Below are 72089 nucleotides of genomic sequence, written 5' to 3'. Positions count from 1 at the left end.
CCTTCGAAGTATCACACGAATACATCGTCTTTCAAATATTTCAACATCCTTTTACGGTTCTTTTCAAACTATGCATCAAATTCAGTGTCTTTCAAATACTTCAACAGTTTATTTGAATTATTAAACGAATACAGTGCGGCTTAAATATTTCAACATTCACTTGCATTTACAATTCCTTCAAACTAAAACACGAATACAGTGCCTTTCGAATATGTGGACATTCTTACCACTTACCAATTAACTCATCGATTTTGAATATTTCGAATCTTCTCTGATTTACAAAAAAAAATTTTTAATTGTATACTACAATTACCGAGTGAATGAATAGTTTAAACCTAATTTTTGTATAAACAGAGCCTATCAGCGTTAACCTTAAAATGTTTCGATTTTTTTTTTACAAAACAACTTGTATACCTCCAAAATATTTTCAATAAATATAATAAAGTTTTCAGATGTCAGTTGTCAAATGTCAGAGTTTGATTCCTATTTCAAACACTTACATTCTAATTTGACTAAAGTTACAAAACGAGTTTTAAATAACCGATCTATTTCAGCGAAAAAGTCAATAGAATATGAAGATGCTTTAATTAAAAGCTATAACGAAATTATAAAACAAGTAAATTCATATTTTGAGAATCGAGATAAGCCTAGTTCAATAATCGAAAGTTTGTCAAAGTGCAGAGAACAACTCACTAAATGTTTTTCTAGAATTAACTGCCATATAAAAATACCCAAAGATCTTTTTGAATTAATACAAGAAAGCGAATCAAGTTCTGATTTAGACACTGAGGAAGAATTCTCTGACGCACCGACAACTTCAGCATACAAAGCTAGTATTATTAAAAAAAGTACCGTATCTTTTCTTGAGGATTTCGCTGGATTTTCCAATTCACTTCACAATAATAATTTAGATACAATTAGCGAAGAACAACCAACAATGGCGACTCCAGAGCAAAAGAAAACTTTTATTACTATGTGTGTATCCATAATTAGAGAAAACTACAGCGGCGATCCGCTTTCACTTGCATCCTTTATAGATAAAATAGTTTTGATAGAAGATTTGATGGAAGAAAATTTGACAAATACTTTCATTTCGTTTATAAAATCCAAGCTAGAAGGGAAAGCGCGTGAGGCAATTCCAAATGAAGTAACAACAATTCAACAAATAAAAGATGCGTTAAAAGGTAGAATAAAACCTGACAACTCGAAAGTTGTTGCAGGAAAAATTGCATCTTTAAAAGTTTTTAAAAATAATCATACTGAATTCGCCAAACGTGTTGAGGAACTTTCCGATGCTTTAGAACGATCATTAGTTATAGAAGGAATGACGCAGAAAAAAGCGCACGAGATGGCAGTCGAACAAACCGTCAACGTTTGTCGGCTGAAAACTCGCTCAGACCTAGTAAAGTCTATTTTAGCGTCAACTACGTTTACTGATTCTAAGGATGTAGTTGCGAAAATGATCGTAGAACAAAATAACCAAGCAAGTGAAAGGCAGGTATTAGCGTTTAGATCGCGTTATAACAGGCAAAATAGTAGTTTTCGAGGTAACTTCAGGTCAAATCTATATAATAGGAACAACTTTTCGAGGTACAACAACAATTTTAGCGGAAACAACAATAATCGTTATAGGAACAATAACAACAATAATCATGGCTCGCGAGGTAATGGTAATTATCGTAATAACAATAGTATCAGATCCGCAAACAGAAACAATAATACCAACAATAACAACAAAAATCGACGTTCAAATACAACAAATACCGCTAGTGTTCGGACTTTAAACGCGAACGGCCCTCAGGACGAAGACTGGGGGACCAGAATCTGAATTAAATAACGTTTTACAAATTAAATCAATTTATTGTCTAAATCTGAACTACTCAGATTTTATCGAATTGAATTGCAATGACTCTTTTAAAACATGCACTTTCTTAGTAGATACACAGGCTGATATTTCACTTATAAAACTTTCAAGTTTAAAACAAAATACTCCCATAAATAATAACAATATCATAAATATAACGGGCGTTACGACAGATACAGTTTCAACATTGGGTACTATTAAAACAAAACTTTTTTATTCAAATTTTTCAATTCCACATACTCTAAATGTAGTAGATGACAAATTCAACATACCGTCAGATGGTATTTTAGGCAAAGACTTTTTGAAAAAATACAATTGCATAATAGACTATGCAAATGAGAGCTTAACAATTGGCATTGGCAAAAATATTCATAAAATTTCAATTTTACATAATACAACCGATAATACCTTGGTAGTTCCTCCCAGATGCGAAGTTTATCGCTTATTTAAGCTGAAAAAATCTAAACATCCAGTTTTTATAGACGCACAGGAAATTTGTAGTGGTGTGTTCACCGCAAAGTGTATCGTTGACACTAAAAATCAGATAATAACAGTTTTAAACGTCACTGATGAGGTAAAATACATTAGAAATTGTAACATAGTTACGGATGAAATCACCAACTATAACGTGTCTAAAATTAATGATATTTCAAAAGATCCTACCGCATGTGTGTCGACTTTAGAGCCGTAAACAAAAAATTGAAGGCAGACAAATTCCCACTTGCACGAATAGACGATATTCTTCATAATCTAGGCAGAGCCAAATATTTTTCTACATCGGATTTGTATTCAGGTTTTCATCAAATCCCATTAAATAAAGATTCTAGAGACATCACCTCATTCAGCACTGGTCGTGGTGCTTTTCGATGGAAAGTTTTACCATTTGGTTTAAACATAGCTCCGAATTCATTCTCAAGAACGATGTCAATTGCCTTTTCATGCATTTCTCCCAACCAAGCCTTTCTATATGTCGATGATCGTATAGTCATTGGGTGTAGCGAAGCTCACCATCTTAAAAATTTAGAACAAATCTTTCAAACATGCAAACAATTTAATTTGCGTCTAAATCCCGAAAAATGCAACTTCATGCGCTCAGAAGTCACTTTCCTAGGACACAAATGCTCATCAAAAGGTCTACTTCCAGACAATTCCAAAATAATTGCAATAAAGAAATATCCGAAACCTTGTGATAAAGATGCAGTAAGACGATTCGTGGCATTCGCCAATTAGGTTCATACCAAATTTTGCTTCAATAGCAAATAGCTTTAAATAAACTTAGCAGGAAAAGAGTAGAATTTAAATGGGATAAGTCGTGTGATATAGCATTTGAAAAACTTCGAAAATCTCTAATTTCTCCTCAAATTCTCCAATACCCAGACTTCAAAAAGTAATTTATAATTACAGTTTGTTGTGGTGCCATCTTAAGTCAAAATAAAGATGGCATTGACTTACCAATTTGTTTCGCATCCAAATCATTTAATAATTCAGAACAAAAGAAATCAATAATTGAGTTAGAGCTTTTAGCTATATTTTGTGCAATAAAACAATTCAGACCATACGTTTATGGCACACACTTTACCGTCAAATCCGATCACCGTCCATTAGTTTACTTGTTTAATATGAAAGACCCCTCTTCAAAACTTTCACGCATTAGACTTGAACTCTCAGAATACAACTTTACTATTGAATACATAAAGGGTAAAACGAGCGTAGGTGCAGATGCACTCTCTCGCATCACAATAAAAGAAATTAAAAATTCAGAAAAATCAATTTTAGCGGTACAGATCACAGGCAAAACAAGAACAACTAACGTAACAACAAATAGGCAAAGAAGAAAAAGTAAAGGAAAAGATAAAATTACAAGTTTATGACAATTTTTCAAACAAATTTTCAAAGAAAATACCCAGAGTAAAATCCCAAATAGATTATGACAAAAGTGGTAAAATTACAAATTTTGAGATAAATGCGCATTTAAAACACAAAAAAATTGAGTTAATTAAGGTTGCGTGTGCTAACAAAATAATACATTTAGATGAATTAATTTTGATGCTCCAAAAAGAAGCTGGCAAGCGCAATATTAATATAATTGAATTGCAAAAAAATTATAATCTTTTTAAATATTTTTCGATATCAGATCTGAAAACCACTGGGAATAAAATTTAAAACATTTAGAAATCATCCTAACCGAACCCGTAGAAACTGTGACAGATGAAGACAAAAAACAACAACTGATAACAATTTACCATAACGACCCAATTTTAGGAGGACATTGCGGTAGCAAAAAAGTTTATGCAAAACTCAGAACCAAATATTATTGGAAAGGTATGACGCGCGATATAGCGAAATTTGTTAAAAACTGCGAAAAATGTCTTTTGAATAAAGTTAAGCCAAAAACAAAAGAAAATTTAGTCCTAACCGAAACACCCTGTAAGCCATTCGACATTGTTGTTATTGACACTATAGGGCCTCTACCTCAATCCGATAATGGTAACAAGTTCGCTTTCACCATTATATGCGATCTCAGCAAATACTTATTAACGGTTGCAATACTTGATAAAAGTGCAAAAATGGTTGCATCAGCTATTTTTGAAAATTTCATACTAATATATGCCATTATGAAAACAATTAAAACTGATTTATGTACCGAATACAAAAATGAAATTTTTTCAGGGTTAACAAAATTATTAAAAATACAACATAAATTTTCCACAGCGTACCATCGTGAAACTCTTGGCACAGTAGAACGAAACCACAAAGTGTTCAATGAATATTTAACATCTTTTCTAAATTCAAATTTTTCCGACTGGGATGTTTACTTGAAATATTTCACTTTTCTTCATAACACAACAACAAACACAGTATTCGATAATAAATTCTCACCATATGAATTAGTCTTTGGCAAAGCAGCTAATTTACCAAATGAACTGCAAACCGATAAAGTAGACCCGATTTACAACATAGAAAACTATTCGAAATAAGTTAAATTTCGTTTTCAAAAAACTTACGAATTAGCAAAAAAAACCGTTACAGAACACAAATTAAAAGATCAAATCGGATATAACAAAAGTTCACAACCAATATCTGTCAAAGTGTTTGACAAGGTATTGCTTGAAAAAGAACCCCGCGACAAGCATAGTAATATTTATATTGGTCTTTATACCGTAATAGGTATTGACGGTGTTAACGTCACATTAATTGATGACGAAACGAAAAAGAAAAAAATAGTACATAAAAATAGAATAAGAAAAATTAAGTAAATTAAATTTTTAAATTCAAAGATAATTTGGCCGTTTCTTCTTTTCCAAAGGGGGATGATGTAAGGTAAACCTTATGATAAGTATAACATCAATCATTAAATATTAACCACATCAATTTTTTTGACCACATCAATCACTCACAATGAGAGTTACCTTAGCAAACGTCACTTTGAATGACGCCAGAATTTTTGCGCGTTCAAAGTGTCCGGTCGTAATTTTTTATTGCTCCGCCGATATAAAATATATTGTGACGAAATACCTTAATAAATGCTTCAGTATTTTAATAAAAGTGTCGAGTTTCTTTTTATTTGTTTCGGTACCCGATCATCGCTTTCTTGCCTTTCTTAGAAAGAAATAACAATAGCGTGAGTGCAGACCTGTGGGAGCAAATACCAAATTGGGACAGCATAATACTTGTGGCGAAGCTGCATGTCGGCAGCGCGTGCAATGGTAAGGATAAAAAAAGAGATGACCACGAGGGTCATCTTACACCTTATTAAACAATAAAATGCCTCAATCAACAATAAAGACAGCTTCATCAGTGCCGTTCAATGACGACCCAAGAATCTTAATAATTTTAAAGAAAATAAGTGTTCATGTACTCAATCTTCAGCTAAATAGCTACATATGTACAAAATATTTCCCTCCTGATAAGTACAGGAAAAGATACAATTCAATAGTAATATCATGACTAATACTTCAAAGGTACATAGCAGGAAAATAAAGTGGAAGCATACATTAACCAGCCAATAACAATACTACCAAGAAGAATGGAGAAAATAAAGAGTCACAAGAGAACCTTATAATAGATAAAGCGCTTAATAAATAAATGTGCAATTAGACATGTCCCGCTCGTTTTCATCCAACAGGATAGAAAATTAGTAGCATAATAAATAAAAACAACCAGATTGTTTAGGAAGTTATTAACTTAAGACAATATTCTTGTAAAAGAAAGACAGTTGTCCCTTAGGGGACAAATTGGTCCATAATAATGAATACTCGAGTAAGCAAGTTTAAATAATATAAAAAGGTACCCAATTTCTCAAAGAGTTAACAACCGAATTAACCCTGGAGGTTATGCATGTGACAAATATCGACAAAAATAAAGAAATTCTTCATAAATTTTATGACGATCCCATCTGGGAAGGCCACCCAGGGAATCACCTGACTCATAATATATAATAAAAATATTGCTGGAAAATATAAAAATGGTATGACAAATTTTTTCCATCCACTGTACCCAATGGTTTAACCACTTATCACTATATAACTACTTCTTGCTCTAGCAGCAACTGAATTTACCCAATCCACTGTATATCATACACTCAGAGATCCCGTTTTTTTCTTTAAAACAATGTCAATTTTCAGCCAATGATGACTGTAACAATTATCTTATTCCATACGATTTAATTTTAATAACAATGCAAAAGCTTTGTTTAATAGAAATAGTCAAGGTAAGGAAAACTTAAATATAAGTTTGACCTGCTTCATCTAGGAAAACCTCGCCTTTTAGAGAGGTCATAAGGTAGATAGTAGACATACATATAGGGCCCTGCAGAATATAAAATACCAATAGGAAAAATAATTTTATAACCTGTAGCATAGGAAAAATAATTTTTTCTACCCTATAAGGTAGAAAAGATCGATAAAAATAATAATGTTACTATAACTCCATTTAGAGTAGTAAGGCTCGATAAAAACAATGTAGAAAATAGAAACATAGAAAATATAAATCAAAATAATAATAATAAGAAAATTGTAATACATAAAAATAGACTTAAACTCATAGAATTAGAGCACTTTTAGTTTATAAACACAAAGAACATTTTTATAGTATGCAAAAGAAAAATACAATAATAAAACAAAACAAAAGTAAACTATTCTTTGGAAATCAAGCTAAATGTCATAAAATACTGACACACACAAAAAAAAAACAAGTAAGGAAGGTTAAGTTCGGGTGTAACCGCACATTACATACTCAGCTGAGAGCTTTGGAGACAAAATAAGGGAAAATCACCATTTAGCAAAATAAACCTAGGGTAACCCTGGAATGTGTTTGTATGACGTGTGTATCAAATGAAAGGTGTTAATGATTATTTAAAACGTAGTGGGCATTAGTTCTATAGGTGGACGCCTTTTCGAGGTATCGCAATAAGGATGGACCAGGGGTGACTCTAGAATGTGTTTGTACGATATGGGTATCAAATTAAAAGTATTAATGAGGGTTTTAAAAGGGAGTAGCCCTTAGTTGTATATGTGAAGGCGTTTTCGAGATATCGACCAAAATGTGGACCAGGGTGACCCAGAACATCTTCTGTCGGGTACCGCTACATTATTTATATATGTCATATCAAGAAAAGTATTCCTGCCAAGATTCTAAGGATTTTTGATTTCGCCCTGCAGAGCTTTTTTATTTTCTTCTACTTAATATGGTAGGTGTCACATCCATTTTACAAACTTGTTTCTAAGGTTATATTTTGCGTCAATAAACCAATCCAATTACCATGTTTCATCCTTTTTTTCATATTTGGCACAGAATTATGGCATTTTTTTCATTTTTCGTAATTTTCGATATCGGAAAAGTGGGCGTGGTCATAGTCGGATTTCGGCCATATTTGATACCAAGATAAAGTGACTTCAGATAAGTACGTGAACTAAGTTTAGTTACGATATAACGTTTTTTGCGCAAATTATCGCGTTAGCGGCCGAACGGAAGGACAGACGGTCGACTGTGTATAAAAACTAATTTATAAAAACCGATTTCAAACTGATTTCAAAATTTTAGAAATAAGGTTTTTAAATTAGAAGAAAATTTTTCTAAGCGGGTCGCCCCTCGGCAGCGTTTGGCAAGCGTACATACATACATATATATATGGGGTATTCCATCCCATTTCGACCAATTTTGAACCTGACCCCTTTAGAATTGGCTGAAAGTTTTTCTTCTTTTTCTAGCTTACGAAAGACGTTTTTAAGAATTTTTTCAAATTTTTTCATCCAACTCAAAAAAAGTTATGAATTTAAAAAAACACCGTTTTTGTTTTCAAAATGCTATAACTTTTTCAAAAATTGACCGTTTGGGATCTTTTTTTTTTTTAATTTGTTTTTAAATGTACTTTTCCGAAAAAATACAAAAAAATTTTTAAAGGTTTTTTTTTGTAATTTTTCAGTTTTTCGAGATTTTTCGAACTTCGCCCGGAGTGGGCCGATTATTTTTCTTTTTATTTAATTGAAAAAAAAACTTTTAAATTTTTTTTGTATGTTTTCCGAAAAGTACATTTAAAAACAAATTAAAAAAAAAAGATCCCAAACGGTCAATTTTTGAAAAAGTTATAGCATTTTGAAAAAAACACCGTTTTTTTTTTAAATTCATAACTTATTTTGAGTTGGACACCGTTTTTGTTTTCAAAATGCTATAACTTTTTCAAAAATTTACCGCTTGGTTTTTTTTTCTTTTTTAAAAATGTTGTTTTTAAATGTACTTTTCGGAAAAAATACAAAAAAATGTTTAAAGTTTTTTTTTCAATTAAATAAAAAAAAAATTATAATCGGCCACCTCCGGGATTAGTAGGGATGATTGCAGAATTGATTGAAGTTTTAAAAAAAAAAAAGATCCCAATGGTTCAATTTTTGACAAAGTTAAAGCATTTTCAAAAAAACACCTTTTTTTTTAAATTCATAACTTTTTTTGAGTTGGCTGAAAAAATTTGAAAAAATTCTGAAAAAGTCTTTCGTAAGCTAGAAAAAGAAGAAAAACTTTCAGCCAATTCTAAAGGGGTCGGGTTCAAAATTGGTCGAAATGGGATGCAATACCCCATATATATTTTTAAATTTTGTTGAGACATTTTTTATTGTATATATATGATTTTTGTTTACACTTGTCGTACATGAAATTGTTTATATTCGCGGGAGTTTTAGATTTATCTTTATTTATATTTTTCGCTCTTTTGTTTCTACTAAAATTATGTTGTCATAATTTCTGTTTAGTCGATCATACATATCCATATGTGTAAGTCGTATTTTTGCTACGGAAATGTATGTTTAAAAATGTTAATTGTTTTCTTTTCGTAGATTCTTGATGATGACTTCAGGTTGAAGTCGAAATAGCGAACAAATAAATACATTTTGAATACTACAAAAAAAAAGAAGTTTTATTCAATAATCTGGCCTAAAGCTCATTCAAAATTATCAAATTAATTTAAATATAAATATCTTTATTTGCAATAATGATTGTGCACAAAAATTAATATATACATAAATTTCAGGTTACCTTTTGGTTGAAGCTGGAAACTGCGGCGGGATACGTCCTTTCTACTTGGTGTGTGAAAACAAGTGAAGTAAAAACAAGTAAGGAAGGCTAAGTTCGGGTGAAACCGAACATTACATACTCAGTTGAGAGCTATGGAGACAAAATAAGGAAAATCACCATGTAGGAAAATGAACCTAGGGTAACCCTGGAATGTGGTTGTATGACATGTGTATCAAATGGAAGGTATTAAAGAGTATTTTAAGAGAGAGTAGGCCATTGTTCTATGGATGGACGCCATGTAGGGATATCGCCATAAAGGTGGACCAGGGCTGACTCTAGAATTTGTTTGTACGATATGGGTATCAAATGAAAGTTGTTACTGAGCATTTTAAGAGGGAGCGGGCCTTAGGTCTATCGGTGGACGCCTTTTCGAGATATCGCCATTAAGGTGGGCCAGGGGTGACTCTAGAATGTGTTTGTACGATATGGGTATCAAATGAAAGGTGGTAATGAGTATTTTAAAAGGGAATGGGCTTTTGTTCTATAGGTGAACGCCTTTTCGAGAAATCGCCATAAAGGTGGACCAGGGGTGACTCTAGAATGTGTTTGTACGATATGGGAATCAAATGAAAGGTGTTACTGAGCATTTTAAGAGGGAGTGGGCATTAGGTCTATAGGTGGACGCCTTTTCGAGATGTCGCCATTAGGGTGGGCCAGGGGTGACTCTAGAATGTTTGTACGATATGGGTATCAAACAAAAGGTGTTACTGAGCATTTTAAAAGGGAGTGGGCATTAGGTCTATAGGTGGACGCCTTTTCGAAATATCGCCATTAGGGTGGGCCAGGGGTGACTCTAGAATGTGTTTGTACGATATGGGTATCAAATGAAAGGTGGTAATGAGTATTTTAAAAGGGAATAATCCTTAGTTCTATAGCTGGAAGCCTTTTCGAGATATCGCCATAAAGGTGGACCAAGGGTGACTCTAGAATGTTTGTACGATATGGGTATCAAACGAAAGGTGTTACTGAGAATTTTAAGAGGGAGTGGGTATTAGGTCTATAGGTGGACGCCTTTTCGAGATATCGCCATTAGGGTGGGCCAGGGGTGACTCTAGAATGTGTTTGTACGGTATGGGTATCAAACGAAAGGTGTTACTGAGCGTTTTAAGAGGGAGTGGGCATTAGGTCTATAGGTGGACGCCTTTTTGAGATAGTGCCATTAGGGTGGGCCAGGGGTGACTCTAGAATGTTTGTACGATATGGGTATCAAACGAAAGGTGTTACTGAGCATTTTAAGAGGGAGTGGGCATTAGGTCTATGGGTGGACGCCTTTTCGAGATATCGCCATTAGGGTGGGCCAGGGGTGACTCTAGAATGTGTTTGTACGATATGGGTATCAAATGAAAGGTGTTACTGAGCGTTTTAAGAGGGAGTGGGCATTAGGTCTATAGGTGGACGCCTTTTCGAGATATCGCCATTAGGGTGGGCAGGGGTGACTCTAGAATGTGTTTGTACGATATGGGTATCAGATGAAAGGTGGTAATGAGTATTTTAAGGGAGTAATCCTTAGTTCTATAGGTGGACGCCTTTTCGAGATATCGCCATTAGGGTGGGCCAGGGGTGACTCTAGAATGTGTTTGTACGATATAGGTATCAAACGAAAGGTGTTACTGAGGGTTTTAAGAGGGAGTGGGCATTAGGTCTATAGGTGGACGCCTTTTCGAGATATCGCCATTAGGGTGGGCAGGGGTGACTCTAGAATGTGTTTGTACGATATGGGTATCAAACGAAAGGTGTTACTGAGCGTTTTAAGAGGGAGTGGGCATTAGGTCTATAGGTGGACGCCTTTTCGAGATATCGCCATTAGGGTGGGCCAGGGGTGACTCTAGAATGTTTGTACGATATGGGTATCAAACGAAAGGTGTTACTGAGCGTTTTAAGAGGGAGTGGGCATTAGGTCTATAGGTGGACACCTTTTCGAGATATCGCCATTAGGGCAGGGGTGACTCTAGAATGTTTGTACGATATGGGTATCAAACGAAAGGTGTTACTGAGCGTTTTAAGAGGGAGTGGGCATTAGGTCTATAGGTGGGCGGCTTTTCGAGATATCGCCATAAGGGTGGGCCAGGGGTGACTCTAGAATGTGTTTGTACGATATGGGTATCAAACGAAAGGTGTTACTGCGCGTTTTAAGAGGGAGTGGGCATTAGGTCTATAGGTGGACGCCTTTTCGATATATCGCCATTAGGGTGGGCCAGGGGTGACTCTAGAATGTTTTTACGATATGAGTATCAAACGAAAGGTGTTACTGTGCGTTTTAAGAGGGAGTGGGCATTAGGTCTATAGGTGGACGCCTTTTCGAGATATCGCCATTAGGGTGGGCCAGGGGTGACTCTAGAATGTGTTTGTACGATATGGATGTCAAATTAAAGGATTTCGGCCATTTTTTATACCAAGATAAATTGAGTTCAGGTAAGTACGTGGACTAAGTTTAGTAAAGATATATCGGTTTTTGCTCAAGTTATTGTGTTAACGGCCGAGCAGAAGGCCAGACGGTGGAACGTGTATAAAAACTGGGCGTGGCTTCCACCGATTTCGCCCATTTTCACAGAAAACAGCTACCGTCTTAGAATCTATGCCCCTACCAAATTTAAGAAGGATTGGTAAATTTTTGTTCGACTTATGGCATTAAAAGTATTCTAGACAAACTAAATGAAAATGGGCGGAGCCACGCCCATTTTGAAATTTTCTTTTATTTTTGTATTTTGTTGCATCATATCATTACTGGAGTTGAATTTTGACTTAATTTACTTATATGCAGTAAAGATATTAAATTTTTTGTTAAAATTTGAATTAAAAAATTTTTTTTTTTAAAAAGTGGGCGTGTTCTTCATCAAATTTTGCTCATTTTCATTTAGCACATATATAGTAATAGTAGTAACGTTGCTGCCAAATTTCATCATGATATCTTCAACGACTGCCAAATTACAGCTTGCAAAACTTTTAAAATACCTTTTTGTAAAAGTGGGCGGTGCCACGCCCATTGTCCAAAATCTTACTAATTTTCTATTCTGCGTCATAACGTAAACCCATCTACCAAGTTTCATCGCTTTATCCGCCTTTGGCAATGAATTATCGCATTTTTTCGGTTTTTCGAAATTTTCGATATCGAAAAAATGGGCGTGGTTATATTTCGATATCGTTCATTTTAAATAGCGATCTGAGATGAGTGCCCAGGAATCTACGTACCAAATTTCATCAAGATACCTCAAAATTTACTCAAGTTATCGTGTTAACGATAGACGGACGGACGGACGGACGGACGGACGGACGGACGGACGGACATGGCTCAATCAAATTTTGTTTCGATACTGATGATTTTGATATATGGAAGTCTATATCTATCTCGATTCCTTTATACCTGTACAACCAACCGTTATCCAAAGTTAATATACTCTGTGAGCTCTGCTCAACTGAGTATAAATATATAACAGGTCAATACCGCTTGCCAGTCAAACTGTTTATTTATTCCAGCGATGTTCATTTGTATGGTTAACATAAACAGTTTGACTGGCACTGTTAACCAATATAAGGAAAGTGCGAGGGCGACCTTTTATGTTTGGAGTTTGGGCTGTCGGCCTAAACAGTTAACACGCCCTGAGTTAATTTCTCACCAATAACTGGCGACTTGACACTTACGCTTATTATTGACCAAAAATACAATAATAAAGTAGCAATAAAACAGTAAACAGGAAATTGGTCTTCTTTTTATTAAAATTCGCAAAATTACATTCTAGTTAACACGCGCTGAGCTGATTTCTCACCAATAACTGCCGACTTGACATTTACGCTAATTATTGACCAAAAAGTCAATAATAGCTGTCTCAACATAAATACTAAAGTAGCAATGAAACAAGTAAACAGGAAGTTGGTCTTCTTTTTACTAAAATTTGCAAAATTACATTTTTACCTTTTTGTCAAATTAGCAGCAAACCAATAAACAGGAAGTCGCTGCTACTTGCATTTTTACATTCTTAACAAGTTGTAATAGCTAGTAAACAATTACTTGTATAAAAACCAATAATTTGTAACAATAAGAGAGTTTTTTGATGATTAACTTCGAATAAAGCGGACACGCTGTCCGACTAAAACAAAAATATTAAACATTTGTTTTTTGTTTTGTTCCTTGTGTAACTAAGGAACGTAACTGGCGCCCGAGACAAAAAAGCCGCGCGTTAAAATCCTGAAAAAAAAGTAAGGACTCGCGTCGAGAAAAAAAAGTCCTATAAAAATAAGGACTCGCCCGAGACAAAAAAGTACAGGTAGAATAAACAAAAATCCTTACATCATTTGCAGCATTTGTGCGGCATAGAGAAGTAGAATAATAATAGCCTTACATCATTTGCAACATTTGTGCGGCATAGGGAAATGAAATAAACAACAATCCTTACATCATTTGCAACATTTACGCGGCATAGAGAAGTAGAATAAACAACAATCCTTACATCATTTGCAACATTTACGCCAAATTCAGAGCGGCACAGAGAAGTAGAATAAGCAACAATCCGTGGGCACATCAGCAACACATTTTGGATTTTTCCGACCACAAAAACATTTTCATACCTCAATCAGTTTCGTCAAATGCAGCATTTACGCCAAATAAAATGAGCGGAGGTGAGCAAGGAAAACACAATTTTTTTATCATACCTAAACTTAGAATAAAAGTTACACAGCTAGTTTGAGAAAAAAAAGAGAAAAAAAATATATTATCTTAACTAAAAAGAAGGATTAAGAAATAACAAGTAAGGAAGGCTAAGTTCGGGTGTAACCGAACATTACATACTCAGCTGAGAGCTTTGGAGACAAAATAAGGGAAAATCACCATTTATCAAAATGAACCTAGGGTAACCCTGGAATGTGCTTGTATGACATGTGTATCAAATGAAAGGTGTTAATGATTATTTAAAACGTAGTGGGTCTTAGTTCTATAGGTGGACGCCTTTTCGAGATATCGCAATAAGGGTGGACCAGGGGTGTCTCTAGAATGTGTTTGTACGATATGGGTATCAAATTAAAAGTATTAATGAGGGTTTTAAAAGGGAGTAGCCCTTAGTTGTATATGTGAAGGCGTTTTCGAGATATCGACCAAAATGTGGACCAGGGTGACCCAGAACATTTTCTTTCGGTACCGCTAATTTATTTATATATGTCACACCACGAACATTATTCCTGCCAAGATTCCAAGGACTTTTGATTTCGCCCTGCACAACTTTTTCATTTTCTTCTACTTAATATGGTAGGTGTCACACCCATTCTACAAAGTTTTTTCTAAAGTTATATTTTGCGTCAATAAACCAATCCAATTACCATGTTTCATCTCTTTTTTCATATTTGGTACAGAATTATGGCATTTTTTTCATTTTTCGATATCGGAAAAGTGGGCGTGCTCATAGTCGGATTTCGGCCATATTTTATACCAAGTTATCGTGTTAACTGCCGAGCGGAAGGACAGACGGTCGACTGTGTATAAAAACGGCGTGTGACTTCAACCGGTTTCGTCCATTTTCACAGAAAAGAGTTATCGTTATAGAATCTATGTCCCTACCAAATTTCACAAGGATTGGTAAATTTTTGTTCGACTTATGGCAATAAAAGTATTCTAGACGAATTAAATGAAAAAGGGCGGAGTTACGCCCATTTTGAAATTTTCTTTTATCTTTGTATTTTGTTGCACCATATCATTACTGGAGTCGAATGTTGACATAATTTTCTTTTATACTGTAAAGATATTATATTTTTTGTTAAAATTTGACTTAAAAAAATTTTTTTTTAAAGTGGGCGTGTTCGTCATCCGATTTCGCAAATTTTTATTTAGCACAGTAAGGTGCCTACCAAATTTCCTCATTATATCTTCAACTACTGCCAAAATACAGCTTGCAAAAGTTTTAAATTATCTTCTTTTAAAAGTGGGCGGTGCCACGCCCATTGTCCGAAATTTTACTAACTACTACTTTCTCTTTTACGTCATAAGGTCAACGCACCTACCAGGATTCATCGCTTTATCCGTCTTTGGTAATGAATTATCGCACTTTTTCGGTTTTTCGAAATTTTCGATATCGAAAAAGTGGGCGTGGTTGTAGTCCGATTTCGTTCATTTTAAATAGCGACCTGAGATGAGCGCCCTGGAACCCACATACCAAATTTCATCAAGATACCTCAAAATTTACTCAAGTTATCGTGTTTACAGACGGACGGATGGACGGACATGGCTAAATTAATTTCTTTCTTCACCCAGATCATTTTGATATATAGAAGTCTATATATATCTCGATTAGTTTATGCCATTACGGATTACCGTTATGCGAACAAAGTTAATATACTCTGTGAGCTCTGCTCAGCTGAGTATAAAAAAATAATTAATACTCATAAATATCGAAATGGCAAATTCTAATAACTTAATCCGTCCTCAAGTACATTCCCAAAATTATTATGCAGATAAAAGAGATATTTCCACTTTGGAATATCATCTAACCACTTTAGTCCAAGGTAACAAATACATAGCGGAATTCTACCAGCAAGTTTACAAATACCTTTCTTTAATACTTAATATTATTAGGATGTGTAGAAATGAGTAGCGAATCTCTTCGCATGATGACTCAATCGTATCGAGGCAAAGCACTTGATACATTCGTCAGGGGGCTGAATGGGGACCTACCACAGTTACTAGGTATCAGAGAGCCAGCCGATCTTCCCCAAACTCTCTATTTATGCATGAAATTAGACAACCAGAATTACCGGACAAATCATGCACAGAATATTAAAAAGGGATATCCAAATGCGAGGAAATACCCTGCACAACAGCAGTCCTTTTATCCACAACTGGCATACGAGCCACAAACAAGCCAACCAAGGGGAAAAGACAGACCACAGTCCCCCAACCAAAAGCAATTCACAAGTGCTCCTCCAAGGCCACCGAAGCCTCAACCGAAGCCAGAACCTATGGAAGTGGACCAGAGCCTACATTCAAGGAGAATTAATTACATGAACAGGCCACCTCAAAACCAGTTCCAAGGCAAAAGACCCCCATCGGTTAACAATTACCCACCCACGAAAAACCAAAGGACGTTTCATATAGAGACAGAAGGACAGGAAAACCAAGTCGGAAAGGAAGACTACACACATGCAGAGTGTAACGACGTCCATTTTTTAGCATAATTAGCTCTTCGCTTCCATACGTAGAAGTGAAGACGGAGAGCGGCAAGGTTTTGAGATTTCTAATAGACACAGGCTCTAGTAAGAATTATGTTAATCCAAATCTAGCGAAAAGCGAATAAAAATGAAAAGCCTTTTTACGTAAAATCAATTGTAGGAGATGTTAAAATAATAGAGCACACTTATGTAAAGCTCTTTAATATAGAAGAAAAAATTAAATTCTTCCTAATGCCCTTATTAAAGTCGTTCGATGCCATTTTGTGAAACGACACGCTTAGAGCAATGAAAGCAGTAATATATACCGCAGAAAATAAAATGATATTGGGAAATGGCCGCATGGTCAGATTAAAGCAACAAGCTTCACATAGCATAAATGCTATAAATATAAAAGAGGAAGATTTATCTTCCAAACGAAAGGATATTATGAGGGACATGGTAAATACAAACCCCAATCTTTTCTCTGAACCCTATGAGAAGCTTACATATACGACGAGGGTTTTAGGGCAAATTAGAACAATAAACGACTCCCCTGTATATTTAAAGTTCTTTCCTTACCCGGCATCTTTAAAAGGTGAGGTGGAATTACAGGTACAAACTATTGAATGATGGTATTATAAGACCATCCAGATCTCCTTACAATTCACCCGTATGGGTGGTACCTAAGAAGCCAGACTCAGAATATAACAAACAATATCGAAAAACGATACCCGAGATATCGGAAGTTATTTCCAACCTCGGCGAAAGCAAATATTTTTCTGTACTAGATTTGAAAAGCGGTTTCCACCAGATTCCTCTAAAGGAATCTGATATCGAAAAAACGGCATTTTCAATAAAATCTGTCAAATACGAATTTACTCATTTGCCTTTTGGGCTTAAAAATGCCGCATCCATCTTTCAGAGAGCTCTGGACGACATAGTTCGCGAACACATATGGAAGTATTGTTACGTCTATATAGACGACATTATTATTTTCAGTAAAACTGACGATGAACACCTCAATCATATAAGGAAAATGCTTGCAACCTTGGAAGAGACTAATATGAAAGTTCAGTTGGACAAATGTAAATTTTTTAAAAAGGAAGTGGAGTTCCTGGGATCCGTTATATCCCCAAATGGCATAAAAACAAATCCTGAAAAGGTCGAAGCAATTGCGAATTTCCCGCAACCTAAAACTCTAAAAGAGCTTGGAAGCCTTCTTGGTATGTCAGGATATTATCGTAGATTTATGAAAGACTACGCAAAGCTAGCGAAACCCCTTACATCTCTTCTAAGAGGAAAAGAAGGGAGAATATCAAAGAATAAATCTTCAAAAGTAAAAATTTTAAATGAAGAAGCCACGAGGGCTTTCGAAAACATAATCCATTCACTCACTTCTGAGGACATAGCACTCGCATATCCAGACTACAATAAAAGTTTTCAGTTAGTGACAGATGTCCCAAAATTTTCTCTTGGAGCCGTCTTATCACAAGACACTAAGCCGTTAGCGTTCATCTCAAGAACCCTAAGTAGAGCCGAAGACCACTACGCGGCCAACGAAAAGGAGATGTTAGCCATAATTTGGGCTTTAAACTCTTTTAGGAACTTTTTGTATGGCCCAGCAAAGGTGGACATTTTTACCGACAACAAACCTCTCACAGACGCGCTTAGCAATAAGAATAACAATTCGAAAATGAAAAGATGGAAGGCAGCTCTGGAGGAATACTCTTACGAGCTTTTTTACAAACCAGGAAAACAGAATGTTGTCGCTGACGCATTATCAAGGATAACTGTTAGAGAGTCACAAATTAACAGCTTATCCGTAGCATCTCGATCAGATGACAGCTCATCGCATAATTTAATTTACAGTGTCGAAGGATCAATAAATGCCTTCAAAAACCAAATTTTTTAAAAATTTGATAGCAGGCCATCCTACGAGTTTAAAATCGTTTTCCCCACATATCACCGGATTATTCGGAACAGATTTTAATATCAATTCTAAAAAAAATATTTGAACCCTTCAGTAATTAATTGCGTAAAAACTGAAGAATTCATAATGGGGAAAATACAAAGGCTTTACCCGCTGCATTTCAGCAAATACAAAATAAGGTTCACTCAAAGAATAGTGGAAGATATACCTGATAACCATAGAAAGCAGGAGATAATAATTAGAGAGCATATGAGTGCTCATAGAAACTGTAAGGAAAATAAGGCTCAAATTTTGGAAAAATACTACTTCCCGAGAATGGCAAACAAAATTAAAAAAATTATCAAATCATATGTTACGTGCAAAGAAAATAAATACGAGCGTAACCCACCAAAACCCCAAAATCAAGCTACACCCATACCTCAGTTTCCAGGAAAAATAATCCATATAGATATCTTACTGATGGGTAAGCAGCTTATTTTAACTGCCGTAGATAAATTCGCAATGGCAAAAGTAATTCGTTCCAGAGCAAGTGAAGACATTAGACAATCTTTTTGCCTTAGTACCGGAAACGATAGTTATGGACAACGAAAGGTCATTTAACTCGGAATCAATAAACGTTATGATATATAATGAATTTGGCATAGAAATATATTGAACACCCCCATACACGACCCTGTAGTCAAAATCCCAAGTAGTCAGCAAACATTCTAGTTCATTGACTAGAATTTTGTGGGGTTATTCATACTAGTCAGCTTTTGACTAGTTCATTGACTATAATTTGGGGTGTTATTCATAATAGATAGTGTATGAGTAGTTAATTGACTAGAATTTTTTGGCGTTCATCATACTAGTCAATTTTAGAATGGTTCATTGACTATGATTTTGTGGTGTTATTCAGAGTAGTTAGTATTTGAGGAAATGTGCGAGTGCCTTCTGTAGACAGTTTGCAATGCATACTTCAGTCGACAATGCTGGATATCGTCCAAATCAACGAAAAGGCCAAGCCTTCCATATCAATAGTCTCAGACGGAAATCCTATGCCAATGCCAAAACCCCTTGGCCATGAGGGCATCAGCAGCCTAGCATATTTTTTCTACTTGTCGTCAAAAACCTTTGCAATTCCAGAATAACGGATAATGGTAAGGATAGGAAGACACAAGACCGGAAACCCAGCCAGTGCCTACCTTTGGTCAGTAACGAAAACGTTTAAAGCCGTTATTGTTCCCCCAATTAAATGAAATTCTTCGGTAATCCAGCCATCATCATGACTTTCGTAAAGTGCATATCACTACCACCGTTCTGAACTCCATTAACACTCATCATGAGATGGTGTTAGTGCAGCTTGGCCTGTTTTGACATAGTCAACCACGATTGGTTCGTCCTTCTCCGTTAGATAGATAGATAATTTATTGAAGATTGCACTGCGACTATTGGTGTATTGTGCCCTCACCTCCTTCACAACACATCATCCAAGCCGACTTCCTTGATGAACCCTAGCAGTTCTCTCGGCTTGAGGGATTTAAGGCGGGAATTTTCTGGCCATGGTGAGCCCATAAACTAAGCCCTGCGTCTTGATATTGTGTCACATTCCAGGAGGATATGGTCCGCCATCTCCGCTGATCGATCACAAAATCGGCATGTGTTATTCCGTTACTTTTTAGGTTTTATATATGTTTACGTATTTTTATTAAAATGTATTCCAACGTATAATGTATTGAAGTGATAAATTTGAAATTGATATAAAAAAAAATAAAATAAATGTAAGGCGCGATAACCTCCGAAGAGATCTAAGGCCGAGCTTCTCTTCCAATTTGCGTCGTGCTCCTCTTGATTTTCCCTACAAATTGGACGGACGGGACCTACTTGTTTTACGCCGACTCCGAACGGCATCTGCAAGGCAGATGAGTTTTCACTGAGGGCTTTTCATGGCAGAAATACACCCGGAGCGCTTGCCAAACACTGCCGAGGTGCGACCCCGCTTAGAAAAATTTTCTTCTAATTGAAAAACCTTATTTCTAAAATTGTTTGATGTTGCTTTGCCCGGGGTTTGAACCCAGGGCATCCGGTGTGGTAGGCGGAGCACGCTACCATCACACCACGGTGGCCGCCAAATTGATAAATTGATATATGTATATATAAATTAGGGTGGGTCGATTTTTATGGGCGAAAGTTAACCGATATCGCGCCATCGATTTTTCGATAGGATTTGGGCACAGGAAAAAAAGTTCCACTACGCATACCCGAAAATAATTTTTAATTTTTTTTCGACTTTGATTTTTAAGGCTTTTTTCATGACCTACTAAAAAATTTTCATTGTATACCCTGACCGATCCAAAAATGTCCGCTAAAAACGTTGTTGATAACAGTTTAAAAAAAAAAATTTTTTAGGGGACATTTTTGGGTCGGACAGGGTATACATGAAAATTTTACAATCAAATGAAATTTTTTTTAGTAGGTCATGAAAAAAACCTTAAAAAGCAAAGTCGAAAAAAAGTAAAAAAATAAAATTTCGTAGTCTCAATATTATTTTTTTGGGTACGCGTGGTGGAACTCTTTTCCTGAGCCCAAATCCTATCGAAAAATCGATGGCGCGATATCGGTTAATAAATCGACCCAGTCTAATATACATACTTTTTCTATATATTAAATATAATGAATAAAACAAATTTGAGCTAATTTATAAATTTTCAAGTAATTTTTCAACCCAACTAGGACTAGTATATTAACTAGTAGGATGCTGATGCAAATAACCACTAGTATGACAACTGGTATTACAATGATGCATACACTGAGTGGTATGCCAACTGGTATGTTGATAATGAATACACTAACTAGTATGTCACAGTTGGTATGATATGACCCTGCAGTCAAAAGCCAAAGTAGTCAGCAAACATTCTAGTTCATTGACTAGAATTTTGTGGGTTTATTCATACTAGTCAGCTTTTGAATATTTCATTGACTATAATTTTGTGGTGTTATTCATACTAGTTAGTGTATGAGTAGTTAATTGACTAGAATTTTGTGGCGTTCATCATACTGGTCAGTTTTAGAACGGTTCATTGACTTTGTGGTGTTATTAATACTATTTAGTATTTAATTAATTCATTTCCCTTTATTCGGTAACGAAAACATTTAAAGCCGTTATGATTCCCTCAATTAAATGAAATTGTTGGGTTATCCAGCCATAAGCATGACTTCCGCAAAGTGCATATCAATACCACCATTCTGAACTCCATTAACACTCATAACAGGACGGCGGTAGTGCAGCTTGGCCTGTTTTGACACAGTCAACCACTACTGGTTCGTTCCTTCTCCGTTAGATAGATAGATAATTTATTGAGGATTGCACTGCCACCATTGGTCAGCACCTCATCCCATCCGACTTCCATGATGAACCCTAGCAGTTCTCTTGGCTTGACGGATTTAATGTGGTAATGTTCTGGCCATGGTGAACCCATAAACTTAGCCCTGCGTCTTGAGATTGCGTCACATTCATGTGTTATTCCGTTGCTTTTTAGTTTTCATATATATGTACGTATTTTTATTAAAATTTATTCCAAAGTATAATGTATTGAAGTGATAAATTTTAAAGTTATATACATATATATATACATACCTTTTATATATATGAAATATAATGAATAACATAAATTTGAGCTACTTTATCAATTTCCAAGTAATTTTTCAACCCAACTGAGACTAGTATATTAAATAGTATGATGCTGATGCAAATATCGACTAGTATGTCAACTGTTATTACAATGATGCATAGACTGAGTAGTATTTCAACTGGTATGTTGATGTTGAATACACTGACTAGTATGTCAATTGTTGTATATAATAACTAGTATGCCATCTGGTATAATGCTGGCGCAAAGGCTGACTAGTATGTTAATTGGTATGAGTCTAATGGGTATGCTGATTAGTATGTCATCTGGTATGATGTTGGTGTATATAATGACTAGTTTGTCAATTGGTATGATGCTGATGCAGAGGCTGGCAATTGATATTTCGTAGGACATCGCCGTGTTAAAAATACCAGTTGCTAATATGGAAAAAAGACAGAACTCACACTAGTTGGGATTTTTGGCAAACTAGTGTTCTTCTAGTATATAACTAGTTGGTTTGACTGCAGGGGATGTATATAATAACTAGTATGCCATTTGGTATAATGCTGGCGCAAAGGCTGACTAGTATGATAATTGGTATGACCTTGATGGGTATGCTGACTGGTATGTCATCTGGTATGATGTTGGTGTAAATAATGACTAGTTTGTCAATTGGTATGATGCTGATGCAGAGGCTGGCAATTGATATTTCGTAGGACATCGCCGTGTTAAAAATACCAGTTGCTAATATGGAAAAAAGACAGAACTCATACTAGTTAGGATTTTTGGCAAACTAGAATTCTTCTAGTATACAACTAGTTGGTTTGACGGCAGGGGAGCTCTTCAAAAGGACAGGTAGAACGCTTTCACTCCACTCTACAGGAGATAATGCGCTGTCTTCAAGTTGAAAAGTGCCACCGATCTTTTAGCGAATTGTTATGGAAAGCCGTCAAAGAATACAACTACTCTGCACACTCCACCACAGGGAAAAGACCAATCGAAACGTTATTTGGGAGAAGAATTAGCACCGATCCCAACCTCCTAGAGAAGGATAGATAGGAAATCAGGGAAAAATTGCAAAATAAACAAGAACAGGACCTTTGTTATCACAACAAAGATAGACAAGCCACAAAAACGTTTTCGGAAGGAGAAATTATATACGGGGTAAAGTATATCAACCGTTCCACTTAAAGAGCTTCATCGCTTCGATTTGAATGAAATTTGGTGAAATTGCTGTGCTATATAGTAGTGTGAATTTCACTTAAGTACGCTCCTAAATTTTGGATGGTTACGGAGATATAAGCGTCTGAATTCTCAATTTTTTTTGTGGAAGCCTTTTTCTATAAATCATAAGTCGTGTAATTGGCTTTCTAAGAAGAAATGAATAAAACGGTTTCTAAAGTATTTGGCGGCCACCGTGGTGTGATGGTAGCGTGCTCCGCCTATCACACCGTATGCCCTGGGTTCAACTCCCGGGCAAAGCAACATCAAAATTTTAGAAATAAGGTTTTTCAATTAGAAGAAAATTTTTCTAAGCGGGGTCGCCCCTCGGCAGTGACTGGTAAGCGCTCCGAGTGTATTTCTGCCATGAAAAGCTCTCAGTGAAAACTTATCTGCCTCGCAGATGTCGTTCGGAGTCGGCATAAAACATGTAGGTCCCGTCCGGCCAATTTGTAGGGAAAATCAAGAGGAGCACGACGCAAATTGGAAAAGAAGCTCGGCCTTAGATCTCTTCGGAGGTTATCGCGCCTTACATTTATTTATTTAAAGTATTTTTTCCATTCTTTTCGAATATAAATATAAAAAAAAAATTTAGAAAAATTTTAGTATTTTTTCTTTAAAATGATACCTATTTTATTTTGGCACACGAAAATTTTTTTAATACATTTTTATTTTAAAAATATAGAGTTCCAGCCAAAATTCAACCATAAATTTTTTAATTTTTATTTTTTTTTCAAGTGTGAACATTTTATGTATTTTTATTTCTATTTTTAAATAAAAGCTTGATATTTTTCCTTTAAAATGATACCTATCTTTTTATGCTGCCCGAAAATTTCTTTGATAAATTTTTTTTTAACCCACATAATGCCATTATATTAAATTTATAATCACTTGAACACCTATATATTATTCTGTGTATAAAACCATTTTATTTATTTCATTCTACAGGTTGTACTTACAGACTATTGCTAGTTTAGTGAATAAATTTTATCTAAAATTATACATACTGGCAGTAAAATATATTCAGTTCAAAGTCAATATAATAGAGTTGTATATACTAATGTTTTGTTTTTTTTTTTTGGTTTTTGGAAATTCTTGGCTGCTAGTATGAAGGGAAAATCTCTTTACTTCAAGCTGTGTTGTAGAAGCAGGAATAATTGAATGAAATTTCTATCTTTCTATCTGAACGATCGGTTGTATGGGATAGGTATATACTATATACATATATATTGCAAATTAAGGGAGAAATGGCTAAAAATCTTTCTATCCGAACGATCGGTTGTATGGGATATATATTATATATAGCTCCGATCGAAATGATTTTTTCATGAAATCTTCTATGATATATTAGAGTAAATATCACCAAGTTTAACGCTTTTATATTGGAAATTAAGGGAGAAATTGCCATATATCTTTCTATCTGAGCGATCGGTTGTATGGGATATATATTATATATAGCTCCGATCGAAATGATTTTTACAGGAAATCTATTATATATTAGAATATATATAACCAAGTTTCACGTTTTTATATTGGAAACTAAGGGAGAAATGGACAAAAATCTTTCTATATGAACAATCGGTTGTATGGGATAGGTATATACTATATACATATAGCTCTGATCAAAGTGATTTTTTCGGGAAATCTTCTATGATATTTAGAATATATATCACCAAATTTCGCATTTTTTATTGGAAACTAAGGGAGAAATGGCCAAAAATCTTTCTATCTGAACGATCGGTTGTATGGGATATATACTATATATTGGATATCTTCTATAATATATTACAATATATATCACCGAGTTTAACGTTGATACTTTTTAAATTGCGGCAGGAATGACCAAAACCGTCTTATCTGAACGATATGTATATGTTATAGTGATATGGATCTTACCGGATCCGACAAATGTCTAATATAATACAAAAATACATCCTTGTGCCAAATTTCATCGAGATATCTCAAAATTTGAGGGACTAGTTTGGGTTCAAACAGACAGACGGACGGACGGACGGACGGACGGACATGGTTATATCAACTCAGTTCGTCGCCCTAATCAATTCGGTATACTTAATGGTGAGTCTATCTTCTATATTTCTCAACATTACAAACATTGGACCAAAGTTAATATACCATTTCAAGTTCATGAAACGTATAAATATAGGTAGGTACTTTGTGTGAGGATGCAAAGCTTCACGTTTTTTGTGGTCTGCATGTAAAAACTATGACTACGTATCACGTATTTCAAAAATATATGACGAAAACGTAACTATTTGATGAAATTTGATGAACACAAAATAAATAAGACGATACATATTACAAAAATGTTTATTGCGAAAAGTTACATGAACTAACATCTAATTTAATTTTGCCATTATTTCAAAAAAATTTACAAAAACTACAAAAAAAAAAAATACAAGAATATATAAAATTCCAAAAAAAAGGTACATAAAATCTCAAAAACACAAAAAAAAAAGTTATAAAATTACAAAATTTCAAAAAATACAAAAAAAATTATAAAATTATAAAAAGCCTAAAAAAAATTTACAAAATTCCAAAAAGACTAAACAAAAAATTACAAAACTTCAAAAAGACTACAAACAATTTTTAATAAAATTTCAAAAACTACAAAAAAATATAAAATTTCAAAAACTACAAAAAAAGTATAAAATTTCAAAATCTACAAAAAAAAATCATTAAATTTCAAAACCTACAAAAAAAAGTATAAACTACAAAAATTAATACAATTTCAAAAAAAAAAAAAAAACTTGTAAATGGTAAATAAAAACCAAAATTACATATAAAAGGGGACTTTTACAAAAGAAACCTATAAACAAAAGTTGCGGTGGTACATGCATAAATACATATATATGAACAGAAATTTTGAACTTTTGAAAATTCTGTACCACGCCATAAATCATAAATAACCACCCGCTACGTCTTTAAAACGCACTATCGTTAATAGCGGTAAAATCACGCCATTTACTCAACGCCATCAACACAAACAGAAAACCCTACATAGCGAAAGTAAGAGAGGAAGAAAAACCAGTTGGCACCAGCATCAACTTGGACGGCAACAGCTACATCAGCAAGAAGCGAAAAAAATACCAACAACAACTTACACCAGCAAGCGGATAATACAAAGAGCGGTACAGTAGAGTAGATTAGTATATACGTATATATCTAATATTTGATTTCTGTGTATAAGTAGACACTTTCCTTCTGTTTGTAATCTTCTTCAATATTTGAATACTATGCATGTAGCAAATCAATTTGACACTTTTGCCTTTGTACATACATATGTACCTTTTCTATAAACATTTGCATACTATGCATATAGCAACAAAAATTGACACTTTGTTTCTAAACATATCTTTCCTATAAACAATTTTATACTGCGCATGTAACAACACATTTTTTTCTCACACTTTAATACAAACTAGTATCGCCTGTGGTCGAAATTCGACCAACTCTTATTTTTTTCAACTCAGTCTATGCATCCAGTGTTGGGGGTAGTGAAATAATGCGTTAATAGTTAAGCAGTGAGCGGAAATATAGCAAACTGGTCTGACTTACTTAAATTTTTCATTAAGACATTGTAATTTTTATTGTATTTTCCTAAATTTTCTACAAAATTTTCAAATGTAATTATAACCTTTTGGTATGGAGCTCCTTAAACAAAAATATAAAAAATATGTAAAATCAAAAGAAATTGACAAAGAATTAAGGTGAAATTACTTGACATTAAATTGAAAAATAGGTTTTTCCACACCACCCCGGAGGTCCCCGTTGGGGCGCTACCGAGGTTACTTTTGTGTGCTCGGTTCCCCAGTAGGCCTATATCTCCCATATACATATATCGCCCATTTACTTCAATAGTGTCATAATTCAAAAACACGAACTTTTAGTTAAAAACGAAGAAATGTGCTTAAGGAATTTAGCCTATTTCACGCCACCCGTTAGGTATGCAATTGGCGCTTTACCGAGTTTAATTTTGTATAAATACATATTTAGTAAGTGTGACACAAAACCAAAATTTCGAATAGAATAGGGGATACCTCCATAAAAAATAAAAATATAAAAAAATTATGTAATGAGAAAGAAGGCAGAGTTTACTAAAAAAATTTAAATGAAAGAAAAAAAATAAAGCACTTAAAGTGCGAAAAAATTAAGTGATGTGAATAAACAGTTCCATATAAAAATGCAATAATTGCACTTGGACCTTTTTCCGGGTTTTAATCTTATCATTGTGGAAATATGAAGATTCTAATATTCGGATATTTAATGTTGGGATTCCCATTGAGATCTATGTACGTAATTAATTTGTATTGAATTTGTAAACATTGATATTCATGAAATGGAGATGAATATATATGACCATATCTACCATAAAATAACGTCTGTGAACGATATAATACTAAGATATAGCAAAGCAGAATAAATTATAAAAAAAAAGAAAAAGAAAAACATTGAAATTATTGACGCAAACATATTTACTAAAATAAAATTGATTTCATAATTTTAAGCGACATAAACAAATTAGGATTATGGGATCTAAGCATCCGATTAATGGGCATATAATCAAACAAAGTTAGCCTAATAATAAATATAGTGGGTTATATACTGCCTATGCAATATTTCAAATTAAAATCGAAAACGTTTTTGGGTCGTTTTTTTTCGTTTAATATACAACGAAATTTTCCGATTCAATCAAGTTGCATTTAAATAATAATAAACTAAGTTGAAATAAAAGATAATATAATAAAATAAAATAAGAAATATCAAAATAAATTAGCATAAAAGACAATATACAAATTTTAATGTAATATCTTTGTAGCAAATTTAATATGCAACGTGATAAAAGATAATATAATAAAATAAAATAAGAAATATCAAAATAAATTAGCATAAAAGACAATATACAAATTTTTATGTAATATCTTTGTAGCAAATTTATTTATTTTTTGTTCACTATAAGACGTGCTATATCTAAAATGAGCACAAAATCTGGAAATGCAAAAAACATTTGGGTCAAATTTGCAATTAATTGTTATAAATAAATAAATTTAGTGAGTTTGAACAAAAGTTGACTCATTATTTCTGATATCATTTTTTTAAAGCACCTAAAATGAAAAACAAAGAATCTGTTAAATAAAGACCTATGCTTTTACGTGTAAGTAAAATTTGTCCAAAAAAATAGGCCGGTTAAGTTATTACTTCTCTTTAAAGTTTTTTTGTGCACTAATAATTATTTTAGAACAATTTTTTAAGGATTTTGTACAAACCGATATAGGTAATTGGAAACAATGGGAAACAATATTTTATTTCAACAGAAAATGAGCGAAGCAGTAGTTCTCTCACCGTTTGGCGTGTACAAATAAATACATATGTAGAGATGAAACATTTGAGCAACGCAACAATTGAGAATTTGGGGGTATGTACTCAGGGGGGTTTGTGAACGTAATGCGTCCTACAGATGGCAATTTCGATAGTTGCACAGATTTTCGAATTTACAAAAAAATTTTTCTATTAATTATAAACAAATAGCGTAATATTTGTTAACAAAGATAGGCCTATGCACTGCGGCTGATCAATATGAATCGATTCATATAACTTTTATATGATTTTACGTATGCTAAGTATGCGAAACAGCCTGTAAATTGATTGTATGGAAATTTTGTTAGCGTATTAATATATAGATAGTGGGTAATATACTGCCTATGCAATATTTCGACCTAAATCGAAAACGTTTTTGGGTCGTTTTTTTCGTTTAATATACAACGTGAAATTTTCCGATTGAATCAAGTTGCATTTAATAATAATAAACTAAGTTGAAATAAAAGATAATATAATAAAACAAAATAAGAAATATCAAAATAAATTAGCATAAAAGACAATATACAAATTTTAATGTAATATCTTTGTAGCAAATTTAATATAGAACGTGACAAAAGATAATATAATAAAATAAAATAAGAAATATCAAAATAAATTAGCATAAAAGGCAATATACAAATTTTAATGTAATATCTTTTTAGCAAATTTATTTATTTTTTGTTCACTATAAGACGTGCTATATCTAAAATGAGCATAAAATCTGGAAATGCAAAAAACATTTGGGTCAAATTTGCAATTAATTGTTATAAATAAATAAATTTAGTGAGTTTGAACAAAAGTTGACTCATTATTTCTGATTTCATTTTTTTTAAAGCACCTAAAATGAAAAACAAAGAATCTTTTAAATAAAGACCTATGCTTTTACGTGTAAATAAAATTTGTCCAAAAAAATAGGCCGGTTAAGTTATTACTTCTCTTTAAAGATTTTTTGTGCGCTAACAATTATTTTAGAACAATTTTTTAAAGATTTTTAGAAAATTACCAATATAGGTAATTGGAAACAATATTTTATTTCAACAGAAAATGAGCGAAGCAGTAGTTCTCTCACCGTTTGGCGTGTACAAATATATACATACGTAGAGATGAAAAATTTGAACAACGGAACAATTGAGAATTTGGAGCTATGTACTCAGGGGGGGGGGGGGGGGGGGGGGTTTGTGAACATAATGCGTCCTACAGATGGCAATTTCGATAGTTGCACAGATTTTCGAATTTACAAACAACTTTTTCTATTAATTATAAACAAATAGAGTAATATTTGTTAACAAAAATAGGCCTATGCAATGCGGCTGATCAATACGAATCGATTCATATAACTTTTATGTGATTCTACGTATGCTAAGTATGCGAAACAGCCTGTCAATTGATGGTATGGAAATTTCGTTAGCGTATTAATATATAGATATTTGAAATATAAACATTTAAATATGGAAAAAATTTTGAATGTACATTAAAAATAATAATTTTAAATATACGGCCACCGCACGCATATTATCACGCATATATTACTATATTCTTTCTTTTTCGATCATTAATATGGAACTTGAATTTTTTATTTAAAATGGCATCATTGCTTCGTAATAAATACAATCGGAAAAATATTTTTTCAAATTTATACATTAAAAAAAAAAACCTGAAATGCAAATTATACATCAATCTTATATGTATAATATCAAAAATTTATCAAATCTTTTTGCCTAAATTTTGCAATAATCATTAAACCTAATCAATTTTTAAAAAAAATTCTCAATGATTTTAAATATCAACATAGACGGGTTACAGTCAATCAGAGTAATGTTGAAAATTTATTTTTATCGGTGAAAACTTACTTTTTCTCTTATTCCAATTATTTCTTCGGAAATTAAACATCTTAGATGTCACAAATATTTACTTCTCTCAGCGAATACAGTGCTTTATATATATTTTCCAAATCAATTTTGAAAACCATTCGACGAATACAGTGCTCTAGATATATTTTCCAAATCCCTTTCTAAAACGACAATACAGTATTTTTTTAAATATTTCAAAATTTTTGCTCAAATGAAAGGAGCTATAATTCCATTTATTCAATGAATACAGTGCCATCCAAATATTTCAAAAATTCCTTCGAAGTATCACACGAATACATCGTCTTTCAAATATTTCAACATCCTTTTACGGTTCTTTTCAAACTATGCATCAAATACAGTGTCTTTCAAATACTCCAACAGTTTATTTGAATTATTAAACGAATACAGTGCGGCTTAAATATTTCAACATTCACTTGCATTTACAATTCCTTCAAACTAAAACACGAATACAGTGCCTTTCGAATATGTGGACATTCTTACCACTTACCAATTAACTCATCGATTTTGAATATTTCGAATCTTCTCTGATTTACAAAAAAAAATTTTTAATTGTATACTAAAATTACCGAGTGAATGAATAGTTTAAACCTAATTTTTGTATAAACAGAGCCTATCAGCGTTAACCTTAAAATGTTTCGATTTTTTTTTACAAAACAACTTGTATACCTCCAAAATATTTTCAATAAATATAATAAAGTTTTCAGATGTCAGTTGTCAAATGTCAGAGCTTGATTCCTATTTCAAACACTTACATTCTAATTTGACTAAAGTTACAAAACGAGTTTTAAATAACCGATCTATTTCAGCGAAAAAGTCAATAGAATATGAAGATGCTTTAATTAAAAGCTATAACGAAATTATAAAACAAGTAAATTCATATTTTGAGAATCGAGATAAGCCTAGTTCAATAATCGAAAGTTTGTCAAAGTGCAGAGAACAACTCACTAAATGTTTTTCTAGAATTAACTGCCATATAAAAATACCCAAAGATCTTTTTGAATTAATACAAGAAAGCGAATCAAGTTCTGATTTAGACACTGAGGAAGAATTCTCTGACGCACCGACAACTTCAGCATACAAAGCTAGTATTATTAAAAAAAGTACCGTATCTTTTCTTGAGGATTTCGCTGGATTTTCCAATTCACTTCACAATAATAATTTAGATACAATTAGCGAAGAACAACCAAAAATGGCGACTCCAGAGCAAAAGAAAACTTTTATTACTATGTGTGTATCCATAATTAGAGAAAACTACAGTGGCGATCCGCTTTCACTTGAATCCTTTATAGATAAAATAGTTTTGATAGAAGATTTGATGGAAGAAAATTTGACAAATACTTTCATTTCGTTTATAAAATCCAAGCTAGAAGGGAAAGCGCGTGAGGCAATTCCAAATGAAGTAACAACAATTCAACAAATAAAAGATGCGTTAAAAGGTAGAATAAAACCTGACAACTCGAAAGTTGTTGCAGGAAAAATTGCATCTTTAAAAGTTTTTAAAAATAATCATACTGAATTCGCCAAACGTGTTGAGGAACTTTCCGATGCTTTAGAACGATCATTAGTTATAGAAGGAATGACGCAGGAAAAAGCGCACGAGATGGCAGTCGAACAAACCGTCAACGTTTGTCGGCTGAAAACTCGCTCAGACCTAGTAAAATCTATTTTAGCGTCAACTACGTTTACTGATTCTAAGGATGTAGTTGCGAAAATGATCGTAGAACAAAATAACCAAGCAAGTGAAAGGCAGGTATTAGCGCTTAGATCGCGTTATAACAGGCAAAATAGTAGTTTTCGAGGTAACTTCAGGTCAAATCTATATAATAGGAACAACTTTTCGAGGTACAACAACAATTTTAGCGGAAACAACAATAATCGTTATAGGAACAATAACAACAATAATCATGGCTCGCGAGGTAATGGTAATTATCGTAATAACAATAGTATCAGATCCGCAAACAGAAACAATAATACCAACAATAACAACAAAAATCGACGTTCAAATACAACAAATACCGCTAGTGTTCGGACTTTAAACGCGAACGGCCCTCAGGACGAACACTGGGGGACCAGAATCTGAATTAAATAACGTTTTACAAATTAAATCAATTTATTGTCTAAATCTGAACTACTCAGATTTTATCGAATTGAATTGCAATGACTCTTTTAAAACATGCACTTTCTTAGTAGATACACAGGCTGATATTTCACTTATAAAACTTTCAAGTTTAAAACAAAATACTCCCATAAATAATAACAATATCATAAATATAACGGGCGTTACGACAGATACAGTTTCAACATTGGGTACTATTAAAACAAAACTTTTTTATTCAAATTTTTCAATTCCACATACTCTAAATGTAGTAGATGACAAATTCAACATACCGTCAGATGGTATTTTAGGCAAAGACTTTTTGAAAAAATACAATTGCATAATAGACTATGCAAATGAGAGCATAACAATTGGCATTGGCAAAAATATTCATAAAATTTCAATTTTACATAATACAACCGATAATACCTTGGTAGTTCCTCCCAGATGCGAAGCTTATCGCTTATTTAAGCTGAAAAATCTAAACATCCAGTTTTTATAGACGCACAGGAAATTTGTAGTGGTGTGTTCACCGCAAAGTGTATCGTTGACACTAAAAATCAGATAATAACAGTTTTAAACGTCACTGATGAGGTACATTAGAAATTGTAACATAGTTACGGATGAAATCACCAACTATAACGTGTATAAAATTAATGATATTTCAAAAGATTTGAAAAGGTCAGAGGAATTAAAGTAAATTTTAGAAAAACAAATGCCAAATTATGTCAAGCCAAAACTTCTCGATTTATGTTTAAAATATGATGACGTGTTTGCACTAAAGACCGATCGTATGACGCTTAGCAACTTTTATGAACAGAAACTACGATTAAGAGATAAAAATCCTGTTTACATAAAAAATTACCGCTTACCATATTGTCCGAGAGAGGAAATTAATAGACAAGTTGATAATTTATTACAAAATGATCTTATAGAACACAGTTATTCCAACTATAATAGCCCATTGATACTTGTGCCAAAGAAAAATCCAAATGGACAGAAATCCTACCGCATGTGTGTCGACTTTAGAGCCGTAAACAAAAAATTGAAGGCAGACAAATTCCCACTTGCACGAATAGACGATATTCTTCATAATCTAGGCAGAGCCAAATATTTTTCTACATCAGATTTGTATTCAGGTTTTCATCAAATCCCATTAAATAAAGATTCTAGAGACATCACCTCATTCAGCACTGATCGTGGTGCTTTTCGATGGAAAGTTTTACCATTTGGTTTAAACATAGCTCCGAATTCATTCTCAAGAACGATGTCAATTGCCTTTTCAGGAATTTCTCCCAACCAAGCCTTTCTATATGTCGATGATCGTATAGTCATTGGGTGTAGCGAAGCTCACCATCTTAAAAATTTAGAACAAATCTTTCAAACATGCAAACAATTTAATTTGCGTCTAAATCCCGAAAAATGCAACTTCATGCGCTCAGAAGTCACTTTCCTAGGACACAAATGCTCATCAAAAGGTCTACTTCCAGACAATTCCAAAATAATTGCAATAAAGAAATATCCGAAACCTTGTGATAAAGATGCAGTAAGACGATTCGTGCCATTCGCCAATTAGGTTCATACCAAATTTTGCTTCAATAGCAAATAGCTTTAAATAAACTTAGCAGGAAAAGAGTAGAATTTAAATGGGATAAGTCGTGTGATACAGCATTTGAAAAACTTCGAAAATCTCTAATTTCTCCTCAAATTCTCCAATACCCAGACTTCAAAAAGTAATTTATAATTACAGTTTGTTGTGGTGCCATCTTAAGTCAAAATAAAGATGGCATTGACTTACCAATTTGTTTCGCATCCAAATCATTTAATAATTCAGAACAAAAGAAATCAATAATTGAGTTAGAGCTTTTAGCTATATTTTGTGCAATAAAACAATTCAGACCATACGTTTATGGCACACACTTTACCGTCAAATCCGATCACCGTCCATTAGTTTACTTGTTTAATATGAAAGACCCCTCTTCAAAACTTTCACGCATTAGACTTGAACTCTCAGAATACAACTTTACTATTGAATACATAAAGGGTAAAACGAGCGCAGGTGCAGATGCACTCTCTCGCATCACAATAAAAGAAATTAAAAATTCAGAAAAATCAATTTTAGCGGTACAGATCACAGGCAAAACAAGAACAACTAACGTAACAACAAATAGGCAAAGAAGAAAAAGTAAAGGAAAAGATAAAATTACAAGTTTATGACAATTTTTCAAACAAATTTTCAAAGAAAATACCCAGAGTAAAATCCCAAATAGATTATGACAAAAGTGGTAAAATTACAAATTTTGAGATAAATGCGCATTTAAAACACAAAAAAATTGAGTTAATTAAGGTTGCGTGTGCTAACAAAATAATACATTTAGATGAATTAATTTTGATGCTCCAAAAAGAAGCTAGCAAGCGCAATATTAATATAATTGAATTGCAAAAAAATTATAATCTTTTTAAATATTTTTCGATATCAGATCTGAAAACCACTGGGAATAAAATTTAAAACATTTAGAAATCATCCTAACCGAACCCGTAGAAACTGTGACAGATGAAGACAAAAAACAACAACTGATAACAATTTACCATAACGACCCAATTTTAGGAGGACATTGCGGTAGCAAAAAAGTTTATGCAAAACTCAGAACCAAATATTATTGGAAAGGTATGACGCGCGATATAGCGAAATTTGTTAAAAACTGCGAAAAATGTCTTTTGAATAAAGTTAAGCCAAAAACAAAAGAAAATTTAGTCCTAACCGAAACACCCTGTAAGCCATTCGACATTGTTGTTATTGACACTATAGGGCCTCTACCTCAATCCGATAATGGTAACAAGTTCGCTTTCACCATTATATGCGATCTCAGCAAATACTTATTAACGGTTGCAATACTTGATAAAAGTGCAAAAATGGTTGCATCAGCTATTTTTGAAAATTTCATACTAATATATGCCATTATGAAAACAATTAAAACTGATTTATGTACCGAATACAAAAATGAAATTTTTTCAGGGTTAACAAAATTATTAAAAATACAACATAAATTTTCCACAGCGTACCATCGTGAAACTCTTGGCACAGTAGAACGAAACCACAAAGTGTTCAATGAATATTTAAAATCTTTTCTAAATTCAAATTTTTCCGACTGGGATGTTTACTTGAAATATTTCACTTTTCTTCACAACACAACAACAAACACAGTATTCGATAACAAATTCTCACCATATGAATTAGTCTTTGGCAAAGCAGCTAATTTACCAAATGAACTGCAAACCGATAAAGTAGACCCGATTTACAACATAGAAAACTATTCGAAATAAGTTAAATTTCGTTTTCAAAAAACTTACGAATTAGCAAAAAAAACCGTTACAGAACACAAATTAAAAAATCAAAGTGTTTGACAAGGTATTGCTTGAAAAAGAACCCCGCGACAAGCATAGTAATATTTATATTGGTCTTTATACCGTAATAGGTATTGACGGTGTTAACGTCACATTAATTGATGACGAAACGAAAAAGAAAAAAATAGTACATAAAAATAGAATAAGAAAAATTAAGTAAATTAAATTTTGAAATTCAAAGATAATTTGGCCGTTTCTTCTTTTCCAAAGGGGGATGATGTAAGGTAAACCTTATGATAAGTATAACATCAATCATTAAATATTAACCACATCAATTTTTTTGACCACATCAACCACTCACAATGAGGGTTACCTTAGCAAACGTCACTTTGAATGACGCCAGCATTTTTGCGCGTTCAAAGTGTCCGGTCGTAATTTTTTATTGCTTCGCCGATATAAAATATATTGTGACGAAATACCTTAATAAGTGCTTCAGTATTTTAATAAAAGTGTCGAGTTTCTTTTTATTTGTTTCGGTACCCGATCATCGCTTTCTTGCCTTTCTTAGAAAGAAATAACAATAGCGTGAGTGCAGACCTGTGGGAGCAAATACCAAATTGGGACAGCATAATACTTGTGGCGAAGCTGCATGTCGGTAGCGCGTGCAATGGTAAGGATAAAAAAAGAGATGACCACGAGGGTCATCTTACACCTTATTAAACAATAAAATGCCTCAATCAACAATAAAGACAGCTTCATCAGTGCCGTTCAATGACGACCCAAGAATCTTAATAATTTTAAAGAAAATAAGTGTTCATGTACTCAATCTTCAGCTAAATAGCTACATATGTACAAAATATTTCCCTCCTGATAAGTACAGGAAAAGATACAATTCAATAGTAATATCGTGACTAATACTTCAAAGGTACATAGCAGGAAAATAAAGTGGAAGCCAATAACAATACTACCAAGAAGAATGGAGAAAATAAAGAGTCACAAGAGAACCTTATAATAGATAAAGCGCTTAATAAATAAATGTGCAATTAGACATGTCCCGCTCGTTTTCATACAACAGTATAGAAAATTAGTAGCATAATAAATAAAAACAACCAGATTGTTTAGGAAGTTATTAACTTAAGACAATATTCTTGTAAAAGAAAGACAGTTGTCCCTTAGGGGACAAATTGGTCCATAATAATGAATACTCAAGTAAGCAAGTTTAAATAATATAAAAAGGTACTCAAGTTCTCAAAGATTTAACAACCGAATTAACCCTGGAGGTTATGCATGTGACAAATATCGACAAAAATAAAGAAATTCTTCATAAATTTTATGACGATCCCATCTGGGATTGCTGGATATTGCTGGAAAATATAAAAATGGTATGACAAATTTTTTCCATCCACTGTACCCAATGGTTTAACCACTTATCACTATATAACTACTTCTTGCTCTAGCAGCAACTGAATTTACCCAATCCACTGTATATCATACACTCAGAGATCCCGTTTTTTTCTTTAAAACAATGTCAATTTTCAGCCAATGATGACTGTAACAATTATCTTATTCTATACGATTTAATTTTAATAACAATGCAAAAGCTTTGTTTAATAGAAATAGTCAAGGTAAGGAAAACTTAAATATAAGTTTGACGTGCTTCATCTAGGAAAACCTCGCCTTTTAGAGAGGTCATAAGGTAGATAGTAGACATACATATAGGGCCCTGCAGAATATAAAATACCAATAGGAAAAATAATTTTATAACCTGTAGCATAGGAAAAATAATTTTTTCTACCCTATAAGGTAGAAAAGATCGATAAAAATAATAATGTTACTATAACTCCATTTAGAGTAGTAAGGCTCGATAAAAACAATGTAGAAAATAGAAACATAGAAAATATAAATCAAAATAATAATAATAAGAAAATTGTAATACATAAAAATAGACTTAAACTCATAGAATTAGAGCACTTTTATTTTATAAACACAAAGAACATTTTTATAGTATGCAAAAGAAAAATACAATAATAAAACAAAACAAAAGTAAACTATTCTTTGGAAATCAAGCTAAATGTCATAAAATACTGACACACACAAAAAAAAAACAAGTAAGGAAGGTTAAGTTCGGGTGTAACCGCACATTACATACTCAGCTGAGAGCTTTGGAGACAAAATAAGGGAAAATCACCATTTAGCAAAATGAACCTAGGGTAACCCTGGAATGTGTTTGTATGAATTGTGTATCAAATGAAAGGTGTTAATGATTATTTAAAACGTAGTGGGCATTAGTTCTATAGGTGGATGCCTTTTCGAGGTATCGCAATAAAGATGGACCAGGGGTGACTCTAGAATGTGTTTGTACGATATGGGTATCAAATTAAAAGTATTAATGAGGGTTTTAAAAGGGAGTAGCCCTTAGCTGTATATGTGAAGGCGTTTTCGAGATATCGACCAAAATGTGGACCAGGGTGACCCAGAACATCTTCTGTCGGGTACCGCTACATTATTTATATATGTCATACCAAGAAAAGTATTCCTGCCAAGATTCGAAGGGTTTTTGATTTCGCCCTGCAGAACTTTTTCATTTTCTTCTACTTAATATGGTAGGTGTCACATCCATTTTACAAACTTGTTTCTAAGGTTATATTTTGCGTCAATAAACCAATCCAATTACCATGTTTCATCCTTTTTTTTCATATTTGGCACAGAATTATGGCATTTTTTTCATTTTTCGTAATTTTCGATATCGGAAAAGTGGGCGTGGTCATAGTCGGATTTCGGCCATATTTTATACCAAGATAAAGTGACTTCAGATAAGTACGTGAACTAAGTTTAGTTACGATATAACGTTTTTTGCGCAAATTATTGCGTTAGCGGCCGAACGGAAGGACAGACGGTCGACTGTGTATAAAAACTAATTTATAAAAACCGATTTCGCCCATTTTCACAGAAAACAGTTATCGTCACAGAATCAATGTCCCTACCAAATTTCACAAGGATTGGTAAATTTTTGTTCGACTTATGGCATTAAAAGTATTATAGACGAATTAAATGAAAAATGGCGGAGTTACGCCCATTTTGAAATTTTCTTTTATCTTTGTATTTTGTTGCACCATATCATTACTGGAGTCGAATGTTGACATAATTTACTTATATACTGTAAAGATATTAATTTTTTTTGTTAAAATTTGACTTAAAAAAAAATTCTTTTTAAAAGTGGGTGTGTTCGTCATCCGATTTCGCTAATTTTCATTTAGCACACATATAGTAATAGGAGTAACGTGCCTACCAAATTTCCTCATGATATCTTCAACGACTGCCAAATTACAGCTTGCAAAACTTTTAAATCACCTTCTTTTAAAAGTGGGCGGTGCCACGTCCATTGCAACCTACCAGGATTCATCGCTTTATCCGTCTTTGGTAATGAATTATCGCACTTTTTCGGTTTTTCGAAATTTTCGATATCGAAAAAGTGGGCGTGGTTGTAGTCCGATTTCGTTAATTTTAAACAGCGATCTGAGATGAGCGCCCAGGAACCAACACACTAAATTTCATCAAGATACCTCAAAATTTACTCAAGTTATCGTGTTTACAGACGGACGAACAGACGGACATGGCTAAATGAATTTCTTTTTTCACCCAGATCATTTTGATATATCTATCTCGATTAGTTTATGCCGTTACGGATTACCGTTATGCGAACAAAGTTAATATACTCTGTGAGCTCTGCTCAGCTGAGCACCGTGCACCGTGGTAACCTGAACCATGGTATGCTACTATTTGGAGCTTGTTCGCGACAAGCCTTTACCTGTAGACAAATTGTTAACATGATTCATTTGTGCTTACGTTGCAGATTCCACAGCTAATTTTATTTGTGTTTATAGGTATTAGTGTAAGTAAGTATTTTAGCTCATAGAAATTTTGTATAAAAGAAAACAACTTTTGGATAAGAATTTAATTCAATCTGCTGCCGCTTCAATGGCAGTTAATTCTATCTGGTGCTGCTAAATGGGCACTGCAACCTAAATTACGTTATTCTCATTATCTCAAATCTTACAGTATCACAAGGTGCTAAGTGCAAGTTGCGTGGTGTGAAGGCAGCATCATTTTCCTTCTCTGCCTTCTCAAAATTTTCCGCCAGGTCAATAATTTTTGTCATGCACCGCATAAAAACGGTATAGCATTGATTTGTTTTTCTTTCTTATTGCAGTAACGTCTTTAGCGGTAATGTCGTCCGTCACTAGCAGATCATCGAAAGCAGCTTTGGCTTTATCCCACATGGACTCCAACCCCTGCTGCTGAATTTTCAGCGAATTTTTGGAGTGAATTCAATTACGGTGTCTGCCGGGCGGTTATATGCTTCCATATTGAAAATTTTTTAAAAATTAGAAACAATGAGTATTTCCAAAAATATTAAATACACAGAGTCAGTGTCTGTGGAATACCCCAAAAATATAAATTATTTAACGCTTTCCACCAACAAAATCAACCCAACAAAATAAATGAAATTCTAATGAATTTTGTATAAAATCGCAAATGTGAAAATTTATTTTAAAGAAAATAAAATCAAAATTTAATACTTTATTGTGAAAAAACAGTGGACTGTATGTAAAATATACGTACGTGTAAATATACGTGTCAAAAAATTATTGCTTGCCAACAACTATATTTATGTACATGTGCGTGTATATATGTATATAGCACAGTATTAATTTAAAGAAAACGCAAGTGAAAAACTGAGCAAGAGTTGGAAGAAAAATGTTCCGTCCACTAAAATGATGCTCAAATAAATTGTTTTTTTTTTAAAGTGAATTTAAAAGTTAAGGCCAAGTGATTTTTGTGAAACTAATTTTACTTTAATTAAACTGTTATGAACCAAAACTCAAAGTGAGATTAATTACACAGTGCAGTGTTGTTGTTGTGGGCTGTTAATAACAGAGAAGTGCAAGTCATACAAATGTTAATCGAATTAATCTATTTCTGAAAAATTACTTGCACTTTTCTATTAAATTATGCCCAAACACTGTTTGTACAAATAATTGTGTGCAATAATGCAGCGAAGACCCTTAAGCCGTGTCAAGTATTATTTACCGTCGGCGGCAAGCTATACTTGATGGACAATTGTAGATGTGTTCTTGATGCAGTGGATTAAATAATATATAAACAAATGGCTTTTATAAATTGTTGTGTAATTTGTTGGATGAAAGTTGATGTTGCTGCTGCTGATGTTGCCGCAAATAACTCCTCACGAATAACTCCTCGAAAAATATCAAGTATATTGAATTTCCGCTGCTATTGACACGCAATTAAATATTTAAAACACTGTGTTGTTGTTGGTACGCAAAATGGTCGCTTATGATGGTCGCTGGATATAAAAAGATGGATTGAAAGGACCAATGTCTTGGCCGGGCCACAGCTCAAGGATGGTGCCGGTCAAGATATAGTGTAGAAAAGAACAAGAAAAGTTGGTATTAGAATTTCTAATTTAAATATATTTTCCCAGGTCCCTTATAAACAAACTGATTCATAAACATCACACAGCGAACGCCAATAATAATACAACCGAGAAAGGTGATAAAATTTATAAATCAATGACATATATCCCAGGAGTGTCTGAAAGAATCAAGGGTTCAAATTTATATGACAAAGAGAAATATGAAATCGCGTTTACTTACAACAACACTCTACGACTAATTTATAGTAATTTAAGGGACAAAATACCAAATCATGATAAATCCAACGTGGTGTACAAAATTCGATGCACGGCGACGGGCCCCACGTATGCGAACAAGTATATGTAGGGACAACTAAACTTAAACTAAAGACGAGGCTTTCCGCCCACAAATCGAATAATAAATTGAGAAATAATAATCCAGAAAACAAGACAGCATTGGCTGCGCATTGCAAAGACACGGGACACTATCCAGATTTTGAAAACGTAACCATTCTGGAACATGAAAAACATTATAATAAGCGCTTCATTTTAGAAACCTTACACATTTTGAACACCCCTAATGGCCCTGGCGGCCACCGCGGTGTGATGGTAGCGTGCTCCGCCTACCACACCGTATGCCCTGGGTTCGCACCCCGGGCAAAGCAACATCAAAATTTTAGAAATAAGGTTTTTAAATTAGAAGAAAATTTTTCTAAGCGGGTCGCCCCTCGGCAGCGTTTGGCAAGCGCTCCGGGTGTATTTCTGCCATGAAAAGCTCTCAGTGAAAACTCATCTGCCTTGCAGATGCCGTTCGGAGTCGACATAAAACATTTAGGGGTCCGGCCAATTTGTAGGGAAAATCAAGAGGAGCACGACGCAAATTGGAAGAGAAGCTCGGCCTTAGATCTCTTCGGAGGTTATCGCGCCTTAAATTTATTTTATTTTAATGATATAAAAATGAATTTTTAATCAGATATAGACCACTGTGCACAAACCTACAGAAATTTGGTCTTAAAACAACAACATCACGCTGCTGTCAGTTAAGCACACTCACTTAAGCTGGAACAATAACTCTAGCAATGCTGAGAGCATAACATACATTAAATACGTACATACATACATATATATATGGGGTATTCCATCCCATTTCGACCAATTTTGAACCTGACCCCTTTAGAATTGGCTGAAAGTTTTTCTTATTTTTCTAGCTTACGAAAGACGTTTTTCAGAATTTTTTCAAATTTTTTCATCCAACTCAAAAAAAGTTATGAATTTAAAAAAACACCGTTTTTGTTTTCAAAATGCTATAACTTTTTCAAAAATTGACCGTTTGGGATCTTTTTTTTTTTTTTTAATTTGTTTTTAAATGTACTTTTCCGAAAAAATACAAAAAAATTTTTTAAGGTTTTTTTTTGTAATTTTTCAGTTTTTCGAGATTTTTCGAACTTCGCCCGGAGTGGGCCGATTATTTTTCTTTTTATTTAATTGAAAAAAAAACTTTAAAATTTTTTTTTGTATGTTTTCCGAAAAGTACATTTAAAAACAAATTTAAAAAAAAAGATCCCAAACGGTCAATTTTTGAAAAAGTTATAGCATTTTGAAAAAAACACCGTTTTTTTTTTAAATTCATAACTTATTTTGAGTTGGACACCGTTTTTGTTTTCAAAATGCTATAACTTTTTCAAAAATTTACCGCTTGGTATCTTTTCTTTTTTAAAAATGTTGTTTTTAAATGTACTTTTCGGAAAAAATACAAAAAAATGTTTAAAGTTTTTTTTTCAATTAAATAAAAAAAAAATTATAATCGGCCACCTCCGGGATTAGTGGGGATGATTGCAGAATTGATTGAAGTTTTACAAAAAAAAAAAGATCCCAAAGGGTCAATTTTTGACAAAGTTATAGCATTTTCAAAAAAACACCTTTTTTTTAAATTCATAACTTTTTTTGAGTTGGCTGAAAAAATTTGAAAAAATTCTGAAAAAGTCTTTCGTAAGCTAGAAAAAGAAGAAAAACTTTCAGCCAATTCTAAAGGGGTCGGGTTCAAAATTGGTCGAAATGGGATGCAATACCCCATATATATTTTTAAATTTTGTTGAGACATTTTTTGTTGTATATATATGATTTTTGTTTACACTTGTCGTACATGAAATTGTTTATATTCGCGGGAGTTTTTGATTTATCTTTATTTATATTTTTCGCTCTTTTGTTTCTACTAAAATTATGTTGTCATAATTTCTGTTTAGTCGATCATACATATCCATATGTGTAAGTCGTATTTTTGCTACGGAAATGTATGTTTAAAAATGTTAATTGTTTTCTTTTCGTAGATTCTTGATGATGACTTCAGGTTGAAGTCGAAATAGCGAACAAATAAATACATTTTGAATACTACAAAAAAAAGAAGTTTTATTCAATAATCTGGCCTAAAGCTCATTCAAAATTATCAAATTAATTTAAATATAAATATCTTTATTTGCAATAATGATTGTGCACAAAAATTAATATATATATAAATTTCAGGTTACCTTTTGGTTGAAGCTGGAAACTGCGGCGGGATACGTCCTTTCTACTTGGTGTGTGAAAACAAGTGAAGTAAAAACAAGTAAGGAAGGTTAAGTTCGGGTGAAACCGAACATTACATACTCAGTTGAGAGCTATGGAGACAAAATAAGGAAAATCACCATGTAGGAAAATGAACCTAGGGTAACCCTGGAATGTGGTTGTATGACATGTGTATCAAATGGAAGGTATTAAAGAGTATTTTAAGAGAGAGTAGGCCATAGTTCTATGGATGGACGCCATGTAGGGATATCGCCATAAAGGTGGACCAGGGCTGACTCTAGAATTTGTTTGTACGATATGGGTATCAAATGAAAGTTGTTACTGAGCATTTTAAGAGGGAGCGGGCCTGAGGTCTATCGGTGGACGCCTTTTCGAGATATCGCCATTAAGGTGGGCCAGGGGTGACTCTAGAATGTGTTTGTACGATATGGGTATCAAATGAAAGGTGGTAATGAGTATTTTAAAAGGGAATGGGCTTTTGTTCTATAGGTGAACGCCTTTTCGAGAAATCGCCATAAAGGTGGACCAGGGGTGACTCTAGAATGTGTTTGTACGATATGGGAATCAAATGAAAGGTGTTACTGAGCATTTTAAGAGGGAGTGGGCATTAGGTCTATAGGTGGACGCCTTTTCGAGATGTCGCCATTAGGGTGGGCCAGGGGTGACTCTAGAATGTTTGTACGATATGGGTATCAAACAAAAGGTGTTACTGAGCATTTTAAAAGGGAGTGGGCATTAGGTCTATAGGTGGACGCCTTTTCGAAATATCGCCATTAGGGTGGGCCAGGGGTGACTCTATAATGTGTTTGTACGATATGGGTATCAAATGAAAGGTGGTAATGAGTATTTTAAAAGGGAATAATCCTTAGTTCTATAGCTGGAAGCCTTTTCGAGATATCGCCATAAAGGTGGACCAAGGGTGACTCTAGAATGTTTGTACGATATGGGTATCAAACGAAAGGTGTTACTGAGAATTTTAAGAGGGAGTGGGTATTAGGTCTATAGGTGGACGCCTTTTCGAGATATCGCCATTAGGGTGGGCCAGGGGTGACTCTAGAATGTGTTTGTACGGTATGGGTATCAAACGAAAGGTGTTACTGAGCGTTTTAAGAGGGAGTGGGCATTAGGTCTATAGGTGGACGCCTTTTCGAGATATCGCCATTAGGGTGGGCCAGGGGTGACTCTAGAATGTTTGTACGATATGGGTATCAAACGAAAGGTGTTACTGAGCATTTTAAGAGGGAGTGGGCATTAGGTCTATGGGTGGACGCCTTTTCGAGATATCGCCATTAGGGTGGGCCAGGGGTGACTCTAGAATGTGTTTGTACGATATGGGTATCAAACGAAAGGTGTTACTGAGCGTTTTAAGAGGGAGTGGGCATTAGGTCTATAGGTGGACGCCTTTTCGAGATATCGCCATTAGGGTGGGCAGGGGTGACTCTAGAATGTGTTTGTACGATATGGGTATCAGATGAAAGGTGGTAATGAGTATTTTAAGGGAGTAATCCTTAGTTCTATAGGTGGACGCCTTTTCGAGATATCGCCATTAGGGTGGGCCAGGGGTGACTCTAGAATGTGTTTGTACGATATAGGTATCAAACGAAAGGTGTTACTGAGGGTTTTAAGAGGGAGTGGGCATTAGGTCTATAGGTGGACGCCTTTTCGAGATATCGCCATTAGGGTGGGCAGGGGTGACTCTAGAATGTGTTTGTACGATATGGGTATCAAACGAAAGGTGTTACTGAGCGTTTTAAGAGGGAGTGGGCATTAGGTCTATAGGTGGACGCCTTTTCGAGATATCGCCATTAGGGTAGGCCAGGGGTGACTCTAGAATGTTTGTACGATATGGGTATCAAACGAAAGGTGTTACTGAACATTTTAAGAGGGAGTGGGCATTAGGTCTATAGGTGGACACCTTTTCGAGATATCGCCATTAGGGTGGGCCAGGGGTGACTCTAGAATGTTTGTACGATATGGGTATCAAACGAAAGGTGTTACTGAGCGTTTTAAGAGGGAGTGGGCATTAGGTCTATAGGTGGGCGGCTTTTCGAGATATCGCCATAAGGGTGGGCCAGGGGTGACTCTAGAATGTGTTTGTACGATATGGGTATCAAACGAAAGGTGTTACTGAGCGTTTTAAGAGGGAGTGGGCATTAGGTCTATAGGTGGACGCCTTTTCGAGATAACGCCATTAGGGTGGGCCAGGGGTGACTCTAGAATGTTTGTACGATATGGGTATCAAACGAAAGGTGTTACTGTGCGTTTTAAGAAGGAGTAGGCATTAGGTCTATAGGTGGACGCCTTTTCGAGATATCGCCATTAGGGTGGGCCAGGGGTGACTCTAGAATGTGTTTGTACGATATGGATATCAAATTAAAGGTATTAATGAGGGTTTTAAAAGCGAGTGGCCCTTAGATGTATATGTGAAGGCGTTTTCGCGATATCGACCAAAATGTGGACCAGGTGATTCAGAAAATCATCTGTCGGGTACTGCTAATTTATTTATATATGCAATACCGCTAACAGTATTCCTGCCAAGATTCCATACGCTGTTGATTTCTCCTTGTAGAACTTTTTCATTTTCTTCTACTTAATATGGTAGGTGTCACACCCATTTTACAAAGGCTAAGTTCGGGTGTAACCGAACATTACATACTCAGCTGAGAGCTTTGGAGACAAAATAAGGGAAAATCACCATTTATCAAAATGAACCTAGGGTAACCCTGGAATGTGCTTGTATGACATGTGTATCAAATGAAAGGTGTTAATGATTATTTAAAACGTAGTGGGTCTTAGTTCTATAGGTGGACGCCTTTTCGAGATATCGCAATAAGGGTGACCAGGGGTGTCTCTAGAATGTGTTTGTACGATATGGGTATCAAATTAAAAGTATTAATGAGGGTTTTAAAAAGGAGTAGCCCTTAGTTGTATATGTGAAGGCGTTTTCGAGATATCGACCAAAATGTGGACCAGGGTGACCCAGAACATTTTCTTTCGGTACCGGTAATTTATTTATATATGTCACACCACGAACATTATTCCTGCCAAGATTTCAAGGACTTTTGATTTCGCCCTGCACAACTTTTTCATTTTATTCTACTTAATATGGTAGGTGTCACACCCATTCTACAAAGTTTTTTCTAAAGTTATATTTTGCGTCAATAAACCAATCCAATTACCATGTTTCATCTCTTTTTTCAGGTTTGGTACAGAATTATGGCATTTTTTTCATTTTTCGATATCGGAAAAGTGGGCGTGCTCATAGTCGGATTTCGGCCATATTTTATACCAAGTTATCGTGTTAACTGCCAAGCGGAAGTTAGTATTTGAGGAAATGTGCGAGTGCCTTCTGTAGACAGTTTGCAATGCATACTTCAGTCGACAATGCTGGATATCGTCCAAATCAACGAAAAGGCCAAGCCTTCCATATCAATAGTCTCAGACGGAAATCCTATGCCAATGCCAAAACCCCTTGGCCATGAGGGCATCAGCAGCCTAGCATATTTTTTCTACTTGTCGTCAAAAACCTTTGCAATTCCAGAATAACGGATAATGGTAAGGATAGGAAGACACAAGACCGGAAACCCAGCCAGTGCCTACCTTTGGTCAGTAACGAAAACGTTTAAAGCCGTTATTGTTCCCCCAATTAAATGAAATTCTTCGGTAATCCAGCCATCATTATGACTTTCGTAAAGTGCATATCACTACCACCGTTCTAAACTCCATTAACACTCATCATGAGATGGTGTTAGTGCAGCTTGGCCTGTTTTGACATAGTCAACCACGATTGGTTCGTCCTTCTCCGTTAGATAGATAGATAATTTATTGAAGATTGCACTGCGACTATTGGTGTATTGTGCCCTCACCTCCTTCACAACACATCATCCAAGCCGACTTCCTTGATGAACCCTAGCAGTTCTCTCGGCTTGAGCGATTTAAGGCGGGAATTTTCTGGCCATGGTGAGCCCATAAACTAAGCCCTGCGTCTTGATATTGTGTCACATTCCAGGAGGATATGGTCCGCCATCTCCGCTGATCGATCACAAAATCGGCATGTGTTATTCCGTTACTTTTTAGGTTTTATATATGTTTACGTATTTTTATTAAAATGTATTCCAACGTATAATGTATTGAAGTGATAAATTTGAAATTGATATAAAAAAAAATAAAATAAATGTAAGGCGCGATAACCTCCGAAGAGATCTAAGGCCGAGCTTCTCTTCCAATTTGCGTCGTGCTCCTCTTGATTTTCCCTACAAATTGGACGGACGGGACCTACTTGTTTTACGCCGACTCCGAACGGCATCTGCAAGGCAGATGAGTTTTCACTGAGGGCTTTTCATGGCAGAAATACACCCGGAGCGCTTGCCAAACACTGCCGAGGGGCGACCCCGCTTAGAAAAATTTTCTTCTAATTGAAAAACCTTATTTCTAAAATTGTTTGATGATGCTTTGCCCGGGGTTTGAACCCAGGGCATCCGGTGTGGTAGGCGGAGCACGCTACCATCACACCATGGTGGCCGCCAAATTGATAAATTGATATATGTATATATAAATTAGGGTGGGTCGATTTTTATGGGCGAAAGTTAACCGATATCGCGCCATCGATTTTTCGATAGGATTTGGGCACAGGAAAAAAAGTTCCACTACGCATACCCGAAAATAATTTTTAATTTTTTTTCGACTTTGATTTTTAAGGCTTTTTTCATGACCTACTAAAAAATTTTCATTGTATACCCTGACCGATCCAAAAATGTCCGCTAAAAACGTTGTTGATAACAGTTTAAAAAAAAAAAATTTTTAGGGGACATTTTTGGGTCGGACAGGGTATACATGAAAATTTTACAATCAAATGAAATTTTTTTTAGTAGGTCATGAAAAAAACCTTAAAAAGCAAAGTCGAAAAAAAGTAAAAAAATAAAATTTCGTAGTCTCAATATTATTTTTTTGGGTACGCGTGGTGGAACTCCTTTCCTGAGCCCAAATCCTATCGAAAAATCGATGGCGCGATATCGGTTAATAAATCGACCCAGTCTAATATACATACTTTTTCTATATATGAAATATAATGAATAAAACAAACTTGAGCTAATTTATAAGTTTTCAAGTAATTTTTCAACCCAACTAGGACTAGTATATTAACTAGTAGGATGCTGATGCAAATATCCACTAGTATGACAACTGGTATTACAATGATGCATACACTGAGTGGTATGCCAACTGGTATGTTGACAATGAATACACTAACTAGTATGTCACAGTTGGTATGATATGACCCTGCAGTCAAAAGCCAAAGTAGTCAGCAAACATTCTAGTTCATTGACTAGAATTTTGTAGGTTTATTCATACTAGTCAGCTTTTGAATATTTCATTGACTATAATTTTGTGGTGTTATTCATACTAGTTAGTGTATGAGTAGTTAATTGACTAGAATTTTGTGGCGTTCATCATACTGGTCAGTTTTAGAACGGTTCATTGACTTTGTGGTGTTATTAATACTATTTAGTATTTAAATAATTCATTTCCCTTTATTCGGTAACGAAAACATTTAAAGCCGTTATGATTCCCTCAATTAAATGAAATTGTTGGGTTATCCAGCCATAAGCATGACTTCCGTAAAGTGCATATCAATACCACCATTTTGAACTCCATTAACACTCATAACAGGACGGCGGTAGTGCAGCTTGGCCTGTTTTGACACAGTCAACCACTACTGGTTCGTTCCTTCTCCGTTAGATAGATAGATAATTTATTGAGGATTGCACTGCCACCATTGGTCAGCACCTCATCCCATCCGACTTCCATGATGAACCCTAGCAGTTCTCTTGGCTTGAGGGATTTAATGTGGTAATGTTCTGGCCATGGTGAACCCATAAACTTAGCCCTGCGTCTTGAGATTGCGTCACATTCATGTGTTATTCCGTTGCTTTTTAGTTTTCATATATATGTACGTATTTTTATTAAAATTTATTCCAAAGTATAATGTATTGAAGTGATAAATTTTAAAGTTATATACATATATATATACATACCTTTTATATATATGAAATATAATGAATAACATAAATTTGAGCTAATTTATCAATTTCCAAGTAATTTTTCAACCCAACTGAGACTAGTATATTAAATAGTATGATGCTGATGCAAATATCGACTAGTATGTCAACTGTTATTACAATGATGCATAGACTGAGTAGTATTTCAACTGGTATGTTGATGTTGAATACACTGACTATTATGTCAATTGGTGTATATATTAACTAGTATGCCATCTGGTATAATGCTGGCGCAAAGGCTGACTAGTATGTTAATTGGTATGAGTCTAATGGGTATGCTGATTAGTATGTCATCTGGTATGATGTTGGTGTATATAATGACTAGTTTGTCAATTGGTATGATGCTGATGCAGAGGCTGGCAATTGATATTTCGTAGGACATCGCCGTGTTAAAAATACCAGTTGCTAATATGGAAAAAAGACAGAACTCACACTAGTTGGGATTTTTGGCAAACTAGTGTTCTTCTAGTATATAACTAGTTGGTTTGACTGCAGGGGATGTATATAATAACTAGTATGCCATTTGGTATAATGCTGGCGCAAAGGCTGACTAGTATGATAACTGGTATGACCTTGATGGGTATGCTGACTGGTATGTCATCTGGTATGATGTTGGTGTAAATAATGACTAGTTTGTCAATTGGTATGATGCTGATGCAGAGGCTGGCAATTGATATTTCGTAGGACATCGCCGTGTTAAAAATACCAGTTGCTAATATGGAAAAAAGACAGAACTCATACTAGTTAGGATTTTTGGCAAACTAGAATTCTTCTAGTATACAACTAGTTGGTTTGACGGCAGGGGAGCTCTTCAAAAGGACAGGTAGAATGCTTTCACTCCACTCTACAGGAGATAATGCGCTGTCTTCAAGTTGAAAAGTGCCACCGATCTTTTAGCGAATTGTTAGAGAAATCCGTCAAAGAATACAACTACTCTGCACACTCCACCACAGGGAAAAGACCAATCGAAACGTTCTTTGGGAGAATAATTAGCACCGATCCCAACCTCCTAGAGAAGGATAGACAGGAAATCAGGGAAAAATTGAAAAATAAACAAGAACAGGACCTTTGTTATCACAACAAAGATAGACAAGCCACAAAAACGTTTTCGGAAGGAGAAATTATATACGTGGTAAAGTATATCAACCGTTCCACTTAAAAAGCTTCATCGCTTCGATTTGAATGAAATTTGGTGAAATTGCTGTGCTATATAGTAGTGTGAATTTCACTTAAGTACGCTCCTAAATTTTGGATCGTTACGGAGATATAAGCGTCTGAATTCTCAATTTTTTTTGTGGAAGCCTTTTTCTATAAATCATAAGTCGTGTAATTGGCTTTCTAAGAAGAAATGAATAAAACGGTTTCTAAAGTATTTGGCGGCCACCGTGGTGTGATGGTAGCGTGCTCCGCCTATCACACCGTATGCCCTGGGTTCAACTCCCGGGCAAAGCAACATCAAAATTTTAGAAATAAGGTTTTTCAATTAGAAGAAAATTTTTCTAAGCGGGGTCGCCCCTCGGCAGTGACTGGTAAGCGCTCCGAGTGTATTTCTGCCATGAAAAGCTCTCAGTGAAAACTCATCTGCCTCGCAGATGTCGTTCGGAGTCGGCATAAAACATGTAGGTCCCGTCCGGCCAATTTGTAGGGAAAATCAAGAGGAGCAAGACGCAAATTGGAAAAGAAGCTCGGCCTTAGATCTCTTCGGAGGTTATCGCGCCTTACATTTATTTATTTAAAGTATTTTTTCCATTCTTTTCGAATATAAATATAAAAAAAAAATTTAGAAAAATTTTAGTAAAAATTTTATCAAATTTTTTTTTTTTTATTTTTTTCAAAGAGGGGCATTTTTCATATTTTTATTTATATTTTTATTTTTTAATAAAAGCTTGATATTTTTTCTTTAAAATGATACCTATTTTATTTTGGCACGCGAAAATTTTTTTAATACATTTTTATTTTAAAAATATAGAGTTCCAGCTAAAATTCACCCATAAATTTTTTAATTTTTATTTTTTTTCAAGTGTGAACATTTTATGTATTTTTATTTCTATTTTTAAATAAAAATGATACCTATCTTTTTATGCTGCCCGAAAATTTCTTTGATAAATTTTTTTTTAACCCACATAATGCCATTATATTAAATTTATAATCACTTGAACACCTATATATTATTCTGTGTATAAAACCATTTTATTTATTTCATTCTACAGGTTGTACTTACAGACTATTGCTAGTTTAGTGAATAAATTTTATCTAAAATTATACATACTGGCATTAAAATATATTCAGTTCAAAGTCAATATAGTAGAGTTGTACATACTAATGTTTTTTTTTTTTTTTTGTTTTCTGGAAATTCTTGGCTGCTAGTATGAAGGGAAAATCTCTTTACTTCAAGCTGTGTTGTAGAAGCAGGAATAATTGAATGAAATTTCTATCTTTCTATCTGAACGATCGGTTGTATGGGATAGGTATATACTATATACATATATATTGTAAATTAAGGGAGAAATGGCTAAAAATCTTTCTATCCGAACGATCGGTTGTATGGGATATATATTATATATAGCTCCGATCGAAATGATTTTTTCATGAAATCTTCTATGATATATTAGAGTAAATATCACCAAGTTTAACGCTTTTATATTGGAAATTAAGGGAGAAATAGCCATATACCTTTCTATCCGAACGATCGGTTGTATGGGATATATATTATATATAGCTCCGATCGAAATGATTTTTACAGGAAATCTATGATATATTAGAATATATATAACCAAGTTTCACGTTTTTATATTGGAAACTAAGGGAGAAATGGACAAAAATCTTTCTATATGAACAATCGGTTGTATGGGATAGGTATATACTATACACATATAGCTCTGATCAAAGTGATTTTTTCGGGAAATCTTCTATGATATTTAGAATATATATCCCCAAATTTCGCGTTTTTTATTGGAAACTAAGGGAAAAATGGCCAAAAATTTTTCTATCTGAACGATCGGTTGTATGGGATATATACTATATATTGGATATCTTCTATAATATATTACAATATATATCACCGAGTTTCACGTTGATACTTTTTAAATTGCGGCAGGAATGACCAAAACCGTCTTATCTGAACGATATGTATATGTTATAGTGGTCCGATCTTACCGGATCCGACAAATGTCTAATATAATACAAAATACATCCTTGTGCCAAATTTCATCGAGATATCTCAAAATTTGAGGGACTAGTTTGGGTTCAAACAGACAGACGGACGGACGGACGGACATGGCTATATCAACTCAGTTCGTCGCCCTGATCAATTCGGTATACTTAATGGTGAGTCTATCTTCTATATTTCTCAACATTACAAACATCGGACCAAAGTTAATATACCATTTCAAGTTCATGAAACGTATAAATATAGGTAGGTACTTTGTGTGAGGATGCAAAGCTTCACGTTTTTTGTGGTCTGCATGTAAAAGCTATGACTACGAATCATGTATTTCAAAAATATATGACGAAAACGTAACTATTTGATGAAATTTGATGAACACAAAATAAATAAGACGATACATATTACAAAAATGTTTATTGCGAAAAGTTACATGAACTAACATCTAATTTAATTTTGCCATTATTTCAAAAAAATTTACAAAAACTACAAAAAAAAAATACAAAAATATATAAAATTCCAAAAAAAAAGGTACATTAAATCTCAAAAACACAAAAAAAAAGTTATAAAATTACAAAATTTCAAAAAATACAAAAAAAATTATAAAATTATAAAAAGCCTAAAAAAAAATTTACAAAATTACAAAAAGACTAAAAAAAAAATTTAAAAATTTCAAAAAGACTACAAACAATTTTTAATAAAATTTCAAAAACTACAAAAAAATATAAAATTTCAAAAACTACAAATAAAGTATAAAATTTCAAAATCTACAAAAAAAAATCATTAAATTTCAAAACCTACAAAAAAAAGTATAAACTACAAAAATTAATAAAATAAAAAAAAAAAAAAAAAAACTTTTAAATGGTAAATAAAAACCAAAATTACATATAAAAGGGGACTTTTACAAAAGAAACCTATAAACAAAAGTTGCGGTGGTACATGCATAAATACATATATATGAACAGAAATTTTGAACTTTTGAAAATTCTGTACCACGCCATAAATCATAAATAACCACCCGCTACGTCTTTAAAACGCACTATCGTTAATAGCGGTAAAATCACGCCATTTACTCAACGCCATCAACACAAACAGAAAACCCTACATAGCGAAAGTAAGAGAGGAAGAAAAACCAGTTGGCACCAGCATCAACTTGGACGGCAACAGCTACATCAGCAAGAAGCGAAAAAAATACCAACAACAACTTACACCAGCAAGCGGAGAATACAAAGAGCGGTACAGTAGAGTAGATTAGTATATACGTATATATCTAATATTTGATTTCTGTGTATAAGTAGACACTTTCCTTCTGTTTGTAATCTTCTTCAATATTTGAATACTATGCATGTAGCAAATCAATTTGACACTTTTGCCTTTTCTATAAACATTTGCATACTATGCATATAGCAACAAAAATTGACACTTTGTTTCTAAACATATCTTTCCTATAAACAATTTTATACTGCGCATGTAACAACACATTTTTTTCTCACACTTTAATACAAACTAGTATCGCCTGTGGTCGAAATTCGACCAACTCTTATTTTTTTCAACTCAGTCTTGCATCCAGTGTTGGGGGTAGTGAAATAATGCGTTAATAGTTAAGCAGTGAGCGGAAATATAGCAAACTGGTCTGACTTACTTAAATTTTTCATTAAGACATTGTAATTTTTATTGTATTTTCCTAAATTTTCTACAAAATTTTCAAATGTAATTATAACCTTTTGGTATGGAGCTCCTTAAACAAAAATATAAAAAATATGTAAAATCAAAAGAAATTGACAAAGAATTAAGGTGAAATTACTTGACATTAAATTGAAAAATAGGTTTTTCCACACCACCCCGGAGGTCCCCGTTGGGGCGCTACCGAGGTTACTTTTGTGTGCTCGGTTCCCCAGTAGGCCTATATCTCCCATATACATATATCGCCCATTTACTTCAATAGTGTCATAATTCAAAAACACGAACTTTTAGTTAAAAACGAAGAAATGTGCTTAAGGAATTTAGCCTATTTCACGCCACCCGTTAGGTATGCAATTGGCGCTTTACCGAGTTTAATTTTGTATAAATACATATGTAGTAAGTGTGACACAAAACGAAAATTTCGAATAGAATAGAGGATACCTCCATAAAAAATAAAAATATAAAAAAATTATGTAATGAGAAAGAAGGCAGAGTTTACTAAAAAAATTTAAATGAAAGAAAAAAAATAAAGTACTTAAAGTGCGAAAAAATTAAGTGATGTGAATAAACAGTTCCATATAAAAATGCAATAAGTGCACTTGGACCTTTTTCCGGGTTTTAATCTTATCATTGTGGAAATATGAAGATTCTAATATTCGGATATTTAATGTTGGGATTCCCATTGAGATCTATGTACGTAATTAATTTGTATTGAATTTGTAAACATTCATATTCATGAAATGGAGATGAATATATATGACCATATCTACCATAAAATAACGACTGTGAACGATATAATACTAAGATATAGCAAAGCAGAAAAAATTAGAACAAAAAAAGAAAAAGAAAAACATTGAAATTATTGACGCAAACATATTTACTAAAATAAAATTGATTTCATAATTTTAAGCGACATAAACAAATTAGGATTATGGGATCTAAGCCTCCGATTAATGGGCATATAATCAAACAAAGTTAGCCTAATAATAAATATAGTGGGTTATATACTGCCTATGCAATATTTCGACCTAAAATCGAAAACGTTTTTGGGTCGTTTTTTTTCGTTTAATATACAACGTGAAATTTTCCGATTCAATCAAGTTGCATTTAAATAATAATAAACTAAGTTGAAATAAAAGATAATATAATAAAATAAAATAAGAAATATCAAAATAAATTAGCATAAAAGACAATATACAAATTTTAATGTAATATCTTTGTAGCAAATTTATTTATTTTTTTGTTCACTATAAGACGTGCTATATATAAAATGAGCATAAAATCTGGAAATGCAAAAAATATTTGGGTCAAATTTGCAATTAATTGTTATAAATAAATAAATTTAGTGAGTTTGAACAAAAGTTGACTCATTATTTCTGATTTCATTTTTTTTAAAGCACCTAAAATGAAAAACAAATAATCTGTTAAATAAAGTCCTATGCTTTTACGTGTAAGTAAAATTTGTCCAAAAAAATAGGCCGGTTAAGTTATTACTTCTCTTTAAATTTTTTTTGTGCGCTAACAATTATTTTAGAACATTTTTTTAAGTATTTTGGTACAAACCAATATTGGTAATTGGAAACAATGGGAAACAATATTTTATTTCAACAGAAAATGAGCGAAGCAGTAGTTCTCTCACCGTTTGGCGTGTACAAATATATAAATATGTATGGATGAAACATTTGAGCAACGCAACAATTGAGAATTTGGAGCTATATACTCAGGGGGGTTTGTGAACATAATGCGTCCTACAGATGGCAATTTCGATAGTTGCACAGATTTTCGAATTTACAAAAAAATTTTTCTATTAATTATAAACAAATAGAGTAATATTTGTTAACAAAAATAGGCCTATGCACTGCGACTGATCAATACGAATCGATTCGTATAACTTTTATATGATTTTACGTATGCTAAGTATACGAAACAGCCTGTCAATTGATTGTATGGAAATTTTGTTAGCGTATTAATTTATAGATAGTGGGTAATATACTGCCTATGCAATATTTCGACCTAAAATCGAAAACGTTTTTGGGTCGTTTTTTTTCGTTTAATATACAACGCTAAATTTTCCGATTCAATCAAGTTGCATTTAAATAATAATAAACTAAGTTGAAATAAAAGATAATATAATAAAATAAAATATGAAATATCAAAATAAATAAGCATAAAAGACAATATACAAATTTTAATGTAATATCTCTCTAGCAAATTTAATATACAACGTGATAAAAGATAATATAATAAAATAAAATAAGAAATATCAAAATAAATTAGCATAAAAGACAATATACAAATTTTAATGTAATATCTTTTTAGCAAATTCATTTATTTTTTGTTAACTATAAGACGTGCTATATCTAAAATGAGCATAAAATCTGGAAATGCAAAAAACATTTGGGTCAAATTTGCAATTAATTGTTATAAATAAATAAATTTAGTGAGTTTGAACAAAAGTTGACTCATTATTTTTGATTTCATTTTTTTTTTAAAGCACCTAAAATGAAAAACAAATAATCTGTTAAATAAAGTCCTATGCTTTTACGTGTAAGTAAAATTTGTCCAAAAAAATAGGCCGGTTAAGTTATTACTTCTCTTTAAAGTTTTTTTGTGCGCTAACAATTATTTTAGAACAATTTTTTAAGTATTTTGGTACAAGCCAATATTGGTAATTGGAAACAATGGGAAACAATATTTTATTTCAACAGAAAATGAGCGAAGCAGTAGTTCTCTCACCGTTTGGCGTGTACAAATATATAAATATGTATGGATGAAACATTTGAGCAACGCAACAATTGAGAATTTGGAGCTATATACTCAGGGGGGTTTGTGAACATAATGCGTCCTACAGATGGCAATTTCGATAGTTGCACAGATTTTCGAATTTACAAAAAAATTTTTCTATTAATTATAAACAAATAGAGTAATATTTGTTAACAAAAATAGGCCTATGCACTGCGACTGATCAATACGAATCGATTCGTATAACTTTTATATGATTTTACGTATGCTAAGTATACGAAACAGCCTGTCAATTGATTGTATGGAAATTTTGTTAGCGTATTAATTTATAGATAGTGGGTAATATACTGCCTATGCAATATTTCGACCTAAAATCGAAAACGTTTTTGGGTCGTTTTTTTTCGTTTAATATACAACGCTAAATTTTCCGATTCAATCAAGTTGCATTTAAATAATAATAAACTAAGTTGAAATAAAAGATAATATAATAAAATAAAATATGAAATATCAAAATAAATAAGCATAAAAGACAATATACAAATTTTAATGTAATATCTCTCTAGCAAATTTAATATACAACGTGATAAAAGATAATATAATAAAATAAAATAAGAAATATCAAAATAAATTAGCATAAAAGACAATATACAAATTTTAATGTAATATCTTTTTAGCAAATTCATTTATTTTTTGTTAACTATAAGACGTGCTATATCTAAAATGAGCATAAAATCTGGAAATGCAAAAAACATTTGGGTCAAATTTGCAATTAATTGTTATAAATAAATAAATTTAGTGAGTTTGAACAAAAGTTGACTCATTATTTTTGATTTCATTTTTTTTTTAAAGCACCTAAAATGAAAAACAAATAATCTGTTAAATAAAGTCCTATGCTTTTACGTGTAAGTAAAATTTGTCCAAAAAAATAGGCCGGTTAAGTTATTACTTCTCTTTAAAGTTTTTTTGTGCGCTAACAATTATTTTAGAACAATTTTTTAAGTATTTTGGTACAAGCCAATATTGGTAATTGGAAACAATGGGAAACAATATTTTATTTCAACAGAAAATGAGCGAAGCAGTAGTTCTCTCACCGTTTGGCGTGTACAAATATATAAATATGTATGGATGAAACATTTGAGTAACGCAACAATTGAGAATTTGGAGCTATGTACTCAGGGGGGTTTGTGAACATAATGCGTCCTACAGATGGCAATTTCGATAGTTGCACAGATTTTCGAATTTACAAAAAACCTTTTCTATTAATTATAAACAAATATTGGAAATTTTTTTTAACAAAAATAGGCCTATGCACTGCGGCTGATCAATAAGAATCGATTCATATAACTTTTATATGATTTTACGTATGCTAAGTATGCGAAACAGCCTGTCAATTGATGGTATGGAAATTTTGTTAGCGTATTAATATATAGATAGTGGGTAATATACTGCCATGTAATATTTCGACCTAAAATCGAAAAAGTTTTTGGGTCGTTTTTTTTTTCATTTACATTGCACAGATTTTCGAATTTACAAAAAACTTTTTCTATTAATTATAAACAAATAGAGTAATATTTGTTAACAAAAATAGGCCTATGCACAGCGGCTGATCAATACGAATCGGTTCATATAACTTTTATATGATTTTACGTATGCTAAGTATGCGAAACAGCCTGTCAATTGATTGTATGGAAATTTTGTTAGCGTATTAATATATAGATAGTGGGTAATACACTGCCTATGCAATATTTCGGCCTAAAATCGAAAACGTTTTTAGGTCGTTTTTTTTCGTTTGTAACTCTTACCTTTTGATTGTGCAATTAATCCATTTTGCTCTGTAATAGCCTCTTTGGCTTTTCTGGATTGTTCTTCTTCCATTATTTTTACGCGAAGAACGTCTGGCTTGGGCAGCTCATCACGCGTCTCTAGGGCACAACTTAATGTTTCGTAGGACTTTGGTCAACTATACATTAATAAGATTGTCAGCAGATCGTCACCCACAGTGACGTTTATTTCTTTGAGCTTAGCAACTGAATGGAAGAATTCGTTGAGATGCTCACGAACGTTATCCTCTTCTTTCATACGTGCAAGCGCAATACGTTTTAATAGGGTGGCTTTTCGCGCAGGCCCTTTTGATTGAAAAGTTGACTCTAGTTTCTTCCACATATCATGCGCTGTTTCACATTCAGTGACTAAACCCAATTCTGATGGAGACATAGCAAGCGTTATGTCAGCGCGAGCTTTTCGATCGAATCTCTTCCATTTTGCGGCAGCATTTGCGTCGCTTGGACATGGATTTTCACCCGATGCATAATCCCACAAATCGTACTTTATCAAGATGGCACGCATTTGTAGCTTCCAGCTATCATAATTATCCGCGTTTAGCGGATCATTCCTCACACTTGTCGTGGCTATTTTTAAAAAATCGACGTAACTATTTTCAGTTACCGATCGCTCAAATTTATACCGAATTTAACTTCTTGAATAAATTACTATTTTCCGAATTTAGGTAGGGCAGGGCCCATAACCTATTGTTTTAAACGTGTATTTTATTCGGCAATGATATAAACGGAAGTGAAGTGAGTACAAGAAGAAGTTACAATAGTGTATAAACAGGTTACAATAGTGTATGAACAAGTTACAGTACAATGAAATAATACAGGGTTGCATTAGGATTACTTCGCACTCTCCAACAAATCAAAATAATAAAAACAAGAAAATTGTAATACACAAAAATAGACTTAAACTCGTAGAATAAGAGCACTTTAATTTTGTAAACACAAAGAAAATGTTTATTGTATGCAAAAGAAAAACACAATAATAAAAAAAAAAACAAATGTAAAATATTCTTTGGAAATCAAGCTAAATGTCATAAAATACTGACACACACAAAAAAAACCCAACAAACAAAGTATGCATACATATATTTTGCCTCGCTTTGGTAGGGCCTCAGATTTAATTGACACATTCATTCATTTGTACAAACATATATTTTCCACACGCCACGGTAACTATGCTGTGCACCGTCTGGTAACTTTTTTTTTTTTTGTTTTTTTCAAAGAGGGCATTTTTCATATTTTTATTTATGTTTTTATTTTTTAATAAAAGCTTGATATTTTTTCTTTAAAATGATACCTATTTTATTTTGGCACGCGAAAATTTTTTTAATACATTTTTATTTTAAAAATATAGAGTTCCAGCTAAAACTCACCCATAAATTTTTAATTATTTTTTTCAAGTTTGAACATTTTATGTATTTTTATTTCTATTTTTAAATAAAAGCTTGATATTTTTCCTTTAAAATGATACCTATCTTGTTATGCTGCCCGAAAATTTCTTTGATACATTTTTTTTAACATAGAGGTACAGATAAATGTACCATACATAGAGGTACAGATATTTCCATATAGTGACACAAACAGAACTAGATCTAATTACGGACTATGACAGCTATAGAAATATTACGGTCGCCGTCATATATCAAGAAAATAATATTATACTCACCTTACTCATTCCACAATATTCTCCCAATATCCTATCCAAAATAAGATTTGAACCCCTTCCCAATTCCGTAAATAAATCAATGGCTTTAATTGAGTATGAAATACTAGTAGATGATAATAACCAAATTTAGAGTTTAGATGTAAAAAATTATTTAGAAAAGAATTTGATTAGGAAAATTGACAAATGCATCAGGAATATTTTAGAATTTACGGAAGCCCAATGTAAGTTAAAAGATTTAATAGAACCCTCAGTAGTAGAAATAGATCCAGGAATACTAATACTAAAGCATTTTAAGGGAAATATATCTCATGATTGTACTAAGCTAAAATGTATGCAAAAGGGAACATTTCTAATAAAATTTGAGAACTGTAAAATTTCAATAGCCAATATAACTTACAATAACCTCAATCTAAAAATTTATGATACATTTTTTCTGCCGAATCTAATAACTCATATCAAAGAAAATAACGAAACAAATTTAAATCTAAAGCTTGAATCTTTATATGTATGTTAATTAGCACATAAAAACGACATCCAATTGTTAACAAAAGAAAATAAAACAAAGCATATAGCATAAGTACTGATATAACAATTCTTTTGATTTTCATTTCTATTATTCTAATTTTATACAACAAAAATAATAAGAAACAAGTAAGGACAAGACTGTCTTCGGCTGTGCCGCAGACTTCATACCTTTCATGAATTGGGCTGAACAATAATCTTATCCCGTTCGTAATCTCCAAATAATCAGATGTATAAGATAGGAAATATATAGATGTACATACCTAAACGAGTTTTAAGATAAATATAAAATAAAAAATGGCAAAAAACCCCCTTATCTGAACGATCGGATGTATGGGATATATATTATATATACATATGTAGCTCCGATCGAAATGATTTTTACAGGAAATCTTCTATGATATATTATAATATATATCACCAAGTTTCACGTTTTTATATTGGAAACTAAGGGAGAAATGGCCAAAAATATTTCTATCTGAACGATCGGTTGTTTGGGATAGGTATATGCTATATACATATAGCTTCGTTCAAAGTGATTTTTTCAGGAAATCTTCTATGATATTTAGAATATATATTACCAAGTTTCACGTTTTTTTTATTGGAAACTAAGGGAGAAATGGCCAAAAGTCTTTCTATCTGAACGATCGGTAGTTTGGGATATATATAATATATATTGGGTATCTTCTATAATATATTAGAATATATATCACCGAGTTTCACGTTTATATTTTTTAAATTGCGGCAGGAATGGCCAAAATTGTCTTATCTGAACGATCGGTTGTATGGGAGATATATGTTATAGTGGTCCGATCCTACCGGATCCGAAAAATGTCTAATGTAATACAAAAATATATCCTTGTGCCAAATTTCATTGAGATATCTCAAAATTTGAGGGCTAGTTTGGGTTCAAACAGACAGACGGACGGACGGACGGACATGGCTATATCAACTCAGTTCGTCGCCCTGATCAATTCGGTATACTTAGTGGTGAGTCTATCTTCTATATTTCTCAACGTTACAAACATCGGACCAAAGTTAATATACCATTTCATGTTCATGAAAGGTATAAAAATAGGTAGGTACTTTGTGTGAGGATGCAAAGCTTCACGTTTTTTGTGGTCTGCATGTAAAAACTATGACTACGAATCACGTATTTCAAAAATATATGACGTAAACGTAACTATTTGATGAAATCTGATGAATTTTGAAGCTTCTAACCGTAAAAAAGGGGCAATCCTTCGATCTCTATGATTTTTTCAGACAACAATATATGCTATATACGTAAGCATTTGGTGAAATTTGAAGCTTGTAGCTGTTAAAACGGGGCAGAAATTGCGCAAAGTTTCTTATCTGAACAATCAGTTGTATGAGATATATACTATGTATACCACCGATCTCAATGATTTTTTCAGACATCAATATATGCTATACACGAAAGCATTTGGTGAAATTTGAAGCTGTTAAAATGGGGCTGAAATTGAAAAAAAAAATATATATATACTATATACACCATCATATATATATTATATATATCACCGATCTCTATGATTTTTTTACACAACAATATATACTACATACGTAAGCAATTGGTGAAATTTGAACCTTATAGCTGTTAAATGGGGTAGAAATTGCGAAAAGTTTCTTATCTGAACAATCGGTTGTATGAGATATACACTATATATACAACCGATCTCTATGATTTTTTCAGAGAACAATATATGCTATATACGTAAGCATTTGGTGAAATTTGAAGCTTCTAGCTGTTAAAACGGGGCAGAAATTGCGCAAAGTTTCTTATCTGAACAATCGGTTGTATGAGATATATACTATATATACAACCGATCTCTATGATTTTTTCAGACAACAATATATGCTATATACGTAAGCATTCGGTGAAATTTGGGGCTGAAATTGCGAAAATATATATATATACTATATATATATTTATATCTATATATATAAAAATGGTGTGAAAAATTTATAGTAATTCATCAATTGAGAACGGCAGGACCGATTTGGCTCAATTTTTTTTTTTCAGTTCTTCGTAATTGCTAGGAGAAGGTTTTTACGAAAGAAAATTTTGGAAAAACCCTGCGGAAAAGTTGGAAAATTGGAGAAATCGAAAATTGAGAACGGCCGGACCGATTTGGCTCAAATTTTTTTTCAGTTCTTCGTAATTGCTAGGAGAAGGTTTTTACGAAAAAAATTATGGGAAAACCCTGCGGAAAAGTCGGACAATTGGAGAAATCGAAAATTGAGAACAGCAGGACCGATTTGGTTCAAATTTTTTTTCAGTTCTTCGCAATTGCCAGAAGGATTTTACGAAAGAAAATTTTGGGAAAACCCCGCGGAAAAGTCGGAAAGTTGGAGAAATCGAAAATTAATTATTAATAATAATAACAGATGGTGCTGTGTTTCTGTAAGTTTCGGATAGTTGTGAAATTCATTGTAATAATATTGCATTTTGAGTGGAGAAATTTACGAGATAAATAACAGATGGCTCTGTGCTTAGGTTGAGCGTAATTTGACAGGTGCACTTTTCTCATTGTCATTTTTTATTAAACAAATGTGCTATTTTTCTTGCTGCAATTGATTCGAGTTTTTCTGATTTTCGTGCTCATCGATTAATTTTTCTGATTTCGGATAGTCATATATCGCGTATCACATCTACAAACGGTACAAGCATTACGATCAATTGAAATTCCATTGCGATATTTATCAATTCGATCATTTTTTAAGAAAATAGGTTTGCGTGTAAAAAGTGACGTTATCTTCTATAACTGCGGGCATATATTGCAATACATTCATTCCGTAAGTATTTTTTTTTTAAGAATTTTCTTTTTAATAGGATTAGTCAAAAATTATTTTATTCCATTTTAGCTAGAGTTATTTTTTACTAATGCCTCCTATTAGACCGTCAAATCTTGAACGACGTACACGCCGTGCAATAATTAGTCAGAATGTTCGTGATAATCAAACGCAACAGGAACGTGCAGAAGAAAATGAATGGAGACGTGCCCATATTGCACAAGTTCGCGCTGCACAATCACCACCACAAATTCAAAAAAATGTTGTTAGAACACCAGTCATAAATGTAGGCTTGAATCGCGGGGCTTTCGAATACGAATCCGCAATAGCCTACAAAGATCTTCGCTGCGTTGATATTGGCTCATTGTCTGTCGTATGCCAGCATTGCAATGCTTTGAAGTTTCAATCAGAAACCCCCGGCTTATGCTGCGCTGGTGGCAAAGTGAAATTACCCGTTTTAAGCCACCCGCCAGAGCCATTGTATTCGTTACTCTATGGAAATACAATCCAATCAAAACATTTTCTAGAGAATATACAAAAATATAACGGATGCTTTCAAATGACATCATTTGGAGCCCAAGTTGTTGATGTACCCGGCTACAATCCAACTTTTAAGGTTATGATGTCCCATTATTATCAAAATGAACAATTATTGTCATATTTTTTCGAAATTGCTTCCAAACATTCAGATTCAAGGGCTAATTCACCATCGAACGTGCTCTTTGTTACCACTACCGAACGAAGATCATTAGTTCCTTCAGATATATTTCGTTGGTGATTCTGCAATTGAACTAGATCAGCGTTGTGCAATTTTTACTGCGATTAAACGTGAGATGATCGAACAATTACAAAATCTTCTGCATGAGCATAATGAATTGGTCAGATTGTTCAAAACAGCATTGGGTACGATGCCGTCAGACGACCACAAAATCATTATTAGAGCAGACAAAAGACCCGCTGTAGGCCATGCAAGACAATTCAATGCTTCCACCATCAATGAAGTCGCAGTGGTAATTGTTGGCGAGAATAAGGAATCACGCGATATTGTTCTTTACCGTCGGGATGGTGGACAATTGAAGCGCGTTTACGAGATGCATCGGTAATATGATACATGTTGATGTTCTGTCGTGGAGAGGATGTATATCACTCAATATAAAGATGGTTAATCCAACGACACTTCTATTTTTTTGCAACCGAGTTCGAATTCATATTTCAGGAGAAGAAACGAATAAGGAGGTCACCTCAATTAATTTTTATGTGTATCATTTGATGATTCGGCGCGATGGTGAAACTCATCTGTTGAGATATCGCCGGTTGTTTCAACAGTACTGCGTTGACATGTACGTCAAGGTCGAAATGGAGTGCCTCAATTTCATTCGTTTCAATCAGTCCAAGTTACAATCAGATGAATACATACACTTGCGTGATGCCGTGGCTACTGAAGGGACGCAACCAACATCGGTTGTTTGACCATTCTTCCAGCTACTTACGTTGGAAGCCCGCGCCACATGCATGAGTACGCTCAGGATGCGATGACGTATGTACGGAATTACGGACGGCCGGAATTATTCACCACGTTCACTTGAAATCCGAAATAGCCTGAAATTACGAATCTCTTGCAGGACAAACAAACAGCGATCGACATGACATCATTGCACGAGTGTTCAGAAAAAAGATCAAAGTACTCATGGACTACATCGTCAAGCCTAAGGCTTTTGGCATAATCCGTTGTTGGATGTACTCGGTTGAATGGCAGAAGCGTGGGTTACCACATGCACACAATTTGTTTTCGATGCTCGACACGATCCGATGTTCGAAATGATCGAATCAATATCATCTGGATTCGATCATTTCGGCCGAAATACCAGATCCATAAACTTATCCGGAGCTGTATTCCATTGTGACAACGAACATGATCCATGGGTCTTGCGGAGTCCACAACCCAGACTCGCCGTGCATGGAAAACGGAAATTTCACAAAGCGCTTCCCCCGTCCGTTGGTGGCGGATATCCATTGTATTAGCGTCGTTCTCCAGATGACAACGGCAGATCAATCGTGATGAAAGTGAAAGGAAACAATGTCATCGTCAATAACCGCTGGATCGTTCCATATTGTCCGCTTTTGTAGAAAACGTTCTCAACTAGCTGCAATGTTGAGTCCTGCAATTCCATTAAATCCATCAAATACATTTGCAAATATATGAACAATGGGAGCGACATGGCGGTATTTGGCATTGTTGAACCGTATGCAAACGACGAGGTAACGAAATTTCAACTTGGACGTTACGTGAGATGTAACGAGGCAATTTGGCGGCTGTTTTCGTTTCCGGTTCATGAACGTCACCCGACTGTGGTACATTTGGTAGTACACTTGGAGAACGGCCAGAATGTCTACTTTACGGACACAAATGCAGCGCAAAGGGCAGAACAATCACCAGCTACAACGTTAACAAATTTCTTTTCGACATGCGAAAGCGATCCGTTCGCAAGGACTTTACTATATTCGGAAATGCCACGCTATTATACATTTAACGCTGCATCAAAAAGGTTTCAACGCAGGAAAAAATGTAATGTTGTTGCTGGCTTTACTAATGTCTATTCCACCGATGCTCTCGGGCGAATATACACAGTTCATCCACGCCTAGACAAATGCTTCTATCTCCGCTTGCTTTTGGTTAACATCAGAGGCCCTAAATCCTTCTATTCCCTGCGTACTGTTGATGGTGTGCTGATGTGCGCCACTTTTCTAGAGGCTTGTCAACGGTTGAATTTGCTTGAAAACGATACACATGGGAAATCCACTTTCGCAGCTGCAACTGTTTCTGCGCTAGCGAATGAAATTCGTACATTGTTTGCGATCATCATAGCCACATGTCATCCATCGAACCCGACCGCATTGTGGGACAAATATAAGGACGAGATGGCTGACGACATTTACGCAGATTTCGCATGACAACTTTGAATTTCGATCTTCAAATTAATGGCGAGACGCGCAACGAAGCGTTAGTTCTGATCGAAGACATGTGCATCCTCATGTGCGGCAGTCTGGTGTCGACATTGGGAATGCAAGCGCCAAATCATTCAATAAACGATGCATTCAATCGGGAACTGCAACGGGAGCAAGACTATAATCGGGATGAGCTGGCCGAAAGAGTCCGAACAAATGTGCAGCTGTTGAATGCAGAGCAGAAGAACGTGTACGATTCCCTGACGAAGGCTGTTGACGATGGAACGGGAGGCATTTACTTTCTCGATGCTCCCGTTGGGACAGGAAAAACATTCGTCATTTCTTTGATTCTGGCTACAATTCGGGCAAGATCTCAAATTGCGTTGGCTGTTGCTTCCTCTGGCATTGCTGCCACATTGTTGGAAGGCGGTCGAACTGCACATTCAGCTTTAAAACTGCAGATGAATCTACTCACGGTAGACAAGCCAACGTGCGCAACGACCAAGAATTCAGCGACAGTGAAATTGATGCGAGAATGAAAAACCATAATTTGGGATGAATGCACGATGTCGCACAAACGAGCTTTTGAGGCAGTTGACCGAACGGTGAAGGATTTACGAGGTGATTCGGGACAATTTGGTGGGGATATGATATTGCTCTCCGGAGATTTTCGCCAAACGCTACCTGTCATCCCGAAATCTACTACTGCCGATGAACTTAATGCATGCCTGAAATCGTCTTCTTTGTGGCGGCATGTCAAGAAGTTTAAATTGACCACGAACATGAGAGTTGCGTTGCAGTACGACTCATCGGCTCTTGAATTCTCGAGACAACTACTGGCGCTTGGCAATGGCCGAATACCTGTTGATGTTTCCACTGGATTAATATCGTTCCCGGCAAATTTTAGCGAGTTCACATCGTCGAAAGAAGAATTCATCACCAAAGTGTTCCCCGGCATTGCACAAAATTATAAAAATCTCGATTGGATTAGTGAACGGGCAATACATGCACCGAAGAATAAGTACTTCGATAGCTTGAATTTGATTATTCAAAGTCAAATAGCTGGAGAACTGCATTCGTACAAATCCGTTGACAGCGTGCCCGACAAACTCTCTGACAGAACTTTTGAACTCGCTTGATGTGCCAGGAACTCCGCCGCATAAGTTACAGCTGAAAGAGAGATCGATCATAATCATGTTGCGGAATCTGAATCATCCGAAATTGTGCAACAGTACGCGGTTGTCCGTCAAGAAACTGATGAACAATGTGATTCAAGCTATGATCATCAAGGGAGAGGAAGTCCTTATCCCACGAATTCCGATTATTCCATCTGATCTTCCATTCCAATTCAAGCGGATTAAGTTTCCCGCTTTTGCGATGACAATCAATAAATCGCAAGGCCAATCGTTGGAAGTCTGTGCGATTGATATCGAATTTCCCTGTTTTTCGCACGGTTAGCTCTACGTGTCCTGTTCGCGTGTTGGAAAACTGTCTTCGTTGTTTGTTTTTGCGCCGGAAAGCGAAACAAAAAACATTGTTCATCATATGGCTCTCTACTGATTTCGACTCTGTTCAAATGGATAACATTGAAATTTGAACTATTTGTGTTTTATTATCCTTGAAGTTTATCTGAAGGCGTTAAATTGGGGGGTGCCACTATAGTTTATATGAAACTATTTATTTTCAATAATTTATTTAAACTTTATTTACTTTTAAAAGATATTTTTGATGACTAAAATATTTTCATTTTTTTGATAATAAAAAATAACTAATATAATAAGAATAAATTTAAAATATAACAAGAAAATATTTTCATTTTTTTGATAATAAAAAATAACTAATATAATAAGAATAAATTTAAAATATAACAAGTATATTTGTTATAAGTAGATAACTCTACACCACACCTCTTTTCTAAATGAAAGGAAAAGGGAAAGGAAAAGGGGAAAAAAGGGAAAGAGAAAGGTAAATGGAAAACGGAAATGAATAGGAAGGGGAAACAAAAAGGAAAAATAGATAAATATTTAAAGGAGAAAAGAGTGAGAATGCGAATGTAGAGGTAAAGCTTGAGATAGGAAGCGAGGTGCGGAATTTTTTATAGTGGCTTCTATATTATAAATGCTTCCGTTTCCAGGAAAAATTTGTAAAGCACTGGAAGGAATATTACCGGGCAGGATAACATCTGTTGGGTCAGCTAGTATACTATATATACCACCATATATATACTATATATACCACCATATATATATTACATATACCACCAATCTTTATGATTTTTTCAGACAACAATATATGCTATATACGTAAGCACTCGTTGAAAGTTGAAGCCTCTAGCTCTTAAAATAGGGCAGTAATTACGAAAAGTTTCTTATCTGAACAATCGGTTGTGGGGGATATATACTATATATACGACCGATCTCATAAATTTTTTGAGACAACAATATGTGCAATATACGAAAGTACATGGTGAAGTTTGAAGCTTCAATCTGTTAAATTGAGGAAGATAAGACAAAAATCTTCTTTTTCTGAAAAATCGGTTGTATGGATGATATATGCTATAGTGGTCCGATCCGGCCGGATCGGATACCCAAATACACCCGCTCACCAAATTTTATCAAGATATCTCAAAAATTGAGGGCCTAGTTTGCATACAAACAGACAGACGGACAGACGGACATGGCTAAATCAACTCAGCTCTTCATCCTGATTATTTCGGTATACTTAATGGTGGGTCTATCTATTTTCCTTTAAGGACTTACAATTTTGGGTTTCGTGACGAAATTAATATACCATTTCATTTTCATGAAAGGTATAAAAATAGGTAGGTGCTTTGTGTGAGGATGCAAAGCTTCAGGTTTTTTGTGGTCTGCGTGTAAAAACTATGACTAAAAATCACGTATTTCAACAATATATGACGTAAACGTAACTATTTGGTAAAATTTGATAAATTTTGAAGCTACTAGCCGTAAAAAAGGGGCAAAAATGAGAGTTTATATGGGGTATATAATATATATTCCACTGATCTCTATGATTTTTTCAGACAACAATATATGCTATTTACGGGGCAGAAATTGCGCAAAGTTTCTTATCTGAAAAATCGGTTGTATGAGATATATACTATATATACCACCGATATCAATGATTTTTTCAGACATCAGTATATGCTATACACGAAAGCATTTGATGAAATTTGAAGCTGTTAAAATGGGGCTGAAATTGAAAAAAAAAATATATATATACTATATATACCATCATATATATACTATATATATCATCATATATATACTATATATATCATCATATATGTATTATATATCACCGATATCTATGATTTTTTTTACACAACAATTTATACTATATACGTAATAAATCGGTGAAATTTGAAGCTTATAGCTGTTAAAACGAGGTAGAAATTGCGAAAAGTTACTTATCTGAACAATCGGTTGTATGAGATATCTATAAATATAAAAATGGTGTGAAAAATGTATAGTAATTCATCAATTGATAGCGGCAGGACCAATTTGGCTCAAATTTTTTTTCAGTTCTTCGTAATTGCTAGGAGAAGGTTTTTACGAAAGAAAATTTTGGGAAAACCATGCGGAAAAGTCGGAAAATTGGAGAAATCGAACAAATTCGTTGACAGCGTGCCCGACGAGGATGAAGCGACAAACTCTCCGACAGAACTTTTGAACTCGCTTGATGTGCCAGGAACTCCGCCGCATAATTTACAGCTGAAAGAGAGATCGATCATAATCATGTTGCGGAATCTGAATCATCCGAAATTGTGCAACAGTACGCGGTTGTCCGTCAAGAAACTGATGAACAATGTGATTCAAGCTATGATCATCAAGGGCAAATTCAAGGGAGAGGAAGTCCTTATCCCACGAATTCCGATTATTCCATCTGATCTTCCATTCCAATTCAAGCGGATTAAGTTTCCCGCTTTTGCGATGACAATCAATAAATCGCAAGGCCAATCGTTGGAAGTCTGTGCGATTGATATCGAATTTCCCTGTTTTTCGCACGGTTAGCTCTACGTGTCCTGTTCGCGTGTTGGAAAACTGTCTTCGTTGTTTGTTTTTGCGCCGGAAAGCGAAACAAAAAACATTGTTCATCATATGGCTCTCTACTGATTTCGACTCTGTTCAAATGGATAACATTGAAATTTGAACTATTTGTGTTTTATTATCCTTGAAGTTTATCTGAAGGCGTTAAATTGGGGGGTGCCACACCTCTTTTCTAAATGAAAGGAAAAGGGAAAGGAAAAGGGGAAAAAAGGGAAAGAGAAAGGTAAATGGAAAACGGAAATGAATAGGAAGGGGAAACAAAAAGGAAAAATAGATAAATATTTCAAGGAGAAAAGAGTGAGAATGCGAACGTAGAGTTAAAGCTTGAGATAGGAAGCGAGGTGCGGAATTTTTTATAGTGGCTTCGATATTATAAATGCTTCCGTTTCCAGGAAAAATTTGTAAAGCACTGGAAGGAATATTACCGGGCAGGATAACATCTGTTGGGTCAGCTAGTATACTATATATACCACCATATATATACTATATATACCACCATATATATATTACATATACCACCAATCTTTATGATTTTTTCAGACAACAATATATGCTATATACGTAAGCACTCGTTGAAAGTTGAAGCCTCTAGCTCTTAAAA

The sequence above is a fragment of the Eurosta solidaginis genome, chromosome 2 (assembly GCF_040869045.1).
Source record: "Eurosta solidaginis isolate ZX-2024a chromosome 2, ASM4086904v1, whole genome shotgun sequence".
In the NCBI taxonomy this organism is placed as follows: Eukaryota; Metazoa; Arthropoda; class Insecta; order Diptera; family Tephritidae; genus Eurosta; species Eurosta solidaginis.
Note: the sequence above shows the minus strand (reverse complement) of the source record.